The sequence below is a fragment of the Streptopelia decaocto genome (assembly GCF_964273445.1).
Source record: "Streptopelia decaocto genome assembly, chromosome: 5".
NCBI classification, from domain to species: domain Eukaryota; kingdom Metazoa; phylum Chordata; class Aves; order Columbiformes; family Columbidae; genus Streptopelia; species Streptopelia decaocto.
In genome coordinates this window covers 45,806,142-45,878,230 of record NC_138659.1, presented here as the reverse complement: position 1 = coordinate 45,878,230, position 72,089 = coordinate 45,806,142, and positions in this window count along the sequence as shown.

The following is a 72,089-nucleotide window of genomic DNA, read 5'->3' as shown; positions in this document are numbered from 1 at the left end:
TATTTACATCTCTAACTTCTTTTTTACTCCACGCCCAAATTTTTAAAATGGTGGGACAAGTTTGTGGCCTTAATTTCAGAAGTTTTCAGATAGATATGGAGAATGAACAGTACTTGGAAAACAGCAGCTTGTTCTAAGGCCAGAGATCAAGAGGTGCTATTTCATTTTGCACACTTCCAAATTTTGTTGTTATTTTGTTGCCGCAAGTTGGCAGAAGGAGAACCCAGCAGTATGTGTTGCTCTGGATACATAGCACTCCTCTGTAATAAGCATTCCTCCCATCTCAAAACATCATTTGTCTTCTTTTGTCATATGCATGTCCAAGTGTTATGTCCAAGTGTTATGTCCAGTGAAATGAGAGACAGACTGATTTTCATGCTCTTTGCTGTGGCCCACAGGCATTTTCCTCATATTTTGTTACCCAAAAATATAGCTTAAAGTTTACATACAGTGATCTTACAGGATGGTTCAAGTTTCAGGAACAGGTAAAGAGATATTTAGCCATTGGAACACTGTTACAACATCAAAACATACAAGAATGCAAACATCATATTGTCAAAATGTCAACCACATTGTTTGAAAGCCCCATTTTTATCTGTCGAACACGTCTTTATCAGAAACACCTTTATTTGGCAAGACACCTAACAATCCAGTCCAACACTGCTGTAGGCAATGAAATGCACTGCAAGGTAGAAGAAACAATTGCAAGGCTATTTGTAAAAACAACTAGTAAGTACAAGAGGATTTCCTCATACTGACACTGCCATAAGTATAATCTTTAAGTATAACAAGAGAGTAAGCAGGTGACACTTTCCAGCATTAGCAAATGACTGCCCTAGCCATTCTAAGAGCATTTCAAACTGGTTTTACTGACAACAAACTTACCTGCTACTACAGAAGTCTTGGCAACACACAGTTTTCATTATGTCAAATAGAGACAATTATTACACATGCCTAAGAAAATTACATGCTCCATCACCTTTGCTATTTCTTACATCTAACCAACTGAAAGAGCAATATATAACCACAAAATACTCAAGTCAGAACACCAGTAATCTCAAAGATACTTTACTAAGTGGCAAATTTTCTCTTTCCAGTTGGGCAGATTGAAAACAGTGAGTTTTTAACTCAATGGAAAATCTGTTCTACGTTGGGTATAGATTCTGCTCTACATATTATCACATGGTGCAAGACCTCTTTTATACCAGATGTTGAATCATAAGCTTCCTTTTCAATGAAAGCGAAATAATGAAATGTGAATCAAGCATATTCTAATAATTGCATTATTTTAATTTTTCTGTAATTTCACCTTAAAAATAATGCAGTAACATCTGGAAAGTTATGCGAAAGACCAGTTGTCAAATCAATACACACTTCTGTGGTACTAGATTTTGAAAAATGCATCTCTTCTGTCTGTTTTTAAAATACTGAAAATAATTAGCTGGTATTCACTACATATGGCAACTTCAGGACCTCAGACATAACATTTTAATTCAGCCATCTATAAATACAATCATTAAAAGAAAGTAATTGCTCCTCAGTGATGTGTAGTCATTTAAGACTTCTAAAACCCAGAAAGACAGAAAGATCTACTCTATAAACACCTGGTCCAAAAGTATTTTAAACTCAGAGTTCTCTAATGTAACTACAAGTGCAAGACATGAATGATATTTGTTATTCTAGCTGATGTAACTGGTGTCTGATAAAGTAAACTAGGGGTTAATGAAGGCATCAGTTGCAAAATATTTTTTCTGGAAGGAAGAAAAATAAAAATAAAGTAAGTAGCTGGAAGGCCTTTCAGATTTTATTTCTCTGTCCTATCAGAGCTCACCTGCAACTATGTCCATACTCCCAGGTCTCTTGGGATTGTGCTTATTGAACTATTGGGTCTGCTCTACTGCCAGCCTGCTCAGAGATACTTGCAGAAAAGTGCATTGATTGACTTTACTGTCTTCCAGAGATCATCCAGTACATGTTTCAGATCAGAAAAAGGGGAAAAGAATGACAAGTCAAGCACCACTATCATCCCCCACTACTTAGGTTAGAGGGAAGCTCTTGAATTTAAGTATTTACTCCAATACTCTAAAGATATCAGACAAAAAAAGGAAGAATTTCTAGTTCCTCTTTCACTTCATCTGAATTTTTCTCAGCTGAGAGAATAAAAACAAATCAGTGGCTGTGAGAATACTCTTAATTTTTTTCTTTTATTATTATTATTATTATATTTAATTGTTGTTGTTGTTTGTTTCTTTTGCCCACAGAGCAGTACTTGCCCCACTTACTGAAGAAACTGTAGACACATGAGCAGACTAGATAAATGACGCTTGCATCAGGTCCAGCCTGAGAGATCTTACACAGTAACAAATTTCTTCCTTCATATAGCACACACCTATTGTACTAAAGATCAATGAAGTTCAGCAGACAGTCAAGAGAATACCATCTGAAAATTATAAAAAGTACTAAGTTTTAAGTTGTTTCATTTTGTTTGTTTGTTTTTTTGTTTTTTGGGGGGTGCAGGGCAGGTAATATCTTCACTTTTCTGATAGTTTTCTGGTTTCTTTATTTTCTCACAGAGACAAGTAGGAAATAAAACAGTTTTGTGCCTTCAGAAACTCCTGTCCTTGTACAATGGCAGCTAGCATCCTTTTTAGTTACATCTGCTAACTGAGTAGGCTTATATGATGATGGTGTCACATTTCTTCCTCTCATTAAATGGGAAAGATGATTTGCTGAAGCTGAGAGAGGGCTTTAGTGCAAAGTTCAAGAAACAAAGCACTGAATAATTTCAGAAATAAAGAATGATGACTTTTAATACAAAAACAAAAACAAACAAAAAACAAACAAACAAACAAACCCCACCAAACCTGCAGGTTTAATTTCTAATTGAAAATTAAGGAAATGTTTAAATTTCCTGAAGAAAGATGCCAGTGATAGAAACAGCAGACAAGGACTGAGGAATTAACAATCCAAAAAAAATCTAGAACGTGATCCAAGTCCTTGTCATTCTCCAACACTGAACTTTTCAGATTTTGTATTTTTCAGTCTTTCATGCAACTTCTGTTTTCTTTTCCAGGTATTGGTAAATGAAACCATGCAGCTCTAACATTTTAGTATGTTCTAAAAATGCCTGTTATCAATCAATCCTAGGTTCATAAATTATAATTTACGCAGTTACCTAATATTATTTCATCTTATGAGTATCCTGAGATGTGGAATTATTTATGCTGAAATGACTAGGTAAACTGAAGTGATCAAAGACAAGGTATTCTCATTTATTTTTCAGTCTCTACTGCAAGTCCTTTTCTGTTTACTTGATAACTCACAGGCCACCTCTGGGAATGAAGCATCTCATTTCCACAGCAGGATTGGCATCAGTACAACTGGTGTAACAAACATCACTTATACCAACAGTCTACCAGAAATGATTTGAAACAAGCACAGACATGCCTTACAGTAATTCTACATTTTTTATTACGTCCTCTAACACTAGCAGAGAATCTTAAGTCAGGTGACAGAAATCTAAGGAGTCAGAAAACAGATGATACATGATCTGTGATTAGTGTTTAGTGGGCACATTAGTATCCTATACAAAGATTGTATTAACACTGCTGAATAGCACTCCTGAGAGGGAAAAAGGGAAGTATAGCTACGATCTATTATATTTATAGTAAACATCTGAACACGCACAAAACAGAGCACAACCAGTTTCTGTTCCTCAATAGACAACCACAAAAGAAGCAAAACTCTGTTGAACATTTTTTGTACAAGTAGACTGCGTGATGTGCTTTTGTTATAAGTACATATGAAAAAACTTGCTGAATATTTATATAGTTGTTCAGACACCTATATAATATATAAAATATATCTATTATAAAATATACATGAAATATGAATCTATGAATATGCAGTAAATTCTGAAAAACAAACAAACTGCAAACAATACACAGAACTTAAGTCCTGATTTCGCTATACTTGTCTTCGGGGATACAAAGCAAAACCTGTCCTCTTCATATTTAACTGAAGATCTCCAGACTTTCCTACAATAAACTCAAAACTACTCAAACATCAAGGGCTAAATGCTTCAGCTATTTATAGAATGCACTCCAAGTATTTCAGTGAAGCAATTATTGATTTACTTCAGTAATTGACTGGTGTCTGTCCATCTGTTTTTGTTTTTTTTTTTTTTTTTTTTAAAAAAGGCAAATCAACAAAAAAACTACAAAGATCCCCCAACCAACAAAACAAACAAACACACACCACAAACAACAAACAAAACATCCTGCTGTTGAACTTTCTCCAGTCTGCTTTTGGAGTTTTCAGCATTTTGAAGATGAATCGATAAGGTGCTAAGGAGAAGCTGAAGCTGACTTCAGGAATAACAAGCATAAGATTTAAACTTACTAAATAAAACTAATGCCATTTGAAAATCTCGTCCAATACACAATTCCTTCAAGCCAACTTGATTTTTATTTGTTTGAAGCTTTTTGCTGAGTGAAAGATTAAGTGTTGGTTATGCTTTCTATGAGAAAATATATTATATGCAATCCTCTCTTCTTGTTAGCATGACAAAACAAACCACCAAAAATCCAAATAAAAGATTAGTTGCTCTAGTCTCTGACAGCAAGGTCATATCTCTCAATGTTCCCTAGTTAAATTGAAAGGAAAAATGAAAAAGAATTAAGTTGTTCTTCTGTGAATTTACTATATTCCTGCATCTTTTTACCTCTTTGACTTTATTATATTGACTACAAATTCCTTAAAGCGAATACTGTCTCTTTCTGTACCTAACACACTGGTTTAGATAGTGACTTCATGCACGTCTTTAATGTAAGCAATATAGACAAACACAGCAAATAATAATGTCCAGTGTACTGCATGTAACTCACATTTATTTTTAAACTCAGGCCCCTTAGTTACTTATATCATCCAATGATACAGCTGTCAGAACTCCTTTTATACCCTGGTTAGGTCTGTTTTACAACCATCGAGATGGTACATCACAGGAATATCTATTAAATTTAATGGAATTGTTGACAGTAGAACATGATGGTCATACGGAAATCATAATCTCAGCCTATAAGAATATCAGCAGAAGCAGAACTCTAAGTTCTTTGTGTATTTTAGTTCATTTTTTATTTCTTCCCAAGATGTATTAAACATTCATGAGGAATCTGTACAAATAAGCTGTTCTGGGTCAGCCTAATAAGATACGTCAAAATGGCTTGTTAAATATTAAAAAAGCACTCAAAGCTCTATTCATTTTAGGACTATCAGTATACAGACTTGCTGGTTTTGTTGTTATTTCTATTTTTAAAGGCTGCTAGTGACTTTTGCCAGTTACTCTAGCAAGTTATTTATATACCATATTAAATATCTGGAGACTAGAACTACAAGCTGAGGTATCATGGAACAGAAATAAAGACTAGAGGACAAAGACAAATGCTATTTAAGCCAAATGTACATTGATTTTTATTATACACAGAGGCAAATAATGCTACCAGTTGGTATTTTTCCATTCAAAATTTACCATTTCAAAATTACACAAATTTAAGGAAGCAAAGAACTTATTGAATCAGTGGCAACTATCTCACAGACTGGAGAACTGTGGTCTCCACCTTTCTGGTTTCTGGTTCTGTGGTCTGGAGAATGCTTAATCATGCTGAGGACTCAACTGGAGTTTCAAATATATTTTGACAAGTTGTACTCAACAGGTGTGGCATGTCACCTCTCTATAGCCACACATACACACCTGTTATTTATCAAACTCCACAGAAATAGGTCTCTGTATCATACGTGTGTGTGTGTGAGCACTCAGAATCTTCACAGACTTGTGCATTACTTCTGCATGTAGCATAGTCCACAAGCAGCATCCCCACACTGAACCACTCGTCCAGTTCCTAGCACGTCTGTATTGAGTGACATGTCTCTACACAGCATACCCCTTGATTACAAAGGGCTTTTTCTACTTAACATGGCAGCAAAGATGATAAGTGCTTCTACTTCATAGGACTCTGTACTGTGATCTTTTCTTAAATAACATCTTGCTTGTTCCTGCTCCACCTCCATCCTGCAGCACAACACTACTTTCCCCACGCATGCTGACATACAGAATGTGTTACTCCAATATACACAGTTGCACTCACTGGTCGTCACTTTGTAAGATCTGTCAAAGTACTCTCTGCTATGTTATATAAAGAGTATAAGGGCATCCACTTTTGCCACTGTTCTATGACATCTGGAATATTTATTAACAAATAAACCTAGCAGGTAAGAAGTAACATGCAAGAAAGTGCTGTTATTTATGACATGTTAAGGATATATATGTGCAAAAAAAAAATCCTACTCTTTTCCTTCAAGTCTAAATAAAACCTCTCTGCCATATGCCTACAGAAAAATCTAGCAGCTAGACATTAGATTTTCTGGAAGATTGTGGTGTTATTTTTCATTGTTCCCTTTTGTTACCTATTTGGCTTTTATTGTTAGCTGTATAAAGAAAACAAACAAACAAACCTGCAAACAAACAAAAAAACCCAAAACCAACCAACCAAAACAAAACCCCAAAAACAAACAAACAAAAAACCCACCAACAAAACAACCCACCAAAGTTAGCAAGTGCTTGCTTATTATTACCACCTTTGGTTAGGAAACAAATGCTATGACTGGCAACCAGATCCTTGTATAGGGGCTGTTTTCTAAAAACTTAGGCCAGCATTAAGGAATTCACTTCTGCACCTCTTAAAAGGGTCATATGGAATGTGATATGCAACACATAAGGACTCATTGTTCAGAACAGAAAAATATAGATGTATAATTTTGCCAATCAGACATTATTGAGTAAATAAATATCAACATCACAAATCCCATTTTTAGCTGATCTTTCCATACCTACTGAAACATTATTTTATGCCACCTACTAGCTTCTGGAACCTTCTATTGAGAAGTAATTACAAATGGCATCTTTTAAAGGGGGTAGACTCGCTGAACAGCTGTAAGTTTTCACAACTTCATTTTTGCATATAGAACAGCATAAGCAGAGTCTTAGGCCCAAGGATACAATAAGGAGTGAGAAAAAGTGTGAAAGAATGGCACTGTGTCAGCCATGAAGTGGAAACTTAGGGAGCTGAGAACAGCCAGAAGTGGCTGGTTGAGTTTACTTCCCTATAGATTATGCAACTGGGACAGGTTGTATTCTAACCAACAAAGAGTGAGGAGAACCAAGAAAACCAGAGAGCAGAAAAGTCATAAACCAGCTATGTTAATAGAAGAGAGAATTTATTTGTTCGACCAAGCATTTATTATATTAAAGAGAAATGAGGTAAGAACCTTAGTAAATTAAAATCAGTTCTCCATGTTGCTTTCAGAATGTGTAAATCACAGCAGAGCAACTCTACTTAGTATTTGTAAAGATCCCATAAAAAGTGTGTTGATGCTGCACCTGGACCTGCAGGATGGCTGGAACACACATTTAAAAAATAATGTCACCAAGTGGCTATTGGGGTGGTGGAGGAACACAGATCCCATCCCCAGGATTTTCAAGCAAAGTTTAAATCACCTTTCTAGTAAATCTGTATCTGGTAACTTTTATTAGGAAAGTCAGTAGTGGGAAGAAGGCAGAAAAGGGGTAAGCCAAAACTGCTTCTTCGCAGTCAGACAGTATGTCCTACTGTCTTCTGCAACTGACCAGCCCATTTCCTGGGTTTTTACTGGGGAACTAAACATTTTAGATGGGAGACTATTTTCAGCTACAATCAAACAGCGCTGAGTTACCAGCTTTCCTCAATACTGTTAGCTGAATAGAAGGCAACAGATAATGCCAGCTTCTCTAAGGAGATAATTACCTCAACATTCATGTCTTTATTTGTTCATGATATATAGTACTGTTTAGTCACTAGCAAATGCTTCTCTGGTATGGTATCAGAAAAAGGAATGATCTTGCACTGTACTTTGAAAATACAATAACAATTTTTAAGGATTACGGTTTTAAAGGGTCCTCAAGTCACAATTAAACTTCACTTTCATTGAATATAAAAATTATATCTAGTACTGGGACTAAAAGCTTTTGAAATATTGTGTCGGCTCTGCTGTAATTCATGAGTAATAATATCAAGTGAGAAACGGGCTTTTTTGGTGCATGTACATGTGAACATGCTGCATTCTTAATTACTTGGTATGGAAACAGCAATATTTAAACACACCTAGTTTTGCCCAAGTAGATTTATGAAAGTAATCAGAATATGAAGCCTAATTTTTCTAAATATGTCCTGCACAACATGACAACTACTGACTGTAGTTAGCATTAGAATTTATTTGCTTAAATAGCATATTTTTTTGTTCTGATTTCTACACACTTCAGAGCAATGAGCTTATTGGTAGCACAAACAGATATTGAAACTTGAAATTTTAACATTATGTAGGACTTCTACTGATTTTTCTTTGGGAAAAATATGCATTCCAAAACACTGCGCACTTATTTTGATAGCATGGAAGCAGTTTTCATGCTTTTTTTAAAAACTCAAGTCCAAGGTAGAACTTTTATACAACTTTTCATTCTATGGAAAGGTTTGTTCTTACAGGTTGAAACAATTCAAGTTCTTACAGGTTCTTATAAATACAGGTTCTTACAATTGAAACAGTGACTATTTTTCCTGTTACTTGGCCTTTATTTCTATATAAACAGAAATGCAATATAATCTCACATACCTGAAAGGTATAGTTCTGTGTCTACCTCAAATAATTTTCAAAAAGGTAGTTTTAAAAATATGTTTTGACAATGTAATTTTAATCATTGCAAGTTCCTAGAAGACATTGTTATGCAATGTAGGCACATATACTGTCAAAGTTAATAAAATGCATGAATATTTCAGAATTTGACAGTATATCTGACACACATTAGCTGAGTTTAAATTAGAAAAAATTCTCCATAATTTCTCTGTGGCTTATCCTAGTGCTAGAATTCTGAGAAAGCCACAAATGATGGCCAATTTTTATTCTTATGTTCTCCCAAATTCATGTATTTAATACAGTATAGAGATGGCTGAAGACTAAAGTGAAATTACAGCATATGGCTTTTCTTTCAATGACTCAGTAGATGTGAATAAGAAAAGGAAAAATAAGGAAGAGTCTCTCATGTGTTGGATGAAATTTCCTCTAAAAGCCAGAGCTCAAAATATACATTGTGGGAAAGCAAGATGTGCAGCTCCAGCCAAGTGAATGATAAAGGAAAATCAATACTAACATAACCATCTGGATGGTCAAAGAAGAAATAATACTAACATAATTAGATCACAGCAACTAGTCAAAGTATGAGGGGCCTTGGGCGGGTTGTACTGAAGTGTGTTTTACATAATTGTAAAGAGTGATAGCCCAAACTTGTGAGAATGGTATATTGGGCCGATAACTGCTCTCAAGTACATGTGATGTGTGAATGTTGTTGGGTCTGGTCTGTAAATGAGTGGGAATGTAACTGAAACAGACACAACATGAGTGTGGTGTGTTTGCAATAACAATTATAGAAAAAACATCCTGTTTAGCCTCTTAGTCCAGGCCCATATCTGTAAAACCTATAAATTGTCAATGGGTAATAAAGAGGGCCTCCAGCTGGCTCAGCCCTGCTCAGCTCTTGCTGCTAACAAGAACTCTGTGTCTGTGCGTCTCTGTCCGCATCTGTATGCATCGTTCCTCATTGCCACAATACATAGTTTTCTAAATCCTGCCTAAGCCCTGAAATCAGACTTGTTGCATAGACTCCTGCTCATCTTTTTTACATAGGGTTAAACATGACAAATGTGTGCAAGACAGGCATTAGAAAGGGAAGTAAAAAGTAAAACAAGTCCTACAGTTCATATGAGTTTATATGATTTAACTCTTTCACTTATCTGCTCTTTTGCCCCCAAAAGCTGGAGAGGGGGAAATCTTTCCCATCCAGACTGAAAACATGACATCTTTTTGAATCGTTCATTTCAATTAAAAATTAAACCAGAACTGTGAAAAACTCCAGCCAATGGAAAAATCTTAAAATATTTAAAAAGCATTTTTCATGAAGATCTAGTTTCTATTCCAAAGTCTAAAATAGACTCTTACTGAGGGGAGCTGAGTGAGGTTGCCAGGCTGACAGATGAAAGTGTACTGTGACAATTTGTCCTGGACATGAAAGGCACCTCGGTGCTTCTCAAGCCTGATGTTTAAAAACCTCAGTAATCTCCTGCCAAAGTGAGAGAGTTTAAGAGTCTCAATTTATAGTGAAGCTGTGAAACTGAAGCTGAAATTTTTAGCATCAGTGGTAGGGAAAATACATGGCACAGGTCAAAAAAATCACCCACCTCCTCTCAGCTTTCTGGACAATGCTGTATCTGCTTCCTTCTCAGGACTATTGCTTCCCATATTACATTATCTCCTTCCTGTAGTCCTGCTTAGTGAGTCCCCAGCTTCCTTTCAATATCCAACAGCTATCATTTTTCACCAACACTATACATTACCTACAACATTACAAGCACTTTTCAAATGGAAACGAGACGAAAACCTCTTCCCCACCAAAAAACCATTCTCTTAATTCCATTATATGTAGTTCTGGTTTCTACAAAATAATCCTTCTTCTAGATACCATAGAATCTTATCCTAGGAAAGGCAACACACAAAACCAGAATAACTATTTGAAACACTTCAGCAATGCTGAGAACACATTTTGGAGATAGCAGTCCACAGTAGCTAAGAGCTTTCCTATTTTCCATTGCACTGTCCTGGACTCTGTGTGCACTGAGCTTACACACTAATACTTGCTGAAGTTCCTCCTCTTGCCCTCTTCAATTTTATTTAATGAAGCCTTTCATTTAGTTACCTATTGCTTCTGAAGAATACAAATTAAATCTATAATTTATATACTGGAATATTACAGCATTTTATTTCATTTAACCAATATGTTATCTGAGTCATAAATTAAATGTAACATTAAGACATCTCAAAGGCCTGTAAGCATGCTTGGGGAATCAGTTACATCATTTTCTGAAGGAAGCAATATTGACGGATTTGTAATAACATTTGAAAAATTTTTTTAAACAATTCTGACAGTGTAATTTTCATCTTTTTTTCCTCTTATTTACATTTTGGTTTTCTTTTTCTCTTCTCCTTTTCCATGACTCTTACCTTTTCTCCAATCCTATCTATACTTTTAATTCTCTTTCACCCACATTTACCCTTGTCATTTACTTTAACAAAACATTTTATTCTCTTTACCAAAATTGTTAGATCTGAATTCATAAAAACCTTTAAAAAGATACAGGATTATTTTTGGTGATTAGGGGCACATAACACCAATCATAAAACATATCTAAATCAATATACTTCTACATATCAGAACAGTATGTGGCAGTACAACATTATGAAATTTATAATTGCATCAAATCCATGATTTCCCAATAGCTTTACCTCTATAATAACTACTTTTAAGCAGCAAGTCCTATAGGTAACATATAAAGAAAGAAAGAAAATGGGACATTTCCCTGAGTAATGTTAAGTTAATGCTGCAAGGGCTACACACCATATCATAGAGTGATTTGTTGTCCTTTTTTGTCACAAAAACTGAGATTAATGACTTAAAAATCATTTATAAGGGCTGAACTTCCAATATGATTTGAAGAGCCTCTTTGTTTTTTATTTCCGTCGTTTACCACAAAAAGCCTAGTTCATGCAGCCTAATATACGGATCAGAGCAGAGAACAGAAGAGGGTGAAATATTATGTGTCAAATCCAATATTTATAAATATATATAATTCCTTGATACCTTGGAACTTCTATATATAGGTCTAAGACTTAAGCATAGGAAGTTTTAGTTTTTAAGATTAATTCAGAGTTTAATCTGAAATGCACAACGAGGACAAAAGATTCTGTAAGGGGTTTCTGCTACAAATAAGCGTCATGTTTCCTTCCGTCAAAAGGGAAATGTGCTGCCACAGAGAGAATATTGGGATAAGAATATACATGGTTAAAATTTTCCATTCAATATTCTGAGTTGCAAAAATAAATTTCTTAGAGGAAAAAACTTTCCAGATTATTTGGCTATAGAAAAATTGTTCACAACTGTATGTTATTCTGTCACCTGGCTGCCTAATATAAACTACATGAAATATACTGCGTTGTAACTGTATAATCATATATTGTAGTTATACATTATAATTATAATCATCTAGGACCATCCTCCAGGAAAAAAGAAAAAAAAAAAGACACACACAAAAAAAAAAAAAGACATCATGTGTATAGTGCCCTCCCATTTGTTCCATGCAAGCACCTTTCCACCATCACCACTGCAGGAGGCAGCCCCAGTGTCCCCTGTCCTGCTGAGCCCTGACCTGGAGTCCACACCTCCCCAGTGTGGCCCCGGGCCAGGCTCGTGACAGGAAAAAGTCCAACTTTATGCAATCTTATTACTAGCTCAACAGTGGCATGAGCTGCAAGAACCCTGTATTTGCTGAAGACATAAATTTGGGCTTTTCATCTTCTGTACAAACCTATTTAAACCCAAATAAAACAAACACAGAAAAAACTCTAATTTCACATAGCTTTCTTGAAACAAGACAAAAAATACCGTGGCGGTTATCCTGAGTGTTCCCTAAAAGATTTAAGGAACACAGCAGCTTCATTTTCAGTTGTGATACCTACTGTCCTCATTTGCCTTATAAATATGTGGGTATTCAAAGACTCATGAGTCCAGGGTCTCTGACCAGGAATTGGCACGGACCCATAATCCAGTTTTACCTGATCTGAGTGAATGCTGCCTGAGCAGGAAAGCTGGTGCACCAGCAGATGATGGCTCCTCTTATTCACAGGGTAGACTTTGCTCTCAGACTCCAGGAAGACTGGTAATCAGCAATTTTGCAGGAACGCTGTGGGCCTCAGAAGCCAGTGTTCATTCACGGTATAACTACCAATGGTAGGTGTGGAAATGTATGTTGATTCACACACCACTAGTGCTTTGCCAGTACTGTCCACAGCAAGCCCCAAGGATTTGACCTCTGCTGAATTCAAAAGCACGGGTCAGCACTCAGCATGGGCTCCTGATCCCCTTGTCACAGGACCATTAATGGTGTTCTTAAAGCAGATAATATTTTTTTCTCCTTCCAAATGTTTAGCACTAAAGTTGGAGTTACTATACTACTTTTAGAGTACAAGTCATAGCGTAACATTAAGTTTGTTAAAAGTGCAAGGGTGCACTTATCGTCTAGTGTAAAACTATTCACATTATATAAGGGAAAACAAGAAAAAATAGTTTTAGAGATTGAGTAGAAGTTCAGCTCAGTTACAGAAATAACCACAGTTTATGTTTTGCTGTAAGAGATTTTGAAATTACTCATTCACATCCATTACCAGGAAGACCCAGGTTTTCTTTCATGTCAAAGCATTATACAAAAAGCTCCTATTTTTGTCATATTTCCCTCCCACACATTTATGTATCTGTTTAAAGCATCACTAATTATTTGCTATTAAGAATGAGCTAATTAGATCTTGCACTGCGTGAAAGAGATACAAAGTACATAATTCATTTTCCATTACAATAGCTGCAAACAAATGAAAAATTAAATTAAGAGTTCCAAGAAAAATGTAAGACCTGACAATGACAAACCAACTATTTTTCAGTTAGCTTGGATGACAAGCTAATTTACAAACCTACGTAAAATATAAATATCAACAACAAAATTAAGTCAACCCAAATACTTCATACTTAACTTTTGGTAAATGTAGCAGCTGAACAATGTGCAGATACCTCAAATGCATAACATTTATGTAAAAAAAAATAGCTTGCTCTACCTCCCTTGTGACTATTTAAATAAGAAGTTATAATGACAGAACTTAGAAATATCAGTCTACCAATTACTGTTGGTTAACATTTTTAAATTTATAGTTGAGGTTTAAAAGACTAAACAATGCCAATCGAATAAGAATGCCTGGGGTTTAATATTTTCAATTGAGAAATTAAATGTTTTGAAATTAAGCTCCCTGTACTTATACCACCAGATTTCACTTGGCACTTTGGAAAAGGTATAATATAGACAAGGATGCCATATGTGGCTTCTTATTTTAATTTTTAGTTTTGATAAGCATAAACCTCCTCTCAGATCCATTTTTAAGAATAACAACTTATATATGGACTTGAAGTAACCTTTTTTCAAGTCTGTGCCCCTATTTCAACATCACCTCACCTCTTAGCCCCTATTCATACCCTATTAGAAATTTTATTTATACTGTTTTGGAGAATAAGAGGCAGGTAATTTTTAAACCTCACTGTATTCTGTTTTGGCTACAACGCACTCTCCAGATTGATACAAATGACAAAAATGAAACCATCTTTTATAGGGTTCACCATTTGCTGATGACTCAGTTATCCTTCATGTATAAGAAACTGCAGCTAAAAAAGTATCTGCAAGAGGAGACAGATGAATAGTATGATAGGTATTGGTTTGCCTCTCAGTTTAAAGCCAAAACAAGACAGAATACAACATTTAGGCTCTGGTTCTTTGGATATCTAACAAAGATCTATCTTGTCCTATTAACAACTCCATCTAGTAATTCTTACCTATTCAATCTTTTCTTACTATCAAATTTTAAATAATTATTGATTCTTAATGCATTCAATATTGATCTTGGACATAATTAGCACTTCCATAAGGAAAATTATTCTCAATAAATAAAGTCATAGTAAAATATCGCCTTCCCTATGTACATAATTTGAGCTGTTAATGTTTTGAAACTGATCTCTTAGCATATATTGTGTTGGATGGCTAAGATTTTCCGGAGTATACAGATAAGGCACAAATATGCCAAGCTTTCAATATGGCAGCTGTATATTCAAAAAATACATTTATCTGAAAAGTTACATTTCTTTCTCATGCTTTTGTAAGTATATTACATTTGGATATTGTACATATAACTTACTATAGGATAATTTAGAGACATAGTTGTGAATATTGCAAAACATGCAGTTCTGTAAAACAATAGCTTAGCTCATATACCCAAAGGTATAACAAATAGTTATCAAACTCAAAGCTGAAAAGCAGTCATTCAGCAGTATATAAATCTCACATATCAGGGATATGGGTGTCCTTTGCCTATGTTGTAGAATGACTGAAATACTGTCAAAGATATTAAGAATTCTTTTCTATTAAAAAAAAAAAAAAAAACAAACAACAAACCACCAAACAAATTCTATCTTTCCAAGAAAAAAAAAAAAAAAAAAAAGACATAATGGCCAAGTTTTGCAATCATTTATACCTTTGTTTATATATACATGTATTTATTAGGTTTCTCTTTCTGACTTCAGTAAAAACACATGCTTATACGTTGAAGGGCTGCTGATGGACAACTGCATTGTGTTTATGCTGAGAATACAGTAAAGGAATGCAAGTTTCCCAGCCACAGTCAATGCTACAACTTTATCAAGACTTATTAAAAATGTCCCAAAAAACAAACACCACCCCCCCCCAAAACAAAAACACCACAAAATTTCCTTACTTCTTTGTCTGTTTTGTCTAATAAATGACATAACCCTTTTTGATGCATCTACCCAGCTAGAATCCCAGTGCATGTAAGAAACCCATGTAAAATATGAGAAATTACATTTGTGCAGCAATATACTACATGCAAGTTGTTCTGCAAGGAATGGAACTAGGAAGTTTGTTTTTCTGTGGAGATGCATCTCACGGCTGAGTATTTTGGCAGTTAGCGAGCAGTGGGCAAGCTGTTTCTTCCAAGGTGTCTTGTGTTACAAGTAAAGACCATTACATTAAGTTAACACAGTGAGTCTTTCAAAAACTTGATCAGAGTCAGGAAAAAACCTCCAAAATATTGTTCTTGTAACATCAGAAAACTATGAAGGTGGGTTTGGTTTTGTTTTTTTTTTTAATTATTATTATTAAATTGATGTTCATAATAGAAGAACACTTTAAAGGTCAGTCATTTGTTGAGATGCAAAGAGAAAAGGTCCAAATAAAGAGCAAAATGGTACCAAGATTAAAGGACATGTAGTCAAGATTTTTTCTGATGAAATTTATCTATTCAGCCATTGAATTTCTAAAAAAGTAAGCCTCACTAAAAGACAAGGCAATGAAAGAGTTTTAAACTGCTGATCTATTAACGTTCAACAATTTTATGTCCAGTATGACTTATTTTCTGATGTTTAGCTAACCAGTAGTGTTTTGGTATTGATTCCAGGACTGATCAGAGGAAGACCCATAAGTTTCCCATCCTATGAGGTTGCTCAGTGGAATTAATGCCAAGTTTTTGATTTTACTATGATAAGACACATGAAATAAGTTTAAAAGTACTGCTTATTTTACTTCAATTGGTAATATACCGATTAATTTTATTCATGACTGTGCTGAAAAGAAACACCCCAAAACAGTCTCAGCTATGAGTTAATTAAGCTTTTTTGTATAGAATACAAATGCCTCAAGGCTTGTAGGTCCAAATGTCATTTAATTAATTTTATTAAAAACACCTTTCAAGAAGAATAAATCTGTTTTGAGGCCTGCATAATTGATGTCAATGTTATATAGAGGTAAATACTTTTGGTGTGAACATCTGATAAAGAAATATAAATACAATATGATACATCACTGCCGTTGTACCATCTGTCAGATACTATGTAATTATGGCAATAACATTCTTTTCAAACACTTGAATTAAAAAAGTATATCTGGCAAAGATGATGAATTAAATGCAGGTTCATTCTGGCACAAGTCAGTGATAGTTTTGAAATCCATTCATGCTTGTTTCCACAACTACTGTATTGTGCCAGTTAAAAGCAATAGCTTTTTAAAAATATACTTGAATTTATATCAAGTAACATCAGAACTGTAAGTGATGGTCAATGGTCATAAGTTAAAATCTTTAAATTATCTTCATAGCTTCTTTCTATCAAACCAGAATGTTTTACATAAGCCCTATCATTTCAAAATACCCTAAAATATATGGTAGTGAAGCGTACTTCTTTAGGCCTTGCAGAATTTTCACAGTCGTGGTTATTATTTTAATCTACATCTTAGGAAGACTTGCTTGGAGTATTTTATACTGTAGAAAGAAATATAGGATAATATTCATTACCAAGCAAATTGAAGAGATACTTTAAGATTCATTTAGTGTGATTCAGTATGCAGGAAAAACAAGAGCTTCAAATATCATGACTAGCCCTCTCTCTATACTACAAAGTAGTTATTATCAGCCATAATCCCTACAACACTGTAGGAACTAATATTCTGCATTTTAGTGTATATGCATGTGTATGTCTACATACAGTCAAATATATATAGATATGCATATGCTTAGCTGAACAGACATAGGTAAGGAAGCATAAGACTTATTAAAAAATATATATGCAAAGACATCAGATAACTCCAAAATCTGACATGCTATTGACTTGGTATGTTGCTATGTTCATAATTTTAGATTAATTTAACTTAAATAGAATACATATAAAAGTAATATGTGTTCTCATGTGAACTTTTCAATATTTGTGACTGAACACAGGCTTGAAAATTAAAATAGTATGTCATTTTAATTAAATGAGAAACAAACCAGCTATTCTTGAGAGAATGCTTTTTCATCACCAGTTAAGGATGAATTATGCATATACAAAATATTACCCAAAAATACAGAGCACAGGGAAGTGATGTCTAGAAATTCAAGAGTCAGAGCTCTTACCTATGGACTAAGATTACCAGTTTAAATATTCATCTTGGTAACGTTTGTATGTGAACAGAACTGAACCATGTATTCCAATAGCCTGATATAGACATGTCATGTCTGAATACATTTTAAATTCCAAGAAGTCACATTCTTCATGTTTTGCTTACAGTCCTTGTAGATGAAGGTTCAAGATGAAAATAAGAGCATTTGAAACCAATTATTTGACCTGAGCATATTCTTACAGATTACTTTCCTCCCTATGTACTCCTTATGTCCCTATATACATATAAAAATAATCAGCACACTATATCTAATGATAACTAATAAGTGGAAAAACTAATATTTTGCTTGTAGAGAAAATATACGTCTATAAATTATGTAAAATATACAAGTACCTAATGTACACTGTAATACTCACATTAGCTGTGAGTTGATACCTTTATTCCTTCCTCGATGGATCATGTTTGCCAAGAGATTAGGGTGTTACTACGTCACCTCATAACCCAACTACAAAGATCATTAACGTTTACCCTGGGAAGACAAGTGAGCGTGCCTTGTATGAAGGTAAAAATCTAGGATATCCTTTACTTCAAAATTCAACCTTAAACGATGGTGTCAGAATTATTGAAAGAAACTGCGTTATTTATTATTGATCAGGGTTCACGTTTAAACACCATAAACTGAACAACTTGTCATATCAGATAATTTACAAGGCAATAAATGTTGGTGCATCCCACAAGAATGAAGATGGTTTTGTTGAAGGACTTTGGGGACGGGTTTTTTTGTTTGTTTATTTTGTGGGGGCAGTGCATGTGCGTCTTTTTCATCCCTTGCTTTTTTTTGGTTTTTGATCCTGAATTTTTCACACATTACTTCAGGTGGTGGAAAGTAGCAGCAAATGAGCATCATTTAGCTTTCATGCACTGTAATTCACCTATCATCTTGAAAAAATTCATATTGTCTAACCCACTATGAATTTAAAAGTTGTTAAAACCCCTAAGAGCTCCTGTTAGGACAGTGTCATAACACTTCTAATCAAATAAGCCACTCACACGCCTATTCAATTTTAACCTTTTTTCAATCTCAAAAGACCCTCCACCAGTCACTGAAATATAAACAAATATTTCAAATAATTTTTCAAAATGGCTAGTGAATAAAGTATAAATACTGCAAACTTCTTTCCATAAGTAATGATCTTAATAAAAGAGAGAGTATTATAAATGGAAAGTGGACCACTATGAATTTTTAATCAAAGTTAGGTGCAGCTTCGCATCATTGGACTGAAATCAATGGATTTAAAAGCTCCTGGAGATCATTAAATCTCAGTGAAACTTGAGTAGTGTGATTCAACACATTTTCTAGAGAGTCTCCACATGCAAAAGATCATTGCTGGTTGAAATTTTCGTTTGAACAGCTGCCCACTGCAAACTCGGGTTTCGATTGAATCATTTTTTTTGTGTTAGACAGTATATAGGCATAAAGGTACCTAACAAAAAGCCCCCCAAAAAAGTATTGAAAATATTCTGAAATCTAATTTCATTGAAAAAAAAAGATTAAAGTTTTCTTTCAAAGTATTATTTTTTATATATTTTACACTATTTAACTGTGGAAATCTGGTCACACAGTTTTACTTCAGACTTACAGTATGCCATGATATGATATACAACAATAGCATAAATAATCAACTTTATGTCACATATGTATATATATAACTTTATATCAAGTTTACCGCAATCATCTACAAGAAAATCATGTCCCATCAACAGCATTCCATCACCAGTTTCTTTGATGCAATCTATAGGGTGTCTTTATAGATACACCTTTGAATTTGTGAGCAGCATGTGTAGCTCTGTGCTCTATCTGTAACTTCAGTACCCAGGCTCATTACCAGTCTCCCAAGCCATCCAGTCTTCCTCAGTTGTGAAAACGTAATAAATTGCTTTTTCCCCCTAGTGTATTTAGCCCTCATGAAAAGTGACAGATTGACAGCCTGGGAGACTGGAGTATTCTGTTTAAATCACAGAGAAAAGGAAGGAAGAGTCAATGACAGACTAAGGAACCAAAACTGAATTAACCCGTTGCTCACATAACCAGCTGAAGAGAGAACAGCAGAGTCTCTATGGATCAATAGCCTACTGAAAACAAAGAAATCTTAATTGTTGGCAACAGAGCGTGCTATCAGCAAGTTTGCAGATGACACCAAGCTGGGAGGAGTGGCTGACATGCCAGAAGGCTGTGCTGCCATCCAGCGTGACCTAGACAGGCTGGAGAGTTGGGCAGGGAAAAAATTGATGAAATATAACAAGGGAAAGTGTAGAGTATTGCATTTGGGTAGGAACAACCCCAGGTTCCAGTATAGGTTGGGGAACAAACTATTAGGTAGCAGTGTAGGGGAAAGGGACCTGGAAGTCCTGGTAGACATCAGGTTGACCATGAGTCAGCACTGTGCCCTTGTGGCCAGGAAGACCAATGGCATCCTGGGGTGTATTGGAAGGGGAGTGGTCAGTAGGTTGAGAGAGGTTCTCCTTCCCCTCTACTCTGCCCTGGTGAGACCCCATCTGGAGTATTGTGTTCAGTTCTGGGCCCTTCAATTCAAGAAGAGCAGAGAACTGCTGGAGAGAGTCCAGGGCAGGGCAACCAAGTTGATGAAGGGAGTGGACCACCTCCCTTATGAAGAAAGGCTGAGGGAGCTGGGTCTCTTTAGCCTGGAGAAGAGGAGACTGAGGGGTGACTTTATTAATATTTACAGATATATAAAGGGTGAGTGTCACGAGGATGGAGCCAGGCTCTTCTCAGTGACAACCAATGGTAGGACAAGGGGTAATGGGTTCAAACTGGAACACAAGAGGTTCCATTTAAATTTGAGAAGAAACTTCTTCTCAGTGAGGGTATCAGAACACTGGAACAGGCCGCCCAGGGAGGTTGTGGAGTCTCCTTCTCTGGAGACATTCAAAACCCGCCTGGACATGTTCCTGTGCGACCTCACCTAGGTGTTCCTGCTCCAGCAGGGGGATTGAACTAGATGATCTTTTGAGGTCCCTTCTAGTCCCCTAACATTCTGTGATTCTGTCAAAATACAAACCAGATATTCCAGCATACAGCTATATTTACATATGTATGTGTTCAGCAGGAGCTCTATCCAGTTTATAGTGAAATCATGGAGAAAATCCCTAACTAAACAAATGTTTGACACAACAGCTCCTTCAGAAAGTAAAAATTATGAGCCGCGTTGTAACTTGAACAACTAGAACATAAAAGAGAAAAAAATATTAGTGGAAAATTTCCACATTACCCATTTTTGTTGTTGCTTTTTAAAGCAGATTCAAAACCATTTAAGACCTACTGTCTAATAACTCAATATTCAGCAATTGCACAGCACATTTTAAAAGTGTGATTTGGTGTAAGTAGTGTTTACAAGTCTGTCTTTTCTGCTAATATCTGTTTCTCAAAAGTTTAGGAAAAATACCTTGCCCCAGCTTTCAGCACCAAGATGTAGCAATGAGTCTGCACCAGTAGAGTCTACCTGCTTATTTTCTGAAGCCACAAAGAAAATATAAACAACTAAACAATAGAAAGTTAAAAAAAAAAAAAATAAAAGTCCCATTAGAATTTCTGGGTGGGAGGGAAAGGGCTTTCTTTTAATAAATTGGCTGCAAAATTTGTAGACCTTCTCCACTGTATTTGTAAACAAGCCACAGAACATGTAACAAATTGGTTTGGACACAAACTAAAGAAGCAGAACCAGATGAGTAAAACATTTATACACCAGCAAAGGAACTGTGTTTTTTCAAGCATTAGAAGCAAGTCCTTTGAGGTCTAACTAATGCTTTATTTTATATGCTACGGCTAAGTAATAATAATTGTCCATCCCTGTAGAGAAGAACGAGCCTGAAAATTTGATAAAAACGTTGCAACTGGTCCCAGTAATAGACCTGACTCATGGCTTGTGCCCTGAAAACAGCCTGTAGGCACCAGGAGTGAAAGGGTCTGTGACAGCGAAGAGACAACATGCTAGCTATTGTGTCCCATGAAAAGAAGTACCCTAGGTTTTTGAAGAATCTCTCCTATACAGAGTCTCAGTGAAGTTCCTATCCTATCTTGGAGACTGATAGACCTTTATTGTCATCTTTTGGGAAACGAAGTTCTTGATGAATGTATTTATTCTCTGAGAAAAATTATTACTTACACTCTGCTAAACTGAGAAGGGAAAATAGCACCTATTTTCTGTGATATGGAAGTGTATAGTCATATTTATCACAAAAAATGCTATATTAATGCAAGGATCTGAACAAGCCTCCAGTGCCTGGACCTAGAGTTTTGGCAGAGTTTATTTATACTACTAAATAAACCCTCTGGTCCAGATATTTAGTTGACTTTAATCAGTGCTGTAAGTGCCTCAGAACAAACCTAGCTTTGAATGGCTACAGAAGGAAATAGAAATGCCACTGAAAATTAATTCTTACTTTGAAGACACTCCAAGAACAAACAGTACCACAGTGACAGGGACAGCAGATCAAACAATATTTTTTAGACAATAGGCTGGTAGTTAACCATTAATTTTATTAATAGTAACACATATCATACGTTTTTCCAGACTCCCTTTTTACACCCTGAATATCAAAAACATACAAAGGGTTAATGAGATTTGAAGAACAATTTTAGGTTACTTTCAGTTTAATTTCAACTGTAAACTCATGATAGTGCCCATATTTACTTATAAATTTGGTTATATTTTTTATAAGAACCATGAAATAATATTCCCTGGAATACTACACTGGACAGATCTCCTAAAAAAAAGAAAGCTGGGGCGGGGTGTGTGTGTGGGGGGGTGGTGGGGGGAATAGAGGAAGATTTCTTTCACCAGAATGAATTTCAACTGGAAAGATGCATCACAGAAGAATTGTCAAGGCAGGTGACCAGGCGAATGTCCTTCATACTCACCCTTTAACTCAAACATTTTGACAGTTCCAGCAATGAACTGTGGACACAACCACCTAGAAAGCTTCATACAACTCTGGGATTTCTCTTGTAAGAAGCGCACACACTGCTCTGCTGTACAGCACATTTGTCACTTGGGAGCTGCACAAGTGTGTGACGGACTCTGCCTCTCTGAGCCACGCTGGGACACGCTGGTTGCTCTGATGATTTCCAGTGGGCAGATGTTTCTTCCCTCCTGTTATATTTTAATTTATCAAGTGGGTGGCAAAGACAGATGTTAATATATATATATATATATATATATATAAGGTGCCCTCTTTCTCATAGTAGTCTAAAAGAAACGGGATTTTATACTTAGGGCTTGATTCAGCCTACAGATTATATAAGTATATGTCTATCCACATGCATATATATTAAACTGCATATATACATTTTTAAATACTATATATATATGTACTGTTCAGAAATGTATGACAACACATATGCAGACATATACTAATACAAACATATGTTTGCATACAGCAACATATATATTTTTATAGATTAAACCAAGTCCAAAGCATAATGTGCTACCTGTTTCAGAATATGCTGCATTCTAAAAGGCATAACATATGGTATACATATATGATCCACATGAATAAATTTAGACTTTTTTCCTCAAATATTTCTCTGGACCAGATGATACAGAAGCTTACCTTGCATCTCCTGTTTTCTCTTTCTCCTGCAGTGCTACATCTTTATTTTATGTATGTGGGGAAAACTTAGGAAAACCTAAATGACAAGAAGGGACTGAAGACTGCCCATAGAAAATGCCCTAGGCAATAAGGATTCAGTATAGTAATTTCAGATAGTACAGGGAGCTCACTGCTGTCACAACAAAGGTGGGATTGCCCCCAGTAATGTCACCAAAGCTCCACCTAGCAAACTAGTCCCCTAAATGCCTTCAGATCTCTAGTCCCCTTTCTACTTCAGTAACTACGCATTAGAGCTACCAAAATATAGCAGGAGCAAAAGGCAAGACGAGAAGAATGTCTGCAGTGAAATACCTTTCCCTGTGTAAATGCAGCCACTTTCACCACTGCAGCAATATATTTGGTAATGTGTCACTAAATTTCTCTTGAGTGCTGCTACTTCTACTCATTTTGTGTACCTCTTCCAGATGATTGATGAACTGGCTGAGCAGACCACTAATGCACACCACAGATACAATAAAGTGGGAAAATCCCTGCAAGGTATCTCTGTATTAATGCAACAATTTTTCACAGTTCTCTATCAGCAATCTTCATTAATTACTGCATCAGTCTCAACAACAAAATAATAATAATAAAAAAAAATCTAAGCTTCATAAAACATAGGCTATTAATTATAAAACATTTTTGAGCTTTGATATGACCCTGAAATTTACAATGATTATTGGGTTTTTATTAATAAAACCATAAATCAAATATGAAAAGCATTAAGCTTATACTATCTTCTGTATTAAGTTTAAGTCTTACCATGGTGAAACGCAGCTATTGTGATTTACTAAATGTCAACTTAGATAATCGCTTTGGGTTTTGGGTTTTTTTTGTTTGCTTGCTTTTTAAAGTCCAGAAATTCTTCTGTAAGAGCAAGAAGTAAAATTCACTCAAAGTGTTTTAAAAACAAAACAAAATTCAGGTGGACTGCGTGGCAGCTAGAAATGAAAATTACATATAACTCAAAGTTAGCATTTGTATTACTACTGTTAATTTACTGGAAGTTGTAAACCTTTATTTCTTTTCAAAGAAGAGAAACAAAAATTAAGAAAGATGGGTCCTATGTTTTTGTCAGTAGTAGCATGTATTAAAAGGAAGAAATAGACAGAAAGACCAAGATCACTAACCACCAACAGTTACATAATTTGGAGAGGAAGGGATTGAACTACAAGCACTGCATATCTCAAACATGCATGTATTTAACTGAAGGATGAAAATGTAAAAGCAATACTCACATTCCAAAGGCTAGGCAAATAAACACAATTTTCAGGATTTTAAGTAGCTTTTGCTACTTAAGGTAGTAAGGAACCTGACACAGTATTTAACAATACTTTTGTAGAGAACATTCCAGTCTGAGTCAGTCTGCTAGAATGACTGGAACTTTATTTTTTTATGCCATAAAATGAATATTTCAAAGGACTGCAATGCAATTTACTGTCATCAACTATCCTTACAACCGAATCAGCTACCTTCAGCATCATTCTTTTGAAAATGGCAAAAAAAAACTTCAAGGTGAAATAGCAGTAAGTACAAGAGCTAAAATTTCCAGTATCATAAAGCTCAGCAACAGACTAAGAGATAAAAGACTACAAGAAAACTGCTGCTGCAACCACTCCAGTAACTGCCAACCACTACATATTTGTACCTTTGTAAAGAGAAGACAGAACTCTGAAATCAATTTAATCTTTACATTATTATGTGTGTTGAGATACTAACACTATTATCTGAGGCAGTGATAAATTCAGAACAGGCTTGGGTACAAGCACGTGTTTGGCTGTTTGGATAACATGTGGCTGGAGCTTGTACACCTTGATTTTGGGAACACTAATTTAACTGAAAAACTTCATCAGGATGAGCAAAAAACATCTAGTCATTCAAACCACACTAGCCGAATTTAGTCCAGCGCAACACTTCTGTTTGTTTGTTTGTTTTTGTTTGTTTGTTTTGTTGTGTTTTGGTTTTGTTTGGTTTTGGTTTTTTGTTTGCTTTTTTTGTTTGTTTTTAATAACAGTTTAAAAAAGTTATTTTAAAATAACATTGTTATTTAAATAATGTTTTTAAATAACCAGGTAACCGTTAAAAATATATTTCTCTGAAATTTTTCAGAGACTGTATTTTGTTCTCTGTCCTTCCCATTCTTGCACACTTTCAAAGATGACTTTTACATCCAACCTCATCCAGAATTTCTCAAAAACAAGGTCAAACCATGTGGAACTTCTTGCTGACAGAAAGCTAGATGTTCATGGGATTAGAATACTGTAAAGTCAATTTCTGTTCTATCACAAGGAGCAAGCAATAAAGTTAAGAAATGGAAAGATGTTAAATCCCTCTGCTGAGTAGTTTCATTCCCATAATAATGCAGAGCCTGGCTCTCATTACTGCAGATATCATAGATAATTTATTTGATTGCAACTGATTTTAAGCTTTATTTTTGGTTGCTATAGAATGTCCTTGATAATAAAGACTAAATTGTACATTTATTCTGTTGAAAGGTTGATTTTGCTAAATGAAGAACAAGATGAACTTCTTTCTAAGCACTTGCACAACTTTGACAACTTGAAAAATAAGCATTCAAACAGCTGGGTAGGGTTTTGCCTTCAGAGGAAAATATGCCTACACATAGATACCAGCACTGAAGCTCTGGTTTAATCAGTAGGTTCTGTAATATTTTGGGCTTTCATATTTGTATTTGTTCAGGCATTGTGAGTGGCGACACTGAATTATGTAACATGTATCATGCTTTCAAAAGGAGCATAAAAACAATCAGAACAATCTCCAAATCACAAAGCAAATAAAACAAATATCTTTTTAGCTTGTTCTTAACTACACATTCCCTAACAAGGCTACCTTGCCACAAACATGACATTTAGCACTAGATTTACGAAAGAGTAGAATAAAACAATTCACAACTTTAGACTATGATGACTTTTATAACTGTGTTTATGTACCTCTAGAACCTGCACTACTCAGCTAGTGCAAGTGACTAGCAGCCAGTGTTGGAACTGTGATAGTCCAGTGGCATCGTGCGTAAGGCAGCAAACCATGGTACTGAATACCAAGAGTAGTTTTCATGTTTGTCAGAGAGATTACTAGGAAGCTTATCAGAAATCTGCAAACATCTCAAGTCTCAACTGGTTTTCAAAATCCAGTATTCAACATATTTGACTAATACTGCCTGCATAAAGGACAGTTTGAGAGGGTGGTTTTTGAGATTGTTTGAAGCAGCACATCTCCATCTTAATTTATTTCACTCTAATGTAATTCAGCTATGCAAATCAGCTGCGTGCATGACAGCACCTTTATATCTGCTAAGAATCTGCATTTTGCTTCTCAATGGTGAACTTCTCTAGTTTGTAATAAAAAAATGCCTGCACTTGTTCCTCACGTGTGAAAGTTCACTTTATCGACGTTCTGATTTGAAAACACCCTACTTTTGCTTTGCACTCATTACATGTAAGCAAAAAACATACATTCAGCAGTTTTTAATGTATTTTTAGTAATCATGTAAAATTAATAAGATTAATATTTATTTTAAATGGATTCTGTGGTCATTACGTGGCTGAGGTTTTATCTATTTGGCTAATTTTTGACAAAGTGGTAACCTTCTACTTTATTATACCCTGTACTAAAATAAGCATCCCAAAAATCCAGCTGAAACCTCAAAACCCTTACGTGAATACCAAACTGATATTAGAGAATATTGTCAGAGGAATGTGAAAATGAAAACCTATTTCTAGTTTTGCTACATCTTTCTTTCCAGTCTCTCCTTTTTTATCTCTTTGCAATTTAGTCCATAAGATTTATTTGTCATTATAAGCATCATTAATGATCTGACTGTAAGTTTTGCTGTAACCACAACAGATATCAAAAAAGACTACTTTGTTCAAAGTAGAAGATGAAGTTACATGAATAGTTACCATCTTTATTTAATATTGTTTGTATTTACGACTCCTGAAACTGGGAAGATAAATATCACATGCTCACAAAAATCATTAAAATATTTCCCCAGTATTTCTCCATTAAAAGACCTGAAACTTGAACCGAGTTTATTTTATCTAGAAGTAGTACTTGGCTAGGCATATTTGTTCTGTATCATTTTGCTTTGCCCCACTCTGATTTTAGAGAGTAACAAGTTTAAGGAAACATTGATTTACAAAACTAAGCTAACATTACCTGGACACATCTGAACTGCATATAGTGACATTTGTTGCAGTACTTAGATGTATTGTTTTGACTTAAAGGATTTTTAAAGACTAGTTTAAAAAGCAGTGATAATAATTTACAGGAAGTTATACTCCTTATCTGGAAGACCCATCTATATAAGAACCTTTCCCAAGGCCTTTAAACAATACTTGCAGTTGTGTCAAAGTTCTACTAGGTTTCTGCACACAAAGCTAACCTTCAAAATCATATAGTCAATAGCAATAATTTCTTTATGAAACAAAGCAGGCTAAGGTAATTAAGACTGACAAATACTAACATTCTGTGATTCTGCGTGAAATAAAATTGTCATGATCTGCACCATGAGAGGGGAAATAGAAGTAGATGATAAAAGTTCTTTTGAAAATCTGGGGGAGGAAGGAGGAAAAAAAAAACAAACCTGAATTTCTCAGATGCCAAGTCTGACTGCGTGATTTTGTCAGCACTCCCGTTGGGCCCGACTGAGCTACACTGACAGGGCTCAAAGTCAAAATGACTCAGCTGAACAGATAACGGGTAAACACTGTGTACAGCTCAGTTCTTGAGCCTGAGCTAGTCTTTCTGTGCAATCCAGTGACTCTGCAATTTGTTTAATTTGCATGCTAATTTGTGTGCACAGGAAAAAGTAAAACTGATGTATTTTTGAACTATTCTTATGATTTATTATCTTTAGAGTATAAAATGCACTGTAAATTCTCACTAAAGTTTTCTCAGGATTTCTCTGGATTTTTACAATTTTTTTCCTGGTTTCATGGAAGGATAACTTAAATATAAACAAACTCATACACAAGTGGCTTTCAGAGGAAAAGTTCATCTATTTGGCTCAGCTATTTAATTAATCAGAATACCTTAAGTAATACATCAAATAAATACTAAGAAAAAACCCAATATTTTCTAAGCAGAAATAAGAAAAAATAAGCTCCCCTTTCCTATTTTCTCATAAATCTGCTCTTTTTCTCTTCTAAATCTCACGGAAGGAACTGGATTGCATCTTATTATGATCTATTTTCCAACATTACTTTGAGTTATTCACTATGCTGCTAAACAATACATAGAAATGTCTGGTGATAGGAGCTTTAAACCCATATATACAAGAGAAAACATGATATATTTTAATTGTGGAGTTACTTAACTGAAAGGCCTTATCTCTTCTGAAACTAGACAGCCCTGCGAAAGGAACTTTTTTTCATTTGCATATCTTAATTGTAAGGAGATAATATTTTTCTTAGATTTCACTGGGAGATGTATGTGGCATGCAATGCATCATCTATAGCCTCTGCATTCAGCAAACAGCACGCTCTCTATTCCCGTTCTTCAACTTCATTGACACTCTTTCCCTAAGAATTTTTTTCTGTTGTCAATCTTTAAAACCAGTAAGCAGCATCACTAAGGTACTAATCCAGTGTATTGCTACCTTTGTGGCACAGTGACACCACCAGGCCCTTGACATCAGCAGAGACAGTATAACAGAAGTATTGCCAAGAGTTAATTTACAGTATTCCCCCTTTCTCCCAAACAAGATTTTAATGGTATTGTAATTTAAGACAAGAATTGCCTGTTCTCTTAAAAGCTGACATAATTTAGGCAATGTATCCTGAGATAAACTTGGTAAATGAGAGAAACAAAGGATTTAATTTTGAACATAACATTCATTAGGATAAGATTTCAGTGTAATATTCATTAATTTCCCTGCCTGAAAACAGCTCCCTGAATTTAAAAAACTCAGACTAAATTTAAAGAGATAATTCAGGTACGTAGTATGACTCCTCACTTTTATGAGCTCTCCTCGTCAGTGGTGATAACTGAGACTGAGTAAATAGGGTTCCTTGGCCTTCCACAAACAGAATCACCTACCCTCTGTTAAAACATGTATTAATGACAAAAAATAATAATAATAAAAATTTGCTTTGACTGCAGTATGGTTATTTCATTGCTTGTGTGCTGTTTAAAACTGTTCTCTTCTGGTAACAAATTGTCGTAATTAATTCTAGTAGTTATTTCAGCAATAACATAGCTTATTAGAACATCTTCAGTTTCACAGTTGGCACATTATGGGATAGAAAGCCTACCTTGCAAGGAAAGTGGTAGAAAGTTAATCCCTCTTCTTCTATTTGCCTCAAATATATTTTTTTGTTATTAAAACTAAAACATTAATAAACATAATCGTAATCAAAATTGTTTGACATCTAAAACTACTCTCACCATAATTTCCCTCCTTTCCCTCTCTACATTCCTATCCTAGAAAGACGACATGCATATCTTCTCATTTAGTGGTCACAGTGGTTGCCTTACCATCATGCAGTGTTAAACCACATGCCTTAAGGAACATTTTATTCTAGTCAGGGACATGGCTGAGACTTATTTTCCCTCCCATATGACCACCCACATGAAGAAGGTGGATGGTGCCTTTTCAAGACCCTGAGAGGGAGTGAGCAAAAGTGCAGTTCAGATGTTGGCAGCTGTGAGGGACAGACCAGCTCCTCGCACCAGTCCTTGCTGTGAGCATCTTGTGAAAAGTTTGGATGACAAACTTCACAGGAGACCATCTCAACAAAATAATTAGGGTGGGGAGCTCAGAAAGAAGCTGCTGGAATATTTCCGGTATATTTCCCCAAATTTCTAGAGAAAGTATTTTTCAGTTTACTGCTGATCATGACAGTTTGAAAATTTACAACTACCCACTTTCTGCCAAAAATGTCAATACACACTGATCCCAAAGTGATGATATAGGTATTCCATGTTCTAGGAAGTCATGATGTGACACATACCTATACAGGCACAGACATGCTGTATGCATTTTTTTAGTTCTCTCATCCACACAGAAATTAAACCTGCCAGTAAACTCACATTCTGTCAGTCTTCTGTAATATTATGAAGTAGTAAGCACATTTTTCTGCTATTTTCCAAGCCCAACTTTTGTTTTGGATGAGAAAGACATGCACAGAAATCTTTACTAATTGAGTGGAGGAAGAGAGGATAGAAAAAGTAGCTAGAGAGAATTCCTCCATATAGTTTTGGATTCTTGTGGTTCCTGGGAGGTTTAAGACAAAAATGCAGCTTTTCATGTCTTTTTGAGATTTGAAGTGAGAAAGGTACCATGGGATAATAATTCTAGCCAGTAATAGCAACTTTTGTTTTCTAACATATCTTATTATTTAGTAAAGAAGGTATTATAAGGTCAACTGTTATGTTCTACTCTCCTCCTGGTTTCTGCACATTAGAAAAATTGCTGCAAAGTGCACTCAAGTTCTTTACTGGTGGCAGAGGCAAGAAAGCAGTAGGGAAGGAGGCAGCACACAAGTACTTCAAGCTCCTACATTTCCAGTAAATGTGCAGGGGACACACACACGATATCCTTTCTTGAGAAAATGAGAGGGGGAAAAAAAGGGCAAAAGAACCTTAAAGATTTAACCAAAAGTAATGACATCCTAATCAGACCTGAGTAGAGCTGTTATGATTTTCTTTAGGTCATAAGTTGCATCTTGGAAATCCAGAGACCATGATCCTCTTATGTGGCTATGAAGTAAATCACACACTTATGCTGCTGTTTGACAAGCCTTGCAGACTGTGCCTCTTCTGTGCAAAGCTGAAAAACTTGTTGCCTTTCTTTGCCATGAAAGTCACTTTCCTTCAGATATAGGCAGCAGCTAAACCAAGTGGTACCAGCAGCAGCTTGCCTGAATCACAGTGTAGGGCAGTTACACAGGAGTTACCTGATCACTCTGATGACAAATAAAAGGGAGATGCACTGCTTTGGTGAAGTGGCACCTCTCCCGTGTTAAAAGCATGTTTGAAAGTTATAGAAATAACAGAAACAGACAAAACCTTCAGGGCAGAGGCCAAGAAATGGGCTAGCAGCCATGCCCTGTCACCTCCAGACCCATCACCAAATATTGCAAAAGAAACATAGCCTGTCAAGAATTCTCTCTGATTACCATTTGGGCTGATTTGTTCTCAAGTTCTAGATGCAGAATGAAAATTTAAATAAGTACAGGGAATATTAATGTTTTACAGAATAGCATGTCATAAGGATCTGTACTAATTCATACTAAATGAAAATCCTACATAGAATCGTATCCATATTGTCCAAATACAAAGTTCATTTTCCCAATAATACAAACCTGGTTTTTTTTAAATTTATTTTAATCCCCTTTCCCAATTTAAATCACCTAATCTTTCTTGTATACAGCTATATCACAGTGCAACTCTTAACAATGCACATTTTGTAAAGCAATTCCTAATTAAAAGAGCATGACTCCAGTTCAGTAAATTATTTGCTTATTGCTGCATAAGTAGTAATCTTACATTGTTCCTATACAGCATAAACAAATTCAGTAAAACTCTAAATTATTCTGCAATGTCCTTCCTGCATTTTCAGACTTATTTTAATTGTGTGTATTTAAAATATAAATATATAAATATAATTCTTTTATATCATAGATATTCATACCCATAAATTGAAAAGAGAAGGTATAATTACAAATTGGTTTCCCTTACTGTAGAACAGAAGCACTACATCACTAATTGACTGCTTACCAGTTGCCTAAAACTACTAATTGACTGGTAAGACACTGATTTCTTAACCTAACTCATTAGATAGGAAACTCTTGGCTAGGAAATCACCCTGAATAAGTATTAACATCCATTTGGAAAAGGTCAGGTACTTTTTTTTTGCTATTATTATTGTTATTATTACATTCTAGCTGCTTATTTATAATTCATTGCATGTCAAAGACAAGTTATTCTTAATGTACTTCCTAGCAAAAATATCTACTGCAGTACCACCATTTTCAAAAATGAAAAAGAAAACAGAGTATCAGATACTCTTATAAGCAAAAGTAGCTGTAACTTCACTTTATTTCCCAGACTAGGATGAAAAATCATGCTCTCTTATTTAAAATCAAACTGAAAAGTTTTCACACTTGAGTTTTTATTATTTCCAAGTTATAAACAGACAAACTCTCTGCTACTTTAATTCCACTGGCTTCAAACAACAGGCAGTGCTGGACTCTATCCCTAATCAAATTGGAGAATTAAATGAGTTTTCAAAAATCTTAATTAGCAAGTCAAATGAAAAAAAGTTTATGAAATTCTGATTTTACAGCTTCTAGACAGACCATGTTCACTCAGCATAGACCTAGAAGGAAAAGATGCCAAAACACCTCAGTCTGTGGCAGCTTTGAAGAAACCTCACTTTCAATAAAAATGTGCACTCTCCCTTGTCAACATCTTGGAACATGGAGAACAAATTGTACAGAGCATCAGCATCACAAGAGCAAATCTTGGTACTCCCTTCTCCATTTTACATTCCAGAAGATGCACATTCCCACATTCTCTCCCTCAGCAGGAGAAACTACTACAAAAATTATTTAAATGATTCTTAGATCCTTTTATCAAAATTACAAAATTATCTAGGTAAATATTTTCAGTCAGTTATTTCCATTTCTAGCCATTTAGGTGTGCATGAAAGAATACATCAAACAGTTGCGAAAAGTGCATTTGAGCTTTTTCAACACAAGACACAAAACACAATGGAGGAATTAGGAGCAATATGAAACACATCACTGAGATTCTGAAGGAAAGTAATACCTGTGGCAACCAATTACTGATCTCTTCCTCAGCTGTTTTCCATTAAGATGACTCACATTAGCAGCAGTGGTGAAAGAACTCTTTCTCCCAACCAAACCAACCTGCTTCTTTAAATCTAGGATTTTTATGTAGTGTTATATAGGAAACTCCTCTTTGGTGCATATTCCTTGAGAAAAGGACAGTATAGAAGGGTTTCAGTTACCACACAGGAAACTCAGACTAATTTTTTCTTCCAGCTATTTACAATCAATCATGCAATTTTTTTTTTTTTTTTCTTTTCAGTTTGTGCTTTGTTTAGAACTTAAAATCCATTTTGCTTGACCTAACCACTAAGAACAGATTCACCTACATACTCTCCATAGAGCCACAGTTCTGGAAGAGAAATATTTGCCAAAATCATGTAAAAAATATAAACTTCCTTATCAAGAGTGACCAAAGAAAAGTAAAAAGTATTAATGCATTAAAACTTACCTTTCGGCCTCCTATGCTCCCTCAAAGACACCAAGACATAACCTTTGATGGTCCCATCCCTTTAGTTGCAAGATACTCCAAAAGACAATTCTTCAACTTAGCTGCTGGAGGGTTTGCAGTACTGCTGTTGACTGAAATCCTCTTTCAGAGAGTACTCTAGAGAGAAGAAAAAGACATCATCATTATTTCCTAGGATTGAGGATACTCCATATTATTCACTGTTTATAGCTATTGCCTATTGAAAACCCAAGGAATTAATCCACTGCTCTAATGAAATTCAAGGTGTCCCAATTTCATGAAAGAGTAAAACTTTGAAGAACTGGGTGATTAATGTAGCCATCACATAGCCCACATTCCATACCACCTTACTCTGCAAAGTTGCTATGGCTACATTTCATAATCAAATTACCAGGCTGTGCCTTTCCATACCAAGCAGTAGATATTGCAGCCTCCAAATTTCTTCCCCTAGGAGAACAGTTATATGCAAAACTTCATTTCAGGCACAATTTTGGATCCCCACAGTGAAGCCAGATTACCAACAGATGCTGCTCAGGGTTGGCACGTGAAGACCATAAGCTGTTCTTCCACAGCCAGTGTTGGAGAGTAGGGCAAGAGAGATGGACATAGGGACAAAATGATGGCCAAACATGCAGTGCCATGAGCTCACTTCAAGGGGGAAGACTGCATCCATAGAGCAAAATACTACCTGGTCTGTTATCACATTTTACTTTAAGCAGCCACACTAAGAGCCTCTGATCTCAAAAGCTATGTTCTGTTTCAGAAATATGGGAAATACTGAGAAAATAAATAATAACAAACAAAACCTTTGAAAACAAAGCTTACTCTGTATACATACTGTTTCTGCTGCTCCTGGTGCCTCCCTCTAGTGACTTTCAAAAGACAATCTCCAGCAAAAGGTGCAAGAAGTCACCTCTCCTCACCTCCACAAGATGTCTGCTAATTCCTTGCACCTGTGCCCACACAGCACACCTGGGCCCCTGCCCCACCCTGGCAGGTGGCCTGGGAGGGAGCAGGGGTAGATGGGCAGAGGTTCAGAGAGCACCATGGAGCCTCAGGTCTCTTGTTTCTAGGGCTCAGTCTATGTTATAGCATCATGGCCAGGCCTTACTACCCACCAGGGTCTCCAGGTATGTGGGTGCTGCTCCTGCCCTCAGAGTGACCAAGCTGCTGGCAGTCACACTGTGTGAGCCCTGGCAGCCCCCATGCCAGGCATGGAGATCAGTCCTGCTTTGTGTCTTTGAAACTGTACCACACACACTGTTTATGGATATTACCTTGTTTCTTGTGGTTTAATATGCCAAACATGTGAACAACATTTGTGACTTTTTTTCTTATGCTACAGAGGAGACTGCTGGTCGAGCAGAGACCCTGAAGCCTGAGAAAATGCTTCAGGGAACATGTGGGCAATTTAATATGTTGTCCAGGGCTTTCTGGCACACCCTTCTGATTAAATATTGTAATAAGAAATATATAGCAAGAGTGCTGTACTTCCACAGGCAGAAATAATGATAGATCTTAGAAAGAAATCTGAGAAAAGTTAGCTGTATTTTACAAGAAAAGTTAGCTCCATTTTACACCTTAAACTCTAAGTAAGAATCAGAAATTCTGAGCGGTAGGAAATTTGAAGACTTTCTTTTTCTCTCACATTCTTAAGCAATGTTTCAAGATATTTTTATAAGCTTTAGAGTATAAGTTCTATTCAATTATCTAATCCATGTCCAATAATTAAACAAGTTGCTTTAAATGGTGAGATTTGATCTAAAATCTTTTGTTCGTTTGCAACCAAGTAAAGTTTGATAAGAGCAGAAAGTTTAGCAGTGCTTGTAAATTCCCATGGAGCAAGGAAATTCACATCTTGGCACCCAGCTCTGTTATGCTGTGCCTGATTTAGTGGAAAAAACACAACAAATTCATTTCCATACTTCTAAAATACTTTAGCTTAATTAGCTCATTGAGCGATGAAAGATGAAGTTTTTTTATGCATACCTGGTTCCTAGAATATGCAGAAGCATGTAAAAATGATAAAACTGAAGCTTTTGATAAGTTACTACAAGGCAAAATACATTTGCATGCTAGGAATAAATTGATTGTGATCTAATTTGTATGTGATTAGTCAATAAAATACTTAGCTAGTAGTACTTTAAGGGGTGTTTTATATATGTAATTAATTTGGCATTGATCATTTGCATGAGTTCATAGCCTGCTACTTATTGTTGCTCACGTTGTTTCTGGACATTTCCATAAGAAAGGGAGAGGAGTTTCAAAGAAAAAGCTACAAAAGGCCATCAAAATTGTTGGTCTCCTCACTGACTGTCCCAATGCAGGGATGCCCACCAGTATTAAGCAATAAAATTAAGAGAAAAGTTACGTTGTTTGTAATACTATCTGTGTGTTTCCTTTGTCCTTCATATTCCAAGAAAATATCACCATAGTATTTACCACTTCCCTAGGCATCCTTAGGTAGTCTGAACCCCAGTGTCTGTTTCTGTGCATTTGATTATGTATCCCTTTTCTTACCTTTAAGTTACATTATAAGTCTTTCACTATCAAGTAGGAGATAAATTGCCATCCATTATTTTTAGCTGTATGTAGTTTCTTTTTGTAAAGCGATATTCAGCTTTTCAAGGTAATAGCAGAATATTTACTATTCCTCCTGTTGAAGCACTAAGTGCAAGATATGAACGGAGATTCAATATGTTCTATCTGATCTTCTCAAAATGTCTAAAACTGTATTATGAATAGTTCAAATAAAACTCACTGACTTTCTCACACAAAACATCCTATATAACCTTAGCTTTTTCTTCATTATTTCCTTCTTATTTTTAATTACAGAAACATGAAAATTTGCATATCTGGATAGTGATATGTGCTTTGCCATAGTTAAAGTGAACAAAAAACTGAAGAAAAGAAAACTAAAAGTTCTTTGATGGTTTATTTTTTAAAATATCTTAATTGGGAAAACATGTTTCCAACTGTTGTGGGTGTGTTGATGATTAGTCAAACTAAATGTTTGTTTGGTGAAAAATAAATTCCCATTTCTTGAAAGAAACAAAACAAAAAACCACAACAGATCATGAAAATATCAGCTCTTTTTCCTTCTACTGAAACACCCACAGTACACCTTATTTATCACCCAAGACACTATGAGCTTTGCTTTGAACAATTAAAATACGCAAAAGTTACATGGCTGAGGAGGTGGTGGTTTTAAACTTTTTATTATTATTATTATTATTTGAATAGAATTTTTCCAATTACATAATATTAATTGCTTTTTTTTTTTTTTTTCCCCATTTTATGGAAATATCGAGGTTTCCCTAAGGGACTGCAAAATGAAATCAACATGAATACTTAACCAAAAAGCCATGACAAGAACAGTACTCAGGAATAAGATGGACTTCATAACCTGACCTAAGCAGCCTGCTTGGAAACTTGATCATATAGTATATAATGTTAAAGGAAAGATATTCCCCGAATGCAAATAAATTTTTGACAATAAAATTCAGAAAACTGGGTCAAAACATTTGAAATATCATTGTATGCAAGAGGATTCTGAAAATTGGGTAAGTTTAATTATAACCTAATTTTGGAAATATTTCCTTGAACCTGGCCCCTAGTAACTAGGTCTTGCTTTAGATGAATTTCTGGACATTTAGAGCAACGTGTTCTTCCTTGTAGTCCTCAAAATTCTGTATCATAACTATAATATGCCATTTTCAGAGATGTTTCATTTTAGACATTACTTATTTTCAAGAGGTACTTCCAAAAATCAGATCACATATTTAGATGCTTAAGTATCTAGCCTTAGTTGCTCAATTTTGAATACGCAGGGCTTACACTTTACATTTATTAAATTAATCACATTATATTTTGTGGATAGAATGAATTAGTCTTTAACATTCTTAAAATGCTGGCATGCTAATATAGTAAAAACTAAAAAGAAAAATAATCTGAAGAAAAACCTATCTGAAGGGAAGGCAGCATCTGACCCAAGCAAAAGAGACTGCATTATAGTTATGGGCATTTTATTTCTGTACAGCTAGAGACTGTGGTGACCAACCTACAGGCAAGTTGATTAATCTCTCCAACTACAAGGAAATGGAATGTCATGCACTGCAATGTATTCTTTATGGCTGTTCCTACATAGCTTTTCCATAAAGTTCTTTGTTAAAGATAAAAATGAGAAAAATTTAAATGGGATTTTAAGAATTTAAAACCTGTAGGCTCATGAATACTCTTCACAACACTTTCAAGATTGCCCACAGTCTGTCCAGCTATTCAATTTATAGGGGAAGGATTTAAAACACAGTCACTATAAAAGTTTTCACTACCTTCTTATATATCAGTGCAGACGTAGAGGGATTAATGAATATCTATCCTAAAATGACAATTACAAAAATCCTAAATCAATAAATGTATAAAACAATAAATCTGCTCTATAAGACTTGCTTAAAAATATAAATAGGTCATTATTTAAAGAAATGTACAACATATTGAACATTGAATTAATTTGCTTATTAATTCTAATCTTCCTTCACAGATTCATAGTTGTCATTAATTTGGATTTCCTGCTCCCATGAAGTCATAAAATCAGTAAAAATAAAATAATAAAAATAAAAGAATAAAAGGTCCCTGCATTTAAAGTAGTACATGAATTTAAAACAAACAAACATCACTATTAATAGAAACACAAATGCAGACCCAGGAATTCTCAAGTCAAAAATTATTTTTAATTTAATTACTCTCAACTTAATAACTAGAACCTCAACCCAATGATTTTCTAATAGTTAAGATGTTTGACAGAAGAAGTTTTACTATGAAAACCATTCTCACTTGAGATAGTAGCACAGAAGAATAATTAGTTTTCAAATAGTAAATGTATAATTAGATTCCTCTGGTATTCTCTACTGTGCATTGTGTGCATGTCCATGATAAAAATATTAGAAATATCCTCCGTTTAAAAAAAAAAAAATCACCTCCAATACTACTTATTTGGGTTCTCTGCCATGGTTTTGTTCAGTTCACACTGCTATTCTGCCATAAATCTCAGTTTTCTTAGACTGAAAGAAAATATTTTGTTCTTCAAAGTGAAAACCATGTAATAATTATATATACCTTTGACAGCCACACACACTTACTTGCCAGCTGAGTGTTCCAGCTCCCTTTGCTATAGTTTTTAAGCATCACAGAAGAGCTAAACTGTTAATGCTATTTATCACAAAACTTGGGGTATTTTATCAATAGTCTTCATTGAATTTTACCAAGGTAGATTGGCATTATTTGCCTCATAACGAAACAGTGATGCAGAAACGTCATACAACGTTATCCACCAGTAAATATTGAGAGACGTAAGGACATAACACTTCTGACCATCAGTCATGTTGTCTCTGCACTGAATCCCATTACAGGTTGCTGCTTAGCTCTGTTGTTTCCACTAAAATTTGGGAGCCTGGCCTAGGTGTCAAGTTCTGTGACCCTAATGGATTTTCCTAAGCATTGATTATGTCTAACACTTTCATTTTCCAAGGTCAATCTGCCATTCAGGTTGCAAAATGTTCAATTTGGATCACTTGAGTCTAATATTCTTTTACTGTATGGTGAAATGCCTGTAGTCCTCACAAAATATAAGTAATGTGGTCCTTCAGGCCAGGCAATGCAACATCAAGGCTAAAAGCAGCAGTCTGTGTAGGGCAACTTGACAATAAATGCATCTTAAAAAACAACCCAGGAACTACGCTTTTGAGAACAAGTTACATAAAATGAATAGTTATCAGCAATAACTACAATTCTGATTGATTCCTGGCTTTGCATGCAACTTCTGCAATGTTTTGTCATACTGGCCAGCACAAGTCAAAAATAGCAAAAGGACAGAAATAAGAAATCTGTGCTTTGTATGTGAACTTAAATCTAGTTATAATGCTTATTAACTATACTGATAATTGATTTGGAAGGGGTTTGTATTGGTTATTTGTGGATTGTTTTTTTCCTAAACCACTGTCAGTAACAAGATTGGTTTATAGACTTCCCATGAAGACCATTTTGCAACAACCTTATTTATTTTTAAACTATCTTTTTGTTGATTTGTCAAATTAACAGTTAAAAAGTAATTTAATCAGAAATTGGGCTGTTCAAAAACAAATTCTCCAATTGTCAAATTGCCAATGCGCATGTGACAAGATTAGTAATCTACAGTACAGGGAACCACAAAACTGAAACATCAGGTTCATATTAACTGTTTTCTGTCTATATAATTCTAGTACCTAGAATTTAAGCTTCTGAGCATTTAAGAATTGCTGAAATATCTGCTGCAATTTTCAAGTTTCCTTTGTTATTTTTTTTAGTGTCTCCAGAACACTTACTGAAGCAAACACGGAAGTATTTATTACTGAAAGCAGATCCTAATAATTTATAATACTATCAGTGAACATAAGTAAAATCACTGTTTTATTTTAGAAAAATAGACTTTCTTGTTCCAGAAGCTATGTGAAATTTTTTAAGCAACAACATGATCAATTCCAGTTTTATACAGATAACAGTATACCTGTAAGCCTGTGTCTGATTTATTTATTATCTACCAATCTAAACCACATACTAGATTTAGGTAGATACAGTACTTTGATGCATAATTGAGACTTACTTTTGCTTCTCTGAGGGAAAACATAAATTAATGAACTACAAAATTACATAAATTGCATTGAGATTTTGGGGTTTTTTTTTGTCCTCAATAATATATGTCAGATTTTTTTTTTTATTATTCTTTAGAAATGCATATAATAGATGTTTTGACACCTATTTTTATTGTGGCAGGTTTTATTGTCTTATGTTTTCAGGAGAAAAAGAAGGGTTGGAAAGAGAAAAGAGAAATCTCAATATAAAATGCGTCTTTATTTTCAGTACCGAAAGAGGAAATATCAGCAATTACAGTATGTTAACAAATAATATCTGGTCTTTCTATCCTACAGCTTTTAAATTCTATGCAATTGTAAATAATGTACCACTTAGTTCAAGAGTGTCTAAGAGGTATGCATGATCATGTTTCAGTGCAGCTGCTTATATATGGTGTATTCCACAGAAAAATTGCCTACAGACACTATTCTTATTACACACCAAAGGCAGTGACAATTAGAATATAAATTCCCACGTATAATAGTAAAATTGATATTCCATTGAGAGATTCGGACCTTCCATTAGAAAATACATTGTTTTGATAGTAGTATGCATTAAGTTTTTATATGAAACATGCAAGAATCTATTCTTGCCTTAAGTTTTCAACTTTGCTCCTGTAATTACAATCAAATGTGCTGGGAGATGTGCTGACCACATTTCACTTACAGAGTTCCAAGGGAGAAAAATTCTCTCAAAATATCTAGAGGTTTGAAAAAAAAAAAAGAATTCTTAGTGAAAGCCACGTTTATAAGATTAATGAAATTGTGTCATTGCCTTCAAGGACTAAGTTTAAATCATGTGTGTTTAGAAACAGTTTCTCTAATGTCATCCTCCAAGGTATCCTGTAACTACATTGAGTTCATATAAAAATAGCTTTTTTGGCTAATGCACAATAATCAGCATCATGATCAAACAAATGAACATTTTGTTACAAAGAAAAATTTGAAGAATATTATTAATTTCTTATCACATTTTAGATAGTAAGCAGGATATCAAGTAACATCTGTTACAAATGTGATAATAAATGAAACCTCTTGGTCTAGTTTATGTTATTACTGTAAAATCTAGTTTTAGTAACTAACATAATTAGAAGCACTAGACTGTGAATCCAAACACCTGTACCCTCACTGTAAAACAGAAATATCTAGAAGCTTTCTGGAAGTGGTTTCCAAGGATTTTCAACAATGCAGTAAATTGAAAGTCTCTTAGTAAATTTTGCAGGTCCTGGAGGGCTGTTATATTGGCATCCCATGGATCATATTGTTCATTTTAATGATCTAAAATGCTGGCACTGACTTTCACATAAATGGGCTCCATAAATTTGAATTGTGGGATTGAGGCCTACTACTTTAGATTGGTAAATTAATTCTCCACTAATGCTACAAATGCTGTCCTATTTATCATGACTGAATAAATCCAATATTTCAGTCATTAAGAATTCAACACTGAAAACAGCTGGACTTTTTAGATTTAAACCTGGGAATACATTCACTAACAGAGGTCTATAAAACAAGTCTTAACTCTCTGAAGGACTTTAGAACCCATCAAGCAATTCTTTATTAGGGAAACAATATTTATGGAAACTTCAAGAGTCCAAATTAGCTGTAGCTCAATGAAAAAAGATTTCTTCCTCCTCCTCCCCACACCCCCTTATTTTTTTTTAATTTCTCAAGGCTTAGACTGTTTCAAAATAAGAAGCAAATTCTGCTGCATTTGCAAGGAATTGAATGGTAGTAGATTTCTAATGCTTAAAAATAGATTGCCCTGCTGATCAGTAGATGTGTCCAGGGAACTGTGTTTGTTAACCATATTCGCGATCGAGGAAGGAACAAATACTACATGTCTACTGGCTTTAGCTTGTGATAGAATCTCAGATTATGGTGCTTTTACTCTGTACATCATGATATAAGATCAGAAAAATATAAAAGCATATTTAATCGAGATGAAGTGAGTTAAAGCTTCAAAGTTTAAGATAATTTTATTTCTTTTAGAAATTTACTGACTGAACAGGAGGTGAGTTCTGAGGTAATGTGAAGCATACTGAAGCATACTTTAATAAAACATGAAATAGATCACTAGAAATTCTTCTTGTAAGCATGTATGCTTCTCTGTCTCTTTAAAATTGATGCATATTTAGAGAATATTTTAACTGTGGATTTCAGATCATCAAAAGATTATTTTGAGATATTGACAGTGTAAAGTGTTATGTCAACCATACGTACAGACTTTTAACAGAGAGTTTCAACAGACATTTAAGTTAATGTATTCCTTTATCAGCTCTGGCTGAGATGTTTTTCAATTCTTGACATTTGTAAAATTTCTATGAATTGTAACTTGTGCTTTTTTATTATTTGTTATTATATTATATTGCAAATGTTTATCTTATCAGACTGGTGAGTGTCAAGAGTGTTCAATCAGAAAGATCTTTTTTCACTGAGGTAATTTCGCAGATGTTATGTGATCTGCTATTTGATCTTTGTCTGCCCTTCCCACGGTATTAAGTGGTTTCCAGTAGCTCAGTAAGCTCTATGACCAGCATCTGGCATCTCTCTTCTTATTTAGTGCAATTAACCACTACTTTTTTAAAAATTATTTTCGTTTATATTTATTCATTTTAATGATCATGAAAGGTGTAATTAATATAATTTAAATGAGAACAACATCCTCAATTTAGCATTCAAGCCTTCAATCCACTGGAGCCAGATATTTTCTGCCAATATTACTCAGGAAACAACACACAGACATATTGTACATTGTTTTGGTGAGACTATGAGGTTCTAACCAATATAACTTGATTAAAATTGCATGAAAGTCAGAGACCCTTTACAGACTTTGGAGATGACCATCCAAGAGCACAGGTCATTGTGATAATTGCACTAGCATAAAAAGAAATTAAAGTCAGAATATGTGTATCAGCTGCAATTGAATATTACCAAAATGTATGCATGCTGAACTGTGTATTTGGTTTTACAACTAAATATGAAGATAGGAAGGAAAAAAATAAAAATGCAGAAAAAATACTTACAATGGAAGAGAAAGCATAGACATCCGAAAAAGATAAAGGAAATTTTAGTAGTTAATCATAACAGTAAAAGTAAATAATGGGATATACCCTGTAAATATTAAATCTTAATAATGATAATATTGTTGGCATTTTAGGCTTAATCTCAAGAAACCTTTTCACATATTTAGTATTATTTAGAAATATGTTATATTTCAATAGAGAAATTATTTTTTTCAGAGTGTGTATATCTATCAAAGAATAAATCTATTCCTTAGGAACAATATTATGTGTATAAAAATAATTGCACTTATTTCATTTTAGCATAGACAAGAGGTTTTTTTGGGTTTTGTTTTTTTTGCGTTTGTTTGTTTGTTTTTAAGTGAGCTAAATGATAGAGGGGAAATCAACAACAAAAAGCAGGCTGAAATTTTCATTTTGCCATAAATACACAGAACTGAATTACCATAGCTTAGACTTCTTACCAAAATCTAGACCCAGCCTGTTCTCAACCATGAACACAGCTGTGGTTGCAGTGCCCATGCTTAGCTGCATAAGCAATGCCATGCGGTGGACAGCATCCACTGGTTTCATTGGGAACAAAACCTGAGGAGCGCCTTGGAGTTAACAGGCACTGCAGTGCAAGGATGGGCTTCAGGGAGCACTGCCATATCCAGTGCCACTATTTCTTTGCCTGTGCCCAGTGATGCTTCTCATATCTGGCCTCTCATTTAAGAATAAGGGATCTTATATTCTGTTCCTTGCACTGTTTTTTTTTGTTTGTTTTTTTTTTTTTTTTTTAAAGGCATTAAGTTCTGTGATGAGCTACTGTAAGAAAACCATAGAAAGTTCTCTGAACAAAGATTGGGAATGTCATCTCCACCTTCTTAATCCTGCAGTCTCCATATACCTCTGTAGAACTGAACTTAACTGCTTCCTAACCTGAAGGTGTAAACTGCCTTTCCCTGTCATGCACCAAAATTCGTATTTTGCTCCTGGCCATGTGTAGATACAAAGAAAACCACTCTCTAAAATCAGGTTGTGAAGTTACTGTTTAACTTGGCACTTCCTGCAAGAGCAGTTTTGCACATCACAGTTGAGTAAAATGTCCAAGTACAATGCAAACCTTTGATTTCTAACTTTCTCATGGAAGACAAACTTCAAAAATTAACTGACCTCTTAATTTAATTTGAAAATATTTCATATCTTGACAGTATCAAGAGGTGATAATGCCAAAGTAACTGTCAGCTTCTTCAGGCCAAAAGCACCTGAATTAACTACAGACATAGGTAGCCAGACTACACACACCAAATGCATTGTTTGTAGTTGGTGTATCTTATTTTACACAGCCTGTTTTTAATTATTTTTTATCAATTTCTACATATTATTCTTTCAACAGTAATGTACCATAATGTCTATGTTATTTTCAACAGAGAGTAAAACTAGACATTGAAGACCAGAAAAATATACATTAGAGAATTGTTCCTTTAAATAAAGGTATCATCATTTTGTATAAAGAGTGAAAATTGTACATATATGCGTTTCAAGAAATCCGTTTAACCAATATAATGTAAGTGTATCACCTGCTGAGATGAAAGACAATCTCCATTTTAACTCCTGATACCACTTAGCTTTGTTTTATGACCAAAACTGTTACAGTGATATATAAAAATAATCTATATACATAATTTCACAAGGATCAATAGCTTAATTGGCTTTAATGAATGGGTTTTTTTGGAAGTAGCTGACCTAATTATGCAAAACAGAAATCACACATCATTTTTTGTATAGCATTTATGGCACGTAAACAGAAATGGAAGAAGTGTTATATCCCCCCAAATTCAGACAATGTTCAAGTTTCTATGGAAACCCTGAACACCTGCACAGAGAAAAGAAGCAATGGGTGAAACTGTTCTCCCTGTTTTTCACCATTTCCCCTCTTCTCTCTTTGATCCATGTAGAAACGTTTCATGTATAATTCACTTTATGCTGTCCCCTGTTTCTCTTTTCATTTCATGTATCTCCAGGCCTGGGGAAATTTCCCTCATTGTATTGCTTTCCATTGGCTAGCCAGATGATTTTGAAGTGTGATGACTAAATTTTAAACATTTTCAGGTGCCTGGTCTTTATACATTATTTTATTTCAAGCCAGCAAAGCTCAGAAAAAGAAACTGCCAGAAACCCTAAGAAAAGTACTCAGGCCTGGCAACTATAACTTACATGGTCCTGGGAGACCTTCCTCTGTGGTTGCTTAAAAACTCTGAGATACACTCATATAAAATCTCAGAGATTGTACCAGCCCAAAACCTATATCAATGACACACACCAAAGGGAACTCTAAAGAACCTTTGAAGAGTTAGATTTGTTTCCCTTGAAAGACTACAAACTATGCGAACTAAGCATAAAAAGTGTTATGCACCAAAAAGCAGTTTTACCTATAGATCTCAGATAACTGAGGAAACAGAAACTAGAAAACAACACATATGTAATCCATATTTTGTCACCTAGATTTTTATGTCCTCCTTTTCTAGATCTGCATGCAGCTTCCACGTTCATAAAGCAATGGAAATTACAGTTTCAATAGAGCCAGTAGCGGAATGATTTTGAAGACACCTACTTATTGTAGGTAAATGATACAAGGTGCCACACTAGATGCTGTAAGGGATTGACTAATTAATAGCCTATAAATCATTCTAAAGCATTCAGATGAAGGTCGCTATATGCTAGACTATTCTTCCCTGACTTGCATTATTTTTTGTGAGAGTGATCCCCACCCACATAAGAAAAAAGTAATGTCAATTTAATAAAAGATTTAAATGGAGTTAAAGCTTCAATAAATCCTATGAACGTACTCTCTTCCTAAAGTGACCTGGAAAGAGATAATACAATAGACGGGAAGTCATCCCTGCTTAGTATAACCTGTAAATGTTATCTAAAGGGATTCAGGATGCCCTCTCATACTAATAGGCTGGAAAACCAAACATCACTTAAAAAGTCTGTAAGCAAAAATGGGTCAAATTTTGTGGAGGAACTCTTATTCTACAAGCAGGGTCCTCCACAGGATAGTCAGAAAAAGAATGTTCTGCAAAGATCTTAAGTCAAAATGTAATGCTTTCACATATAAGGATTGGTATTGGTATACACAAAGCCACTGGACAACTACAGTCAATGATTCATTTCTGAAGTAATATAAATGCTCAGTTGCTTGCAGCAACCTCAGACAAAAAAATCTGCTATACTTATGGTACTTCAACTGTCCGATTGGAACTGTGTGAGAATTAGAAATGGCATTCTGCCTTTACAGATCCACAAAGATCTATAGATACACACTGACTAGTAACGATAAAATGAAGTTAATGGAATTTCTGGACATGCGTTTCAGTACCTTGTGTCTCCATTAGCCTTTGTAGTACACAGATGCCTCTCCAGAACACGATGTCCTGCAGCCGCTCAGCCCCAATTGTCTGGCACGCTGGGCCAACTGCTTCTCACTGCTATAAACTGTTTGTTTTCATCTATTTCCTCCCAGCACTTTTCTTATACCAGGTGGTTTTACTTGTATGAGGTCATGCTTATGTCGTGGTTGGGACGGACAAATGACATAGACCAAGTTCTTCCAGGATGAAAGTAGTAGATAGATTTATTGCCACAAGTACATTTTTATACAGTTTTACCAATTCATGTGTCTCTTCACTATTGGTTGCAAGTTACAGCACTAACATCTCATTGGTTAATTTTTCTATCATCCATGTTATTCTTCTATCCCCTTCTCTCTCATGGGTACATCTCTCCTCTCTCCGGATACTCCTTTACTCCCACCCCTCTCAAGGGTAAATCTTAATATCTTCAAGGCTGATCTCTACTCCCATATTTTCTGTCAAGGATTCCACAGACTCGCTGCAGTTTCCCACACGCTTATCTCCAGTTTAACTTTGTCTTATGATAGCCCTTCTAAATTTTGACAAGTTCAAATGTCCTACTCCCTAAAAATATTTTCTTGGCAATACACTTAGGTAAATACAGACTGGGCTAGCACCTCTAGTCTTTCATAATATCAAATATTCTAACAACAGTAGCTTTAAGTAACAAACACACCACAGTATCATTTCTGTTACACTTCATGTTTTTGTGCAAGAATGTGTATAAACAATTTTTGTAAACTTGATTCTTGTATATAAGCTTTTTGAATGCAATATCAAAAATTATGTAATTGCATCAAGAAATAGGAGCAGAATCTGAGCACCCAATTACCTATGACAGTGCATAGATGTTAAGTTTTTGTGTATATTTAATATCATTGCAATTCTAATTTCTCCCCATTAAAACAACTGATTTTCTCACTTATTATTACTGCCACATTTCAAAAAGTAATACACTTTTAAAGACAGTATTTTTTATCTGTTGTATTACAAATGTTGATCTTGGAGGTGTAGTTCACTAATAATCAATCAATAACATATCAATTAAAAAAAACTCAACAGATTGCTTTGATCCCAATTTGATAAACTATGTGAACTGAACAATATTTCCCTTTGATAATACATGAGCCTTGTGTACAGAGGAAATAGTTAATAAAGGTATATGCAGCAGCTGTGTGGAAAAATGCAAATAGATCTTTAAAAGCACTTTTGCACATTTGCACATAGATTAAGTGAATAAATGACACTATGTATGCAGTTTACCAAATGCTTGATTGACAGTAGTTGTTTTGTTTGCATACCAAAGCAGTATTTTGTCATACAACTTCAAGAACTTTCCATGTGGCACATACTGCTCACCTCTTGCCTGAGGCTTTGGAATTACAGTAACCATCGGCCAACCTTACTTGCACAGCACAGTTTTTCCTTCTGATGAGTCTGGTGCATTTCTGTGAATAATTCAATGCAAGATGTGTGACCAAGCATGCAGCTGATCTGAAGTGTCATTTATGTAAGAAATGTGGTACAAAAAAGATGTCTGTATATTTTCCCCTAAGCTACCTAATTAGAAAAATTGAAAGAATACTTTTTTAAATGCAGCTTATTTCTTTCTGATCAAACACAGTTAAAGGATTTGGTACTTCCCTTAGAGGATTTATATTAGAGACAATTTTCTTCTATGTAAAGTCTTTTGAAAATTGTCACAGTACTTCGAAGTCCACATGTAGATGTGGGAATCTCTACAGGAAAAATTATTAAAACATGCTATTTGAATGACAGAGCTACTTGGGAAATGAATAAAAAATTGCAAAACTTAATGACATCATTGCTTCATAACATTCAATACACCATAAATAGTGTTTAAATGCATAAGACTGTAGGAAACAGAAAGCAAAATTTACTGAAGTCCTTCAAGTTTAAGTAATTCTTTAAAAGTGCCCTCAGCAGTAAGAAACAAACAAAATAATGGTTATATATATATATACACACACACATATCTTGAATTTGTACAGGGTAGCTTTTTCACTCTTTAAACTTGTAGATCTGATTTCTTTTCCACAGAGAGGACTAGCAAACTGACCTCAGCAAGGCCAGCAGGATGCTTATGAGTAAACTCTTTTTGTTTTCCTAGTGGAGGATTGAGTGGTCAAGTGCACAGTGCATCAAAACACCACATGTGACCTGAAGGGGAGCTTACAATGGCACCAGGACTGCCCTTCCAGATCAATTTCATACATTATTTTCTGCTCTAAGAACTGTGCATTCAATTAAAACTGTTTCTTGCATAAATTTTCACTTCCTCATTTTTAAATTAATTTGGAATCATTTATATACCAGCTATTATTGCTATGGTGCCTTGGAAACTTCAGTGGTAACATCTTTTACAGGTCGTGCAAACATTAACATTGAGATTGTTGCTGAACACTTAATAATTCCTGACAAAGAAAGTTCCTTACAAGTAGAGAGAAAGAGAAATGGAATAGTTCAGCACTTCCAGCTCTGTTAGATAAAGAACACTGAAAATTAATAGACTGTAAATGGCTCCAGTCTTGTGTTATGATTATTGCATAGCAGAAACATTTTGAGCAACTAAGCTCAGGATCACTTGTGAATGTCACTGATGAAGTAAGGAATGGCTTTTATTAGGTCTAGGAGTAATAAAATCTAAGCAGGCAAAGTAAAGGAAAAAATGAACTATTGCTTCCATTTTACAATGATTAAGATTTTAAGCGATTGCTGGGTGACACAGAAATTGAGGCAGAAAATGAACTTTTTCTTTTTTCAAGTAACTGTCTTAGTCACAAGACTATCCCTGCTCTTCAAAGGAAAAAGAATTTTAAAAATAAATATATATATAGATGCAAGGTTTGCAACTGCTGAGATAACTTCATTTAAATACTACAAAGCACCTCAAATTTGCTATATATAAAGTATGTGTTAGTTTATGATTTTGCATACTAATTTACCATGAGAGAACTACTTGGATGTGAGAATATTTGCTCCCTTTTATTTATTTATTGTTAATACCCTATTGAATGGATTTGATCCCAGTACCTTATTATTTTGTTATTTATTTACATTTTGAGTAAATACTAGTGATTTATCATTTAATGTTTCACTTCACTGAATTCCTTTAAAACCATGAAATGAAAAAACTAGTAGTAATATATAAATATTTTTGCCAGCCATAGATAGAAATGAAAGCTGCAGTAACATTTTTCAAGTCATACAAAACATATTCAACTAGAGATCCCTCCAGTCTGAACTCATTACACATGGTGCAGTGGTGACATACATTAGCTTCTCCTTTAACATGATCAAGTTAGTGCAGGCCAGCACAAGCTGTCACTTTGTATTGTCTGTTCTTTTGGCCATAACTGTTTTGCGTTTTCTCTGGATGACACAACACAGTGCAAAACTGCAGGAAGTTTGCACTTGACATCACAGTGAGTTTTAAGCCATTTAATTAAAAAGGGCAGAAATGTGCAAACAATGAGCAAGACTCACACTTTTCTGCTTCCTGTCAGCACATACATAACTCAGTCTGGGAGACTGTAGAACTTGGTCTAATGAAACATGTAACCCATAGATAGCTGTGTTTAAATGAGAAATAAATTTCTTTCCCATTCTGCTGCTACTGAGGAATAGCAAGCTGTGGCCATTTTCATATAGATTTATAATTAATTCATTGAGACTGTATGACCCTATTCTCTGAGGGTGCTTAATCACCATGACATTTCATAGAACACACAAAGTTATTGATGAAGCACAACACTGAGCAGCTACTTAACTTACGAGACTCTGGATGGGTGCATCAGTACAAGATAATATAATAAGTAAAACAGTTACTGAGTCCAAGCACTGGTACATTTGTAGCACTAGCTTTGGGGTTGAATTGTGTCAGTGAAATCACTTACAAAACTATTTGAAAGAATACATATGTGGACATGCATGTGACTTCTGTAGAATGACATAAAGTAGTTCATTAATTTTAACTGCATGAAGAAACTGATGTAAAATTGTTAATAGTAGAGGAAATATTTTTGTACATGCAGAAAGACGTGCTACCACTATTAAGTCAACAACGACAAGGGCCTGAGGTGATAGGACAAGGGTTCATGGCTGTACACTGAAAGAGGTTAGATTTGGATTAGATATAAGAAAAAAATTCTTCACCATGAGGGCAGCGAGGCACTAGGACAGGCTGCCCAGAGAAGCTGTGGATGCCCCATCCCTTGAGGTGTTCAAGGGCAGGATGGACGGGGCTTTGGGCCACCTGGTCTGGTGGAAGGCATGCCTGCCCATGGCAGGGTCATTGGAATTAGATGATCTTTAAGCTCCCTTCCAAACCAAACCATTCTATGATTCTATGGTGTTTCATATGTGTGCACTGGAAAATGTGTAAGTAACATGAAAACAAGATTCTTCTACACTTCTAGTGTCTTCATTTAATCAATTAATTCACTGCTGTAATTTGCCACTGAAATACTTTCAGCAGGTTTCAATACATCATGACATTTGCAAAGTGCAACTTAAATATTTTTTGACAACCTGTGTGTTCATTTCTTTTCTTTAACCACTCTTGACACCAACCATGCTACTATCTCCGAGAGTGATGCTTTTTCTCCTTCAGCTAGCCATCAGAGACCTCATGCCAAAATACATCGTTATCATCACTTTTGGAGACTATATTAATTTAAAAAGCTTGCATTTAGGAAACTCCAAGTTATGCAAAATGGCATTGTTTTGTTAACTTCCTCAGCAACAGGTAAGACTAGGGATAGTTTTTTTTCTTTTTACTGGCTTTTGATTCAAGTTGCCTTTTGGGATTCTCTGCTTTGTCTCCAATGCCCCAGGAGGAAGGCCTTTACGTCTTCAGCAATGGAGCCTAGAGTGAATTCCTCCAGGACCTCAACAAACTGCATCTTTTATTACTTTCCTACCTCAAAAAACACCTTCTCCAAACACTGTCCCTATCTCCTTGAAAAGTCTGCTAAAGAGGAGGTGAAGAAGTGTACAGCCATACTGCTTTCTGGACATTACACAGACAAAGATACTGGTAGTGTGTCATAAAAACCCATACAGAAAAGAACATTTTGAATACTGAAGATACAAATGTCATAAAGCATCTCAGGGGGCACTTACTGTGAATTTTGTCACTTTGCCACATATCTAATTCATTCCTTCTTTCCCAGCTGGAGAAAGATACTCTTAAACCAGTTCCATTTGTTAGTTATTTTTATTAATTAACTACTTCTGGGGCATTTTGACACCATCTACTTTGGAAATTAAGTTTAGCAATATGACACAAATAGCATTGTTCTCTACTTAGAGAATAGTATTTTCTGAGTTTCATGATCTACTTGGTAAACTTTACAAAATAGTCCCTGTGAATGAATTTTCAGTAGGAAGGAAATGCCATTCATGATTAGAAAATGCTTGCTCAAGAGCATACAATTGGAATGAATATTGCAGGAAGAGGAGATGCAATTAAGAAATCCCAGAGAAAGAATGTAACAGCGTTTTCTTCAGTCACTTAGCCCACCGCACACTTAACCTTGGACCTGAGCCTGTCAGCCTGCCGCCTTTTATGGAATGCAGAATGAGGGTGGCTGACAGCTTGCCAAGCTCTCTACCCCTTGCTGAAGAACATGCATGGAGGACAAAAGATCTGAAAATACTCTTTTAAAAAATGACTTTGTTTAAATGAAGTATTTCCATAGTTAGAATCATAAGTTGCATCTAGGAATGTAAGATTTTGGTTTTATGCTGATACAGTTTCTTGAATTAACTCTCTGTACATCAATTCTGTCACTTAGAGGATATATTTTCTCTAATATTGCGTTGTTCTACCTAGAAAACCTAACTTCTTCGGCTAAAAGGAAAAGTTTTTACCTTGTGATCTTTTGTGTCCTGATAGAAACTATTATGCCCAGCTTCACACAAAACGACTCTTCGTAATTATCTTGTCCAGTGAGTCCTATGGTGTAGCCAGGCTTTCTAAACTTGTTATAAGAATTAATTAGAAAAAAGCCTTGAAAGTAAATTTAAGTATATGGTCTCCAAAATGTCTACAGCAGGGCAATAATACTATCAGGAGAAAGAGTGGTAAACTACTTTGATGAGACAGAACGAAAAAGAATCTCTACTTTAGAATTATTTGAAAATAGTCTAAAGGTGACAAATCTCTAAGTCATAAAAAGAACACAACAGAGAAAAGCAAGGCCACGCAGATGATACCCTCCGTAAGTTAAGGCCTTCAGCTTTGTTTCTTTCTTCTTACGAATCTTTTATTTTCTACGTAATTTGCAAAATTTCACTAAAAATACCACATGCCATGACTTAGAATTATTTCTTTAAAACAAAATTTAATTTTTTCTGATATGGCCATATCTGTCATTTTCCTTGGTGAGAGAGATGAACCAACCTCACAGAACTGTCTATTCATGGATGTCTTGACCTTTCCGACAGACACTTCACACATCAAACAGAAAGGCACATAGCTGCCAACTGAAACTGCCCTTATGGCGGGATAAAAAGTAAGAATTAAGACTGCTGAAAATATTTTGACAGTTCATGCCAAGTTCTTTTAATCAGATCAGGGAAACTTAAAAATTATTTGAAGCATTTTGAAATCTAATATTGTTTAAAAAAATCATTATTAAACACATTTATTTTTAAGTATCTCTGATATACTAAGGTGATATAATTTTAAACATTTTCAATGTTTTTATTTTTCCAATAAGAGATTAATAATTAAACATAGTATCAGTATTTGGTACCTTTCCAGCCCACCTCTATCTTCTATACAGCAACTGCTGCAGTACTTTTTCATGTAGGCTTCTTATATATTAAGAATAGAAAGCTCATTTGTGGATTATTTTCATTTGAAGGGAAAGCCAGTTTACAAGAACTTCTGAGAAGTTCCTTTTCCCATACTGCTTCCATGAATGAACCCTTAGCACAACCACAAAATTCTGTAATTAGCTTTCAAAGTAAACAATCAGATTAGAGATTAGGGACTAACATCCACTTCAAACAGATGTCAAGGATAGTTTTGCTGTAAAAATGCCAAGAAAACTAATACACGTAAGTAGTAGTTAATTTATGTAGTGTCCTGCCTGTGAAGTGCAGTTTTTCATAGCATTCTGAACAACGGCTTTAGCCCTGCTGTACTATTGTCTGCCAGCTACAATCCTTAAAACATTATAAAGTGTCCTTGTACTTTAGATGTGAAAAGAACAGGATGCTAAAGTAGTTAAGTACATTTCTAAAATAGCAGTAAAAAGATTTAGAACTTGTAAGGATGTACATACCTAAAGAAATAAAGAGTCCATTTATATACTGTGGTATTAATCTTGTGTCAATTTGTTTCTGTTAAGAAAATAAAATGACATATAAATTATGCCTCATCACCTTAGCTTTACTAGTCTTGCATTTTAGCTGTATCTTTCACAAATTAGATTTTGACATTATAAAAAGGACTGTCCAGATATTGAACAATCAAAAAAGTCAAAGCTAAAAAGTAATTTGATCATAATTGCCAAACTTTTGGAAATATTATTTACATCTGTGCTAAATACTGCAATTTTTAGTGACAATATACAACAAGAATTTCCCTCATTCAATTCAAAACACCCCAGTATGACTCAATTTTTTATAAGAAATATACCCATGATTTAACATTTTACGAGAAGTGCACACAATACTGATCTAATAAACAGATTATGAATTTTGACTTTATTTACAATATTTGAGGACATCATTACTTGAAATTATAATTATATATCAATAGCACTGGTATGTTGCATGATAATGACTTTCAAAATAAAGGAACAATATCATTGCTGAAATAAGGTAAATTTGGTGCTACAGTTTGATAGCCTTCAACTGCTCCCAGCTGTTGTGAATGAAAAAGGAATCCAAACAGAGAAATACTTTCCCAATTATGTACTATACATTTTAAAGAAACACCATCCTCAGGCACACTTAGCAGCATATGATTTTATAGAAAAGAGAGCATTTGTGTTGCACTGATGTGTGCTGAATGTCTTTCTGGATAATAGAATAAGTATTTCATTTTAGGTAGCTAGAAAGTAAAATATTTCTCTCCTGTTCTTGTTAAATGTGAAACCTGGTAATAATGACACAGAAATACAAAAGGTGTCATCAGCTTCCATTCAAAATTTTAAGGTGATTAGGATCTACTTTTATAATGGCTTAGAAATTAGTTTCTTCTGTATGTTACATTTTTTAAATGAAACCCAGTGAGAGACCAGATGAAGACTAAAGACAAAGTGTAATCTTCATCTTAAGCATTTCAAGTCCATTTTTTTTTGTTGTTTTTCTTTTGGCCTTTTGAGAAATCAGGAGGTCTAAGTAATTAAAGAAAATGGCATACCCTTAACACAGCTATTGAGTCCCTGCTGAAACGATGTGTTTAGTGATTATGATACACTGCAATTTACAACCAATATATTAAAAAAAATAAAGACTGCTCTTATCACTACTACATCTTAAAGTGGGAGCTGCTGTAACTCAGTTTCTGTTGAGCTGGATAACCTGGCCTGGTTGCTTAAACCAGCTCTGGCCAAACAGAAACGTAGGAAAAATTTTATTCAGACAACTCCATGGAAAACAAATTTGTAAAACAGAAATCTGAATTCTTCTTTTTTACAATAATTATTGATGAATGATGACTTAATTCCAAATTGAAGTCAAACTTGGAAAATATGATTGAAATCTGAAATATTCATATTAACTGTGACTGATTTTGCTTCCCTTATCCTCTTCAGTTTTGTTCTTAAGCTAAGCTGAAAGGGTTAGGTCCCCAAAAGATTATATTCTAAAAATTCACTCAGCCACTGAATCCTCTTATCTTTTTATTCTACTTAGAAAAAAAATGGGCTCTCCCAGAGACTATAAATGATTTCTGACCTAAAGAGATATCTTACAGTGCCTCAGAGCACTCTTCTTGTAAGTAATATAGGATTAAATGATTCTTCAGTTGAATCTTGAACTGTTCAGAAACATAAAAAAGAAACATATAAAGCTTGCCCCCTGTTGACTTCTGTAGCGCTGTCAAGTTTTTGAAGATTTGTGTCAATGTAGTGATTAGAGGACACAAATATGGAGGAAAAAGCTGGAAATGATTCCAGCTTAGCAATCCTCAAAACTCTAAAGTTGCAAGAACTCACCTAAAAAGGACAAAACCCACTGCCAATCTTAGCCCAGCCTCCTCTAACTCAGCAATTGTCACTCCTCACCCTCAGATAAGATTAGGGCAGCTCAAAATATCACTGTGGCACTGGTGTGGAGTTGTGTCACTGCTCAGTCAGGGCTCTAAGAGCTGTCTGTCCCCAGCTCCATTGTGTTTGGCCCACACTGTCCATGTCGTGACTGGGCTCAGCATTTGCACATGATTCACTAGGGCTGCTGTTGCCTGTTCAAGAGTGTTGTGCTGTACCCAGATTTCGTGCTCCCCGAGAGTGAAAGAGGCTGTAATTAAGGCTCATGTTTTAGCACAGTTTTAGTGCATTAAAGACCCAGTTAGTTTAAAACCGAATAGTAGCTGGCTGCTTCCTGGAGATCCACCTTAGATGGGAAATGTCCCTCTAGCCAAGTTTACACAGAAACTAACTTATCAGCTTGGTTTGGCTAAAAAGTAAACCTCAATACTGCCAATATCTATGTATTTTCCATTAGAAATCAACAAGTCAGAGAACAAAAAAAAAATATTTTTTCAAAATCACATTTAAGATGTCCTTTCTTTTCCTGTCAGCTATCTCTGCTGACTTCAGCTCTTTCCAGCAACTGGGGTGCAGAGAATGGAGGGTTTTGTTTGTTTGTGAAAGCAAAGGTAGGCTTTTCAAGTTCTTGCGGCTTTATATGAAACAAATATACATATTAATATTGTGAGAATGCTCTTTCTGTCATAAAGAGAGAATTACAAGTATGTCTGCCTACAAATCACAACAGTGGTTGACAGATTTTGCAAGTCAGCAGTAGCCAAAATGTTGAATTTTGTTATTTCCTTAGCCCGTGGATCATATAAACATAATTTTGTTCTTCAGAAATTCTGATTATTTGTTGTGTTCATTTCCGATGACATTTCAAGGCAAAAAGCATAAAGCACATTGTGCCTATGTGTTAATTCCCACAGTGAACTGGCTGAAGGAAAGAAGCCAGAGAGTTGTGGTCAATGGGGCAGAGTCCAGTTGTAGGCCAGTATGTAGTGGAGTGCCTCAGGGGTCAGTACTGGGGCTGGTAGTGTTCAATATATTCATCAATGACTTGCATAAGGGAATAGAGTGTGCTATCAGCAAGTTTGCTGATGACACTAAGCTGGGAGGAGTGGCTGACACGCCAGAAGGCTGTGCTGCCATCCAGAGAGACCTGGACAGGCTGGAGAGTTGGGCAGGGAAAAATTAATGAAATATAACAAGGGAAAGTGTAGAGTATTGCATTTGGGTAGGAACAAACCCAGGTTCCCGTATAAGTTGGGGAATGACTTACTAGATAGCAGCGTAGGGGAAAGGGACCTGGGGGTCCTGGTGGACAGCAGGATGACCATGAGCCACCACTACGCCCTTGTGGCCAAGAAGGCCAATGGCATCTTGGGGTGTATTAGAAGGGGGGTGGTTAGTAGGTTGAGAGAGGTTGTCCTTCCCCTCTACTCTGCCCTGATGAGACCACACCTGGAATATTGTGTCCAGTTCTGGGCCCCTCAGTTCAAGAAGGACAGGGAACTGCTGGAGAGAGCCCAGCGCAGGGCATCCAAGATGATGAAGAGAGTGGAGCATCTCCCTTATGAGGAAAGGCTGAGGGGAGCAGGGGCTCTTTAGTTTGGAGAAGAGGAGACTGAGGGGTGACTTTATTAATGTTTACAAATATATAAAGGGTGAGTGTCACAAGGATGGAGCCAAGCTCTTCTTGGTGACAACCAATGGTAGGACAAGGGGTAATGGGTTCAAACTGGAACACAAGAGGTTCCATTTAAATTTGAGAAGAAACTTCTCAATGAGGGTGACAGAACACTGGAACAGGCTGCTCAGGGGGGTTGTGGAGTCTCCTTCTCTGGAGACATTCAAAACCCGCCTGGACACATTCCTCTGTAGGTGTTCCTCCTCCAGCTGGGGGACTGGACTAGAAAATCTTCTGAGGTCCCTTCCAATCCCTTACATTCTGTGATTCTGTGAGATTAATTAGATTAATTATTAAATGTCTATATGTAACACAAAATTCTGATGGATTCAAATTCCAGTTCAAGAAAAGAATAATATAGGTTTTGAAGCATACCTCTCCCAACCAATAGGACAGCAAATAAAACAATGTAGACGAAATCAAAAAGGCTACAGAGACTGAAAACACAATTATAATGAAACTTCAGTTATCCTATTATTAGGGTATTCAGGGTAAATGAACTGTATAAAGATGCTGGTATTGAATTTAGACTTGCATTTTGTGTGTGTTCTTCAAGTAGCAGCCAGGTAGTAGAGTTCCAGGAAGAGAAGCTTCTGGTTAAGGCTCAGGACTTCATTAAAAATGTGTAGAAAAGGTACAGAGTTGCAGTAATCAAAATATCCTCAAATTCAGCTTCATTAGGGTTGCAGTAACCTCTCAAAATAAGGATAAGAATATTTTTTTCCTCTCCAAAGGAAGGTTACATGAAAACATTGACATTCGCTGGAGAGAAGCCAAGGGATCAAATATTTGTAAGGTGGTGGATATAATTGCAAGGCACTGTACCTGAAGTTTGGAATAAACACATGCAGGTAAGACTTGAGAAGGGCCAAAATAAAACCAGCAGGATTCTTCTATTTACATAGCTGCAGTCCTTACTTCTTACTTCACTGATGGTTTGAGCTGTATAAAAGTTTACTCAGTAGAACAGAATAAGTGCAAATCTAACTGCTAAAGGATTAAAGAGAAAACATAGAGAAACCTCAAGAAATAAAAAGAAAATGAATAAGAATTATAAGAATTTAAATACATGTTTCTCTATGTTATGTGAAGAAGCAGCAAGCCAGGGCTAGGTGCAAAATATAAAATTCAGACAGCACTACTACTAGCATTTTCTTTTAAACTCTGACCACATTTAGATTGATTCACAGAATGTTAACTCTTCAGGACAGTTGATTCATTCCTTACTATCCAATTTAAACAAGTATTTTGCATATCCAGTCTTAAGTTGTTGTTCTAAGTATGAAAGACCCAAGGGACACTGAAAATAGATAAGACCGTCCGATAAAGTGAGTGGTACAAACAATGTGGTGTCCTGGCTTATCTATTAGAAGCACAAGAGGCAAATACGTTGGAGTCAGATGATTTCAGTCAACTCAACTGAAAGCTCACAGTTTTCTGTTCAAAGAGAAGACCTTCCTGAAACTTTGAATTAATTGCACACAAAGCATGGAAATTTCACCCGTACTGAAACAGTGGTCCAGCAATGTAGCAAACAATCTTATCTTATTACCCTTATGCATTGCAAAACCTAGTTCATTAAAGCAGACATTATTCAGAAAAAAAAAAGAGGCAAATAGTGCATCCCCAGCAAAAACATGGAAAAGTGAAAAATTAACACTAATCCAAGCATAAAATACCCACACAATGGCAAGTGACACTTTTTCCCTTTCAGTTTTCATCGCAATTTGCAAGCCAGGAATCAGAGAGAATATGCCAGTCCCAGCACAGTGCTACAAACACATCCTGTCTCAGCAGAAATCAAAGTACGTTTCCCCAGCAGTAGCAGAAACAGAAAAAGCTTCCTCCATGTTACCTGTATCAACATTTCCTGTAGCTTACTAATGGCTTCTGGTTGCTCCCCTTGCACCATGAGAATCTATCACTATAACCATCATGAAAAGAACCATTTCAGAAAAACCAGGCATCTCTGATAACCCTGGGGGCCCTGCATCTTCCTCCTCTCTCAATAGAGAGAGAAGGACAGAGGGGGCTTTTTTTTTTTTTACCTCTCCCTCTTAATTTCAACGTAGTGTAATAATATCATAGGATTATTGCAAAAAAAAAGTTATTTTAGTTTATGATAAACCTTCCATAAAATACAAGACCCTGGCTTACCTAAGAGTCAAAACAACACAATTTTTTATTTGTGCATTATTCTAACATAACAGAGACTAATGTACACAGTATCATATTGAAAACAGGACCTCAAAATATGTGTAGCAAGTTCACAGCCATGAGCTGTTCACAGCTTTCGCTCTGCTGAAAACATCTCTGCATTTAGAACTTCCAAATGTCTCTTCTCCCTTGCCGACACAAACTCACTTAGAAACCTAAATTAGTGCTAGGTGTATCACCTTTTGCAATATGCATTATGTCTCAAACATTTGAGTGTTGAAAAGCAGCAAGGGAAAGATGAGTACCTGTTGTACAAATCTGTCATTTCCCATTTATTTAGGGAAACAAACAGAAAGCCATTTTTCTCCTGAAGTTGTTTAGAGTGCTTAGGACTGCATGATGGAGTTGTGAATAATATCTTTGGAAGACAGATTAATTTCTTCTAGCACTGATTGAAAGTGAACCACTTAACTTAGGACTGATATGAATGAGGACCAGGGATCAATTCAGTTTTGCTGAGTCTCTTTTCTACTAACCACTGGAAGAAGTTTGTTAAAAAAGGAAAAAAAAAAAATCTGGTAGTAATGACACCTTAAAAATCTCTGAATTTCTAATAATGGATTTAGAGATATTTAATTTACTTTTTTAAAACACAGATTCATGAACAGTTGCATGAGGAATGAAGACGTTGCCACTGTCCCTTGACACTTCACTTTGGATAAGATTTCCCTGGAAATTCCTGGCCAGATACTGTCCCTGTAGCTAGTAATGGATTGAAATTAGTTGCTACTCCTTTGTTTTTTTCTCCTCTGAGACAGAATTTGGCTGACACTAGTCAGCCATGGCTTCTTGCGTGAAGAGAGTCCCTTCATCTATACTCTCCTACTCTGGGCCTGCCTTAGTTCTGATACCAAGCTCACTGCTACAGGTGCCCATGGCTTTAGTGCACAAACCAGCTGAGACTGGGCTGGCTGCTGATAGAAACCTGTGAGAGTGAGTATCCTGCAGTCTTCTGAGTACTGCTTTATAAACCATTTTTTTTTCTTAGAATGAATTTTATCAGGAAGGATTACACACCTGGAAATATATACTAGAAGTTAATAACGTACTGAGGGTTGGGAAGCAGAGAGGGAAGGTGTGGAAATACAGATTTGCAAAGTGTACTACTCAACTGAAAATGAGTCTCAGAGTTTTGAGATAAAACGCATATAGTGAATCATAGGAAGATCTATAATCCTAAAGCATAAAGGTATTTAAAGAAGTTAGAGTTCAGTATTAACATTTGCAGAAGCATATCCCAAACAAACCTACTGTCTTGTTTTGTTAAAAGCATACAACCAAGTTCTGTGTTGGTTAATGTTGCTTGTGGTAGTTACATGTTACACCTGATTCAATGTCCATCTTGCTACCAAGAAAAGTGTCATTTTGTTAGGTGGTAATATGTTTTTCTTCTAAAAAAATATTCTAACTAGGACATGTGAAAGCCTGCAAAAATGTATTTCTAAAATGTAGCTATTGGAAAAGACATCCAAATGATTTAATTTTATGGAAACTCCACAAACTTTAATCAACATAAATAAGGTGAAAAAAAAAAAAAAAATCTCAGATTGTCTACACTTGTTGTGGCACCTCTACTGGTGGAAATTCTGTCCCTCAGGTGAGTCTAATATGCATTAGGAACAGTTTTGTCACCATGCATGGTACAGGAGTATATACTAGATAATGTTCCAAGAATTGTCCTTATCATAGCACCTTTAATTTCATTCTATTCTATGAACTTGCACAGCTGCAAGACAACAGAAAAACATATTTATTGCACCTATACTTAAGTTAACAGAAGTGTATTTAAAGTATGTTTTAAATTTACTTTGTAGTATACATAGTAAAATCCATTCTCCTGCCTGAAACTGGATAAGCTTAAGAGGGCAGGACATTGTATTTGGTCAGGAAGTAGTTTATTTTTACATTAACATAGTGCTGCCTTTGAACTTCAAGGTTGTTGAGTTGTGGTGGCAGAGCCAGAGAGGGCTGTCTAACTTATCTAAGCTTTCTCTTATCTTATGCATGTTTTGATAAACTTGTTTAAGAAGTTAGCCTTACAGTGAGATGATCATCTGTAATTACTTGGGATGGAAACACCAGGTTTGTCATGTTAGCTGTACAGATTTAACTTATTTCAAAACATCTGTCTCAGCTTGTTTGAAAGCAATCAGCAGCACACCGGGTGGATCTCAAGATGGATCTAACTACATTTCAGAAGATCATGAAGAAGATCACTGACATAAGAAAAATTATTTGAGCTGGAATTCTGCCCTCACTGAATTCAGTGGGCCAAAATCCCAGCTAGACCAATTGTCAGCTTTCTCTTGTAGACTTACAGCATTATCTTTATTTCTACTGAACTGAGTCTAGATATGCAGTTCTATTCTGAGCTGCCAATGAAAAAGCTAAAAAAAGGGAATTCTTTCCCCACTATATGCAACACCATTTTGCTATATTTGCATATCATGTTCAATGAATTATTCTCAAATAGCTAATGCAATATATTAAATCATGTGGACTATGATTTCTGTTAAGATCATCACTGGGGAAATAGAGGACAGCTTTCATAGATAGGCATATTCCTGACAGACTAGTATAAGGAAAAAAAAAATAAATCAAAAGGCACTCAATAGATCAGATATTGGATGCATTGCATATGAATTCCTAGACACAGCAATTCTTCTTATCATAGTTTGATCATTACTTTACCTATAAAGAATCAGATGTTTGAGACTGTGCATGAGAAATTATTTTCATCTCTACTTCCTACTAATTTTTGTATGCAAATAATGTTATTTTATCTTTAAAAAACCCTAATATCTTTATACATATATTCAGGAAGAATTTAAGGAAGATACCTATGAAAGGATGAAAAATTATGTTCATCAGTCTGCCAGAGAAGGGAAATCGAAATTGTTACAGCTTAGCATTTTATGCAGGTTTTATTAGACTCCATAGAAGCTTCTCAATAAAAGATTACTTTCCAGTGACAATGGCTGGAGATATAATCCAGAAGGTGAAGATATCATTCAGATCTTACTGGCATTTTATATATTTAGGGTGTCTTTCGCTATTTAGTTACAGAGTTGTATAGAAGTCTATGCATAAATAAGCAGTGTTGAAAAGCAGAGCTCTACTCTCTCCATAGTTGCTGAAGGGTTTGTTATGCTGGGAGGATTCATAAGAATAGCACTATGGTCAATCTCTATTTGCTTCCTGATATTTGAGCTGCATGAAGTGAATACATAACCCCAATCAGACAGTACTTTAAACGCAATTTCTAATATAATGTTATTATAACCTCTTTCCAACATCTAATAAAAATGTTGATTGTATTTCTAATCATATCCTTAGTGCTAGCATATTTCCATACTCAAGCATGGAAGACAGAATTGCACTCTCCCCTTAAAATCTTTGCAGTATCCTTTGATTACTACTGATTTTCTAATATCCAGATTAAATAATTCCTTTCTTAGCTTCAGTTCAATAGCTATGATTTATCAATACAAATGCAAAAAATGTTTATTTCAAATTTCTATCTACAATCTCAATTGTCCATTTAACAAAATCAACCAGGTCATTAAATCTTTGCTCCCTGGAATTTTCCAACAATTTAACCCATAATGTTTAGCCCTTCCCTGACACACTTAAAGATCTTGGTATCTTTAAGTGAACATTTACTACATTACAGATGGACAATGGCTAATGTAAGCGTCATTTAAATACAATATTACTCATGGATACAAACTTAGTTCTCTAACTCTTCTCCCATCTGCCTGCCGTCATTTGCTTCTTCCAAGCAAACAGGAAAAATTGTATTTAATTCTATCTTCTATTGTTTTACTGAGTCAATCCAATATTTCACCTTTTGACATTTTTATATGTCATCCTCTAAAAATGGGAACAAATTTAATAAGTACTCTCTTTACTGGCTTTTGGACACCTAACAACTCATTTAGTCAAAGCCTAATTTGCTGCAGTCCGTTGAAGTCTGTGGGAATAACAGATTTTGTTAAAGCTAATAAAGTGCCCATCTGCTTCCTGCTTCAAGAATAATTTAACCTTCTTAGCTAGATAAACTTGTCCTTGCTTGTTTATTTCTTAAACCTTTAGACTAATGTATTGATTGTATAATTGCTGAAATTTTACAAGGTTTTTAATTTTGCCAAAGAAATGAGACAATCATTAAGAATAAGCTTATATATTCCAGAGACTTTCAGGCTTCATGCAGGGGCCTGTGTAAATTGAAAAGTTCACTTAAAAAAAAAAAAAAAAATTGATCAAGAGATTTCCATTATGCTATTCTGTTCTAGTTTAATAGAGACTTCCTAGTGGTCTGTATATCCTATATTTCAGAATTCAAAGAAGTAGGACAAATTCCCTTAGGCTACCAGAGCTTTTCCATGGACCTGATACCACATCTACTGATGTCTATGAAAATATAGAGACTAAAACAAGTAGAACCAAATGCACTATAAAAGAAAATATTCTGATTTTTAATTCTGTCTAGCTGTTTCCATGTAAAAGCATATATCCTTAGTATATTATCTATGTGTTAATAAATATTTTTTTAAAAATCATTGGCTTTTTAGAAGATTTCAGTGAATAATTTTAGAGAGTGATTACTGCAATGGGGAATTAAATTCTTTATCTCTGTTGACAAAGGTTGTGTTTCACAAGATATTGATAAAATTCTTAAACTTTGTCTGCACTCTTTAAAAAAAAAAGTCCATCAATTTTCTTGGTCTCTAGATACAGGCATATGTAATGAAAGTAAATACACAATGTATTTATCTCCAAAAGCATTTCAAAGGAAAGTACATTTCTCACTTGCCATGCCTAAAACCAGATTATATTTGCTTTAGGTAGATTTGGTCCTCTAAGTTGAATAATTGTTTTGTGGGTTTTTTTGTTGTTGGTTTTGTTTTGTTTTTAATTTTGATGTTTAATGTGTGAATTAAGTATGAACGTTGCATTGTGATTGTGATATTCCACTTCTGTTCCTCCTCTATCATGAAGTACTGACTGGATGCCATTCTCTGAAACAGAAGACAAATCTAGAGTATCCACTGAGGTTTCCAACATTTCAGGTAGTCATAGCAAAAAGAGGCAAGTAGCAGATTAAAGGAAGGATTGGAAACATTAGAATATGTTAAAACTTCTTCCTCTCCTTCACCCCCCAGCCACAGCTCTTGCCGAGACCTCATGACCAGAAAATTCAGGCTGCTGCAGCATGCACTAGCTAGGTACAGCATTTACATTTAATTTTCTCTTATCAGAATCAGAATAAATAATTACTTCTGTGTGTAGGGTTCTGGTCTCACTGCAAGCTGGCTGATTTAACTGCCTGTGCACTAGAGTCCTGGAGGAACATAAAGAAAGGAACTATACAAACTAATCCCCTCTAGCACTCCACTGAGAAGAGAAAAACTTACTGAAAGGAGTAGGAAAATGCTTATGGGTTTCTGACAGTCAATGGTGTTGAGAGGATTCAGATTCAGAACTGAGTAATGAACATTTGTGTAGACGTTTTTGACAGATCCTACTTGTTTGTCAGGGAAAGAATTTATCAACACTAAATATAACTCACCACAATGATACTCAACTAATTTTGAAAATAATCCTAGCATGCATCTATATGCATAGCTTTGAAATAAATTTCTAAGAAAGAAGCTTGTTTTATATGACAGATAGTGAAAGATAAATATACTATGCATCCACGTGTAGGGTAAATGTAGTAACCTGGAGAGATTTTTAAGTAGATATTTTTAAAATTTAACATTATCTGATCTGCAAAGCCATCTTAAAAGGTCAGAATTAATAAGCACCTCACAATAAAGTAATGCAAATTATGTGAGATAGTTATCTTGCCAGTTTTAATAGCAGCTGACCATTATTATTCTAGATAAATAGCCATGTATTCCAATATATCTTATTGACAGAATGTGTTGCTCAGTTGTGCATCAGGGCAATGAATAAACAAAACAAAAAAAAACGTAAGCAGATATCTGGCATCAAAAGAGTGGCTCTGTGGGATACAAACAAGTAAAACATGGAGATGAAATGAGTTGGAACTGAAGCTATTTGCATTACGGATTGAACATGATGTGCTCAGTAGGAAAGCAAGCAACACTTCACTGAACAATAGCAAAATAAGTTGAATATCCCAGCAATGTCTTTATATTCCAGAAATTAGCTTTTATTGTTGTTAACACTTCAGCCTTACTTTTTTCACCAAAACCCGTAAACAAAAAATAAAAAATCCTGGTTTGCATCTTTCTTTTCAAGTAATGCCATAGTTCTAAATATGCTCAAATACTATAGGAGAATTAAGAGTTCTTACAGCTTTTCAATTACAAATTTGTTTTGAAATTTTTTTAAACAACAGGCCCAGTACTGTGCTCTTTCTCTAATAAATCTTAGATTCAAAGTCTATGCACATGGAGAATTAATTAATATTTTTGTAGGAATAAGCATTTAACATGAAGAAGGCTAAAAAGATCTGTTTTTTTTAAATGCCTCACCATTTTCACAGACTTAGAAGAATGGAAAAATAATACATTGTCATAAAAATGAACCATCATTTACAATTAGCTCACTGGAAAAAGAGAGGAAAAATTCATATTTGTTTGGTAAATACCATGGCATATTCTATTTAAGGTATAACTTTTGTTCTGGTCTCTTCCTTCTGTATTACTCCTGACATCTAAAATGTGCTCAGCTTACTAGTGATTCGAGTTTTAAACTCATCTTTGAGACCAAAATTGGTGGATATTTAATATTGAATTAAACACATTCAGAATGAAATAATTAGGAAAACAAACAAACAAACAAACACAAACCTACAAAACCAAGCAAAACCAAACAAACACACACACAAAAAAAAACCCCAAACAAACAAAACCCCCCACAAAGTTAAAAATGAAACACACACAGCAAATACCTAAAACCTGTGTTTATAAGACAGACTAGAATCTAGATGCCTCTTCCTTGTATATTAGATATTTTGCTATTCTTCTTACTCTCAAGAGATATGATGGTTGGTAATGCTCAAATATGAACTTTGCCTTTCCTCAAAAGATGTACAGAGGACATATCTTTCTTCTTCCACCCTGAAAATGAGACTTATGTAGGACATAAATGTTATATAGACTTTCTACTTCTGTAAGAGATACATTTCACTGAAGGAGAGGTCTGTTGAATGAGGATGTCATTTGTTTACATACATATCGGAAAGAAACTAAATCTTAAGAAACCAACTGTCCCCTGACATCTTGAGTATTTCACGTTTGACATCATTTCTGGTAAAGTACCACCTAGGACATTTGGCATCTATAAATGTGAGAAAATGTACAAAAGGAATTATCCTGATTTTGAATACAGGGAACAAACATGAAAGAATTAAATGCAGAGTCCTTTACCTACTTTAAGGATCTGCGACATAACTGTATTTTTAATGATTTTCATTACTATTTAAGATATCATAATCCTTCCTTATCTCAGAGCTCTAGGGCTATATATGTTTTAAAACATGTTTTTCCATACTTAAAGTGTCCTTTCAGAAAGAAAAAACAAAACAAAACAAATCCAATCCTAGTTCTGAACATGATTTAGTAGAATTTTGAATCTGGTTCCCAATCCCATATTTGGAAGAAATCTGTTTCTTTTAGCATAAGGTAATTTGTAACACATTTTAATGCTCTGTCTTTACTCATATTTCTATCCCTCCATTTTCCATTTAAAGAATTGGGAAAAAAAGCTGTTCATACACAACAACTGTTCTCTAACATTCTGACTTTTTTTGTACTCACAAATCTGAAATGTAGGAGTAAAACTGTTGTGAGTTGTATAAGAACTAATGAAATAACCCCATCACAATGTTAAGATTTACACCATGTCATGCTATCACTGTATGTCTATATTTCTTTTATAGCACATTTTAACATAATTATGACCCTCTGAAACTGGATACAGTGGATATTGCAGCAGAAACTTGACAAAACTATGATAGAAGAAAATAAGCTTTCTTCCCCATTATATTATGTGTTTAATAGTTTCTGTTCAATTGAAGGAGTAAAACTTTTAGTAGTCTAAAGTAAATAGAAAATTATGACCAAGAAATTATGTCAGTCTCACAACTATTCTAAGTGAGCAAAAAGCTTGATTTATTCTTAGCCCAGTATAGTCATAATATTCTGCAGTTATTTTGAATACTTATGTGTACACACACATATATATATGTACATAGAGAGTGACACCCTAAATATTTCCTGTTGCAGGACTAGGATATAATGAACTTTGTATACAAGTATCTGAGGGAGAAGTGGAATTCACACTGGTTCCGATAAAGAAACAAACACCTGAAAACAATTTGTTGATCTTATTCTCTCAGAAGGCTAAAGATTGTATAGTTTAACAGTTTTCCCCTGAGAATGATAAAGTTATTTTCATACATTTTTAAGATAATGAAAGCACTCATCTTTTCCCCAGAATTTAATGGGAGAGTTTTCTTTGCTTCAGAGGACGTGATACCAGAATCAGAGTTATACTTTTGAATAGCTTGATTTAAACTTTTCAAAAATATTTTATACAAACAATGATCTAATACATTCAGTAAGATGATTACCAAAACCTATGGAAGTATTTTCTGGTAGGATGATCTTGCAGGATTTTCCATGTGAAGTCCTTTATGATGGTTTCTGAATTAAATATGGGTAATTGTGATCCTGATTTCTGTTTAAACTTATATTTTAAAGCATCACCTAGTTATCTACCAAATAAAACCTACAATTTTTGACATAAGGAATCTACCCGATACATTTCTTTTCCACTGATTATGCATCTATTTTAAAATTCAGGAGCTGAACTTTTAACTGATATAAATTGCTATCGGAGTCACAACAATTTATGCCACTCGTGGATCCTACCCTCTATACCAGTTCCTTAACTCAGAGTAAGCAGTGTAAATATTTATTTGTGACAAAAAATTTAATTCAGACCATATTGTAACTCTGGACCTTGCACAGTTAGAATATTTTCCCACAACCCTCTCTACAGCTTTCCTTTTATTGCTTCTTATGGTCTCTGAAGGATTTCCCACCCAGCTCCCTCAGTGACCGTATGGTAATGTTACTGAATCTAAAAACTACCAAGACAGCCTTAAACAATCATTCCAAAGTAAAGATAATTCTTCAGGCGTAAGAAACTATTGTTGATTTTAAATCAGAGTCACTCTTCTGGCAAGCCATTTTCCTCTGGTATATGCTGGGTGTATTAAAAGATTGCTGCATTACTGACTTGCTGGGCAAATTGGCTTCCTCAACTCTATAAAATGTGATGCTTATTCTTCAGGAATTCTCTTTTGATCACTGCATCACTTTTCTCCTTATACTTTATCAATGTAAGATACAGGTGATTGGAGGAGCATGCTGTTTATTTACCTCCTAGTCACTTGACTTGTAAGTGTATTTATAACAGTCTGGCTTAGCCTTGAGTCAGAACGACGAAAGAGTGAGTAGCATCACAGGTAACCTCATTTGTGGTTGTTTGGGGTTTTTTTGTTGTTGTTTGTGGGTTTTTTTGGTGTATTTTTGTTGGTTGGTTTAAATTAAAACAGATGAAACTGATAATTTTAGCAGTGTGAATTAGAAGGAACATTTGCCTCATGAGGCATTATTCTGTAAACAGAACAAATTTGATCAGCCTGCAACTAAAAAGTAAGGGCAGCTTTATTGCTTCTAAGGTTGGTTGGTTGGTTTTTAATGTAAATGGAGGACTCTATTAATGAACTGTTTGCAATTTGAGATTGATGATGATAATGAAGAAAAATTAACAGATACAGGATTGAGAACTGTTAGTTAATAGTATATCTGGCCTCTATTACAGTATTCCAAGCAAATATGGTGAACAAGATGCAGTAAATCCTGACCAGATTCCTGTGTAGAAACAAAAGTAGCTTATACTGAAAGAAATTTTAGAAATGAAAATAATTAAAACTTCTAGCTATTAAATAACAATCTCTCAAAAAATAGCGAAAGGTATAAATATAATCACACTATTAAGCAACCATCTCATGAAGACTTACAAGAGAAATCCATAAAACTCAAAAAAATCCCAAAACAGAACCCCAAACAATAAACTACAGAAAGACAACAAAAGCAAACAACAGCATATAGGAGATCACAACTTTGTATTTATTGTGCTTACAATCATTTTGAATAAGTACATTTTGGGGAAGAAAAGAAAAAAAATAAAACCTCCAGAGGGCAATTAGAGATCCAATTCCTTTGGTTTATTTTACAGGGGAAAAAAAAAAAAAAAACACAAAAAAAACCTGATCATGTAATTTCCTCCTACCTTTTCATTACTTTTCTTGTCTTCTATGATTGTCTTGTCTTTTCCTCCCCTATTGTTTCCAATTTTCCATTCATGGTTTCCTCTGCTATTGTGTGGGTGATCCCTCTCTGGACGGTGTTCCTCATCCTCTCAGGAACCGAGTGCACATTCGGTTCCAGAGGAAACTAAGTTGTGGACAATTAGACCAGCCTGTGTACCCAGGATTTTCACAGGAGTGGGCTGTGCCCAGTCACCCAAGGTGCCTTAAAAACTACAGTAACTCCAAAATTAAATGTTGCATGTCGAAAATTCATAGGATTGACAGAGACTCAAAGGACCAAAAATCAAAGCCAGGAAAATAATGGATTTTACATGAAACTTGCATTCAAGAACAAAGAAGTCCTTAATGGTCAAATAAAAAAAAAAAGTTTAATTGATTCAAATGGTATTACAATGTGTGCTTAGCTAGGGAAGCATTTGAAATTTCAGGAGCCCTTAAATATAACTAGAGTTTTACTGTAATTCCCAGCAGACAGTGTCCTTTACCCACTTGGAAATAAAGGACAAGGCTTCTCATGAAGCTAGTCCAAGTACAGGGAATGAATTGCTTAGGAAATTAAGAATCACCTGCCTCAAATGCAATGCAGTTTCACTGATCACAAGTTCTCTAGCACGTATATAAAAGTAAAGATCTTCTAGATAAAAAAAATCAACCACAAAACCATGTATCATTTCGAAACAAAAGTGTTAGGGCAACCATTCAATAACATTATAGAACATACATTGAAAGGTGCTCAGGTACCCTGGTGGGAGATGACGTGTTTATATGCTATTTTGTATGTTAATTATAAAATACTGAGCAACTCATGTTGTGCCATATTTTAATCAAGACAGCATGAGTGTTGAGATGCATATTAAACTTTAACAATTACAGTTAATTAGGAAAAGCATTACATTTGCTACTGCTTCCTGACTGGATGGTGTATGGCCAACTCAGCAGGCATTATGCAGTTTACAACTCATCTTGCAGTCCATTGTTCCCTTCCTGCAATAGGACTACAGTTACACAAGTGTTTAAGACTCAGCTGAGAATTCAGTGGTCCATAAAGAGCTTAGGGACCCTGTTCACTATGTACAGACATAAGATTTGACAGAAGAATAAGAACACTGAGCAATTAGCCTATACTTTTTTCTCCCACCATTCTGTATATGAGTAGCCAGTTGTGTGAGAAAGGGAAGGGAAGGTGACTCTTGGCAAGGCTACCCCTCTCCTGCCCAACACCAACACCAGCAAAGCTGTGACATGTGGGCCCATCACTATTTGCTGCTGCTCCACAGAAATAGCACAAAATGACTGTGCAGAAGAATTGTGGAATAATGCAACTCTGAACACAGATATAACTACCCATTGCCCTTCTGCATAGAGCTCATAAGAAGCCCACCATCTCTAATAATCACAGTTTTTCTTCAATTATAAATTTTGGAGCACTATTTGGATGGAAACTGTCCAACCTTTTACTAAAGTCAGCTAAACTCCTCTTTAAAATGAGCATTCAAAACTGACATTTTCCCAACATCTCTTCATGATTTTGCAACGTAACTTCTCATGCTACAGTATTGATTCGATGGCCACATCTGAATGTGTTCTATTACAAAGTACTACTGAGTGTGAGGAACAGGACAGACACACTCTTCTGAGCTGCTGAAACATCAAATATCTGAGGTCAAATGCTGATGTGAATTTTAACTGAGAAGCAGAAATGTTAATGAAAGCTTCCTTATTTTCAGCATTGGGACAACAGCTGAAAATATACATGTTTTCTCTTTTCTCATTGAATTGTTGAGTGAATTATAACGTGGACTTTCAAAGCCCATTGTCATTAAGTTTCTATTTCCATGGCACTCTACCCAATGCTTCTAGTA